Here is a 72,089-nt window from a genome sequence, read left to right on the forward strand (position 1 = left end):
TTCTGCTGGTTTGGCAACCGTAACAAACCCAAGCTAAAATAAGTGAACTTGAGCATCTCAACAGAATTCTACTGAATATGCACACCGCAAACATATTTTAAAACAAGGACAATAAGTAGCACTGGCTGCTAGGAATGCTGGGGTGAGTTGTTGACCACGTGCCCATTGTGCTACAATATAATTAATTACCAGAATATTCAAATCTAATTAATTGTAAAAATTGCAAGACCCACTCATATTTTTTGCTAGAGGCACATATATTGCTGATCGATGTGCGTGTGAGCCAATTAATGCAATAACTATCAGCTGATATCAGTTAATATTGTAAGCATCATTGTTAAGCATATTAATGCAACACAAGGTAAGGTAATCTTGGACAATTACTGGATTCCAAAAGTTTTAATTGCATATTACTGTCACTATGCCAGCAGTTTATCTTTTATTGGAAGAACATGAATGGAAACTTCTTCTCCACAGTATCCTGAACAAGTAACAAAATATGTCATTCCTGTCTGCTGTGGTGTGTAGAAGGCAGTTTCTTACAGCGAGAGTAGCCATTTTAAGACTACATGCCTCAGCACTATATCAGTGCAGTGAACTGGACTGGTGATTTCAGTATTAGAATAACTTCGCTGTTGAAGATGTCCCAAGGTGCTTCACAAAGAACACATAGAGACAGAACAATAAATGTAGTTCAAGCTAGCAATAGTGACTGAAGGCAATATGAACAAGTTTGCTTCGGGAAGGAATTTTCAAAGATAGATAAAAAAAGTAGTAAAATGAAGAGACAGTGGATTCTAGAGAGAGGAATTAATTAAAATAGACTATTCAGAATCAGATTTATTATCATGGACATATAGTATGTATGTCGTGAATTTAGTGTTTTGTTGCAGCAGTACAGTGGAAGCCACAAAAATTACTTTGTTACAAAAATACCTTAATTGTACAAAAGATGAATAATGAGGTAGTGTTCATGGGGTCATGGACTGTTCAGAAATCTGATGACACAGGGGAAGAAGCTATTCTTAAAATGTTGAGTGTAGGTCTTCTGGCTTCTGTTCCTCCTCCAGTAATAAACTGAAGAGGTCATGATGAGAGTCTTTAATGATGGATGTCGCCTTACTGAGGCACTGCCTCTTGAAGGGGTCCTCAGTGGTGGGGAAGGCTGTGGCCATGATGGAACTGGCTAAGTCTACAACTCTCACGATCCTGTGCATTGAAGTCTTCATACAAGGCTATGATGCAGCCAGTCAGAATGTATGCACAAGTCTTTGGTAACATACCAGATTTCTTCAAACTTCTAATGAAGTAAAGCTAATGGTGTGCCTTCCTCAAGATTGCATCAATGTGTTGGACCCAAGATAGATCCTCTGACATGTTGATATCTGGGAACATGAAGCTGCTCACCCTTTCCATCATTGACCCCTCATTGAGGACTGGTGTGTGTTCTCCCAACTTGACCTCCGGAAGTTCACAATCAGTTCCTTAGTCTTGCTGATGTTGATTGTGAGATTGTTGTTGCAACACCACTCAGCCAGTCATGCTATCCAATCCAATTGTCCTCATCATCGCCAATCAAAAACATTGAAGCAACTGTTTTCATTGAAAACACTTTAGTTGATGAAATGGTTATGATGGTATAATAACACAGTGTTTCTACTCCACTGATATGGAAAGAATGAGCATGGAAAGCTATAGGAATTCTATGATTGAATAGATGAGGGAAACCATTCCTCTAATCATGCTTTTACTTATTAATGTTAGCAGTCATTGTCAAAGATGGTGTGGCATTTAGGCTCCACTAACTTTTAATATCTAATAAATGTCCAATTATTGGTTTGCAGATGTCTATAAACAAATTTTCTAGAAATTGGAACAGATGGTGTTTTGTTTTATTCAGAAAAAATCAGTTTTAACAAAAGAGAACTGGTTACCTCCAAAGCCATTGCCTCAACCGAATTATCCACATAGAAGCAAACCTCACCTTCAAGCTTACACTCCATGCACTCACTAACTTAACCCACCACTAGCTTTCTTGGTGATTGTTTGCATTCCCTGATCACTGAGCACATACCTCCTGGACTACTAATTGTGTCACCTTAGTTGCATCCCACTCCCCCTACACATCTTATGGACTACCGAGTCCAAGGACTCTGAGTGGTGAAAAAAAAATATGATATTGTGGCAGCTTGCCCACGCAGCAAGCGAACCGGCTCCAGCAGCTGCCGGCAAGCCTGCAGCCAGCGGCAACTGAGAGGACTCTGAGTGCGGGGCAGACCTCGGCCCGGAAGCCGATGTCACTTCTGCCCCGCAAAGAGCAGGGGTTGCTGGGAGCGGGTACTTAAGCGTGCGCTGATTCAAACAGTAAACCGTTCAACCCGACCCTGCTCGAGTCAATGTGTTATTTTCACTCGTAGCGTATCAGCGCGACTACATTGGTGACCCCGACGGTCCAACGGCACTTGGACCCAACATGAATGACTCGGCTCTGCAGAATACAGTTTCCCTTAAACTGCCAACCTTCTGGACCACCCAACCCCTGGTCTGGTTTGAGCAAGCGGAGGCCCAGTTCCAGGTCAGGCAAATTGTCTCAGACAGCACCAGATATTATTACGTTGTGGGTGCCCTCAACCAGGAGACAGCGGGCCGCGTTATCAACTTCCTGCGTTAGCCCCCGGCAACAGACAGGTTCGAGGCACTCAAGGCCCTGTTAATCCACACGTTTGTCCTCTCCTGCCGCGAAAGGGCCGCGCAGTTACTACATTTGGACGGCCTGGGCGACCGCGCACCATCAGCCCTGATGAGCGACATGCTAGCACTGGCAGACGTCCATAAGCCTTTCCTGCTGTTTGAACAGATCTTCTTGGAGCAAATGCCAGAAGACATCTGCCTCCTGCTAGCAGGTGAAGACTTCAGAGACCCACAAGGGGTGGCTGCCCGCGTGGACGTGTTTTGGCGCACCAAACAAATTGGTGGAACCACCATCGGAATTAGTGCTGCGGCACGGCTGAAAGTCCAGCCCTCCCACACCCCAGCAGCGGAGAACCGAACACCCACACCAAGGGATGGCACCACTTCTGAGTCTTGGTGTTTTTATCATCAAAGGTGAGGTTCCAGGGCCCGCCGCTGTCGACCGCCATGCTTGTTCCAGGGAAACAACAGGACCAGCCGTCGCTGATGGCTGGTCACCGTGATAGCCTCTTCTACGTTTGGGACAAGCTCTCCGGGCGAAGATTCCTGGTGAACACGGGGGCGGAAATCAGTGTCCTACCCCCCTTGAGCCATGATACCCGAACTAGAAGAACAGGACCGGAACTTACGGCGGCCTACAGCAGAACCATCCGCACCTACAGCACAAGAACCATCCCCTTGCAGTTCAGTTCCAGCCGCTTTACATGGACATTTACGCTGGCCGCAGTGTCACAGCCATTGCTAGGTACAGACTTCCTCCACGTGCACTGCCTGCTCGTGGATTTGAAGGGATGACGATTGGTCGATGAAAAGACATTCCAGTCTTTCTCCCTTGGTGAGGCCACGTTACTGGTCCCGCACTTGGACTTTGTCACTTATTCCGACAAGAATAAGTGCAGCAACCATACAAGGGACCCTACAAGGTGGTGCACCATAATGGAGCGACCTGCGTTTTCAACATCGGCAGTCGGGACGAGACTTTTACCATTGACCGTCTCAAACTGGCGCATCTGGACCTTGAACACCCGGTTGCGGTACCACCCCCTCGACGTCGAGGCCGGCCACCTAAAAGAACTGAGAGTGTGCAGGCTGCAGACTCTGCACCTCCTATCACCAGTTCATGTGGCAGCTCACCCACGCAGCAAGCGAATCGGCTTCAGCAGTTGCTGGCGAGCCCGCAGCTAGCGGTAACCGAGAGGAATCTGAGTGCGGGCAGATCTCAGCCCGGAAGCCGACGTCGCTTTTGCCCCGCAAAGAGCGGGGGGTTGCTGGGAGCGGGTACCTAAGCGCGCGCCGATTCAAACAGTGAACAGTTCAACCTGACCTTCCTCGAGTCAGTGCGTTGTTTTGACTCGTCGCGTATCAGCGCGACTACAATATTAGAGCTGTGATTATAATAGTACAGCTGTTACGGTTGATAAAGTATTCATCTATCTTTGTAATGAAATATTGCAGACAAGATGACAGAAGCAAGAAAATTGACATCCCTAAGAGCAAGAAACAAGCAGATACGTGGATAACAGGATACATGTTATAAAAACATTTGACTACAGGAATACTGTGCTGCATGACTGTTCCTTTTTGATAGGAAATTAAACACTTCCAGATGATTAATTTAGTGAATTGATAAAATGGTTTGTAATTATCATATGCACCAAGGTACAGAGAAAATCTTGTCTTGTATACTGTTCATACAGTTCATTACAACAGTGTATTGAGGTAGTACAAGATAAAACAATAACAAAATGCAGAATTAAAAATCAGCCAAAAGAAATACATCCTCTATGGTCTCCACATATCAGCATCATAATTTTAGAACCACTGTTTATAGCTTTTGATGTTTATTTATAGACTAGAGTTATAATAAGTCAGCAAACCACCATGGATTCTGTCATCTTTCACAAAAATGTAAGTTATTGTTAACAAACGAAGTACCAGGTAAACACTTGAAGATCTACTAAACAATATAATGTAAAGTGCATAACATATTTGGACTCTGGTGGAGTTCTGGCTTCCATGAGGTGCAGTTCATTTTGTATGTAGACCAGTTCCTGTTATAACAGGAATTCTGCAGATGCTGGAAATTCAAGCAAAACACATCAAAGTTGCTGGTGAACGCAGCAGGCCAGGCAGCATCTGTAGGAAGAGGTGCAGTCGACGTTTCAGGCCGAGACCCTTCGTCAGGACTAACTGAAGGAAGAGTGAGTAAGGGATTTGAAAGTTGGAGGGGGAAGGGGAGATCCAAAATGATAGGAGAAGACAGGAGGGGGAGGGATGGAGCCAAGAGCTGGACAGGTGATTGGCAAAAGGGGATACGAGAGGATCATGGGACAGGAGGTCCGGGAAAAAAGACAAGGGGGGGGGGACCCAGAGGATGGGCAAGAGGTATATTCAGAGGGACAGAGGGAGAAAAAGGAGAGTGAGAGAAAGAATGTGTGCATAAAAATAAGTAATAGATGGGGTACAAGGGGGAGGTGGGGCCTAGCGGAAGTTAGAGAAGTCGATGTTCATGCCATCAGGTTGGAGGCTACTCAGACGGAATATAAGGTGTTGTTCCTCCAACCTGAGTGTGGCTTCATCTTTACAATAGAGGAGGCCGTGGATAGACATGTCAGAATGGGAATGGGATGTGGAATTAAAATGTGTGGCCACTGGGAGATCCTGCTTTCTCTGGCGGACAGAGCGTAGATGTTCAGCAAAGCGGTCTCCCAGTCTGCGTCGGGTCTCGCCAATATATAAAAGGCCACATCGGGAGCATCGGACGCAGTGTATCACCCCAGTCGACTCACAGGTGAAGTGTTGCCTCACCTGGAAGGACTGTTTGGGGCCCTGAATGGTGGTAAGGGAGGAAGTGTAAGGGCATGTGTAACACTTGTTCCGCTTACACGGATAAGTGCCAGGAGGGAGATCAGTGGGGAGGGATGGGGGGGAAGAATGGATAAGGGAGTTGTGTAGGGAGTGATCCCTGCGGAATGCAGAGAGAGGGGGGGAGGGAAAGATGTGCTTAGTGGTGGGATCCCCTTGGAGGTGGCGGAAGTTACGGAGAATAATATGTTGGACCCGGAGGCTGGTGGGGTGGTGGGTGAGGACCAGGGGAACCCTATTCCTAGTGGGATGGCGGGAGGATGGAGTGAGAGCAGATGTACATGAAATGGGGGAGATGCGTTTAAGAGCAGAGTTGATAGTGGAGGAAGGGAAGCCCCTTTCTTTAAAAAATGAAGACATCTCCCTCATCCTAGAATGAAAAGCCTCATCCTGAGAGCAGATGCGGCGGAGACTTCTTCCTAGAAATGCTGCCTGGCCTGCTGCGTTCACCAGCAACTTTGATGTGTGTTGCAGTTCCTGTTACAAGCTGGTTATTTATAAATACCACTTCCTGTGTGGATAGTTTTTTTTCTGTTTTGAAGCACACGGTGGGAAGATATTGACAAGATGGATCTAGCGACCAATGTCGAGGTCCCGCAGACAGTTCACGAAACTGCTTCTTTTACTCTTTCTTCCTCTTCCAAATATCATTCTACGACTAAGCCATGTGCGATTGGAGTCTGTTATTTACACTTTGGTGGTGTGTTTTTGGTCGATTGAGCAATTTAATGCTTTGCTGTCTCTGAGGAAGGTTGGAAGCAGAATGTCTGGGGGCCAGGCTCATGATTAGGCTCCATATCTTCTCTCCATTTGAGGAATCCAGCAAGATTGAAGTTGACGAGGATGAGAGTGGAGGGTGAGTGGGTATTCAATGCAATTTGCTTGCGTTTGACTGGTCTTCCTCCCCCTCCCCCCTCGCTGGCTGCTGTCAGAGGAAAGTCCAAGAGCATTGTGTTCCATGTTGCAAGAACTGATCGGTCAGGCTTATGGTTGTGGACTCATTCTGAAAGACTAAGGTTCATGCTCCAAGTGATTCTGGATTGTGGTTACTCTTAGCTGTTCTTGAGCAGTTTGATTGGGGCATTTCAGTGCAGACTGACTCTGAGGTCTTCAGTCAGCTAACGGTATGAACATGAACTGAACTAAACTGAATACTCCTGGACTCCCGGTTGATGTTTGATATTCTAAGTGTTTTTCACTCACTTTTTGCTGTTTGTGAAATTTGTTCTTTTTTCACTCGTTGGTGTTTAGTGTTCTATTTGAACAAGGTCCATGGTGTTTCTCTGTTTTGTGGCTACCTGCGGGAGGTCTAATCTCAGAGTTGTATTCTACCTACACGCTTTGATAATAAATGTACTTTAAACTTTTTGAATTTTGACATTCATTGCCATCCACTCTTTATTTACCTTTGAAACAGCAATATCTGTGAGCCTAGCACAACTAGATAACTGCAGCAGAGGCTCGTGCCAAAGCTGAAGTGTCACGAACGAGAGCAATGTATGCTAAATGTGAAATTGAGATGCAAGTGGAGAAAACATGTAGAGAAGTGGAGAGAGCATGTAAAGAGGCTACATTAAATGTGCTCAAGGAAGTGCATGAACTAAAGCTGCTACGGAAGAAACAAATATACATCAAGCAACAGCCAACCCAAACAGTTGTGTGTTTTTATCCAGAAACAGTCATGCTTTGTATGACAACAGCTACTGCATTGTATTAAAGAATATTTCCAAATACATTTTGAAAGTTCGAAGTATATTTATTAATAAAGGAAGCATATGTCACTAGTAACTACCCTGAGATACATTTTCTTGCAGGCATGCACAGTAGAACAAAAAAATACAACAGAAGCGATGAAAACTACACACATACAAAGACTGACAAGAAACCAATGTGCAAAAGAAGTCAATTTGTGCAATACAGAAAAGAAACAAACGAATAAATAAATAAATAATACTGAAAACATGAGTTGTAGAATCCTTGAAATTGAGTCCATAGGTTGTGGAATCAGTTCAGTGTTGAGGTGAGTCAAGTTATCTACACTAGTTCAGGAGTGCAATGGTTGAAGGATAATAATTGTTCTTGAACCTGGTTCATCTCTACCTTTAATTTGGCCAGTAACAGTGGTGTTGTCAGCAAACCTAAATATGACATTGGAGCTGAACTTACATAACGTGAGAACAGCAGGGGTCAGAGTCTTGTGCTGCATCTGTGCTGCTGGTGATTGTGGGAGATGTTGTTTCCAATCTGAACTGCAATTAAGGAAATCAAAGATGCAGTTGTACTAGGAGTATCGAGGCCTAGGAGCTTATGATTAGTTTTTGAGGGGATGAAAGTGTTGAATGCTGTGCTGTAGTCAATGAACAGCATCTTGATGTATGCATCTTCAATGTCCAGATATTCCAGGGCTAGGTTTTGTGTATAATAATGACTGCACTTCAGCTCTACATAGAGAGTCTGACTACACCACTCAGATAGGTATCGACAGTCAAGATCTAGAGCAACAGAGAGCTGCAGCACCACCTTTCGCAGGTTCCACCACAGCAAAGACCTCAGTCAAGAGTTGCTACAGATGGCAATCCCATCTGCACAGACATGGACAAGCTGAACTTTTATCTATTCTAGCCACGCATTCAGCAAACCAGACTCCACAATGCTTCTCATTCAGGAGCTATAGGTGCATTAGATTTAGCTAGGTATCTGGTTAGTCAACACCTAGTCACAGTGGAACTCAAAGTGTTTGGTGGTGAAACTACCTAACAATATCCAAGAACAGTGATTAACTAAAGGTTTCAGGTATAAAATTGAGCATCATGTCCTCTATCCAACATTTTACATTCTTTGTGAACTTTGACTACCACCATGCAAAAATGCAAAATGACAACTGTTTCGCGCTCTCAACTTCCAGTAACACCTCATTCAAAGAGGAGTTACCACAGACAGAAAAGCTAAAGTGAAAACTCTATTATGAACCTCAATAGACAATGCTTTGTCCATAAGAAATCTTGTTCCTTAAGGAAATGCAGAGGATTTGGAAAAAAAAAACAATTGCAGTATGGGGGTACTTTCTAAAACAGCACTCACTATATTTCAAATGTTGTGCTTGAACACAACACGCCAAGCAAAGCACTATAAAGCTATCATCCACTGCACTGAGTGCAACAGTGACCAGCACATATCAACACTTTATTCAGGGCCAGCACTTTGGAATGTTGCTGGTTCCAGTACATCACAGCAGTGCACGATAGGGAGCCAACTGAACATTCATCAGATGATAGTCATCTGAGCATACCTCCGCATGTGGGGAAGGCTGCAAGAGAAAATGTAGCTTTGAAATACATCTAGCTAACGACTACACCAAAGGACATCTTGAGCAAAAAAAAAAACAGCATATGTTACATTCAATGATCAGAACATTGAGTCATTAGTAAAATCAATATTTTCTGATATAGTCAGATTTCAAAATTATATGTCCCTATACAATCTAAAGACATGTTCTGGAAGATCAGATGTTCATAGATGAAGAGCCAGTGGATTTGTCATGCAGTCGATAGGACAGGAGAACTTCTTACCCATACTAATCCTGATTGAGTGCGACCATATTCCTAACAACAGGGATGAAATCCCGACTCCTGAAGTTGCACGCCATAGTTCTCATCTTAAAGCCATAGCTAACAAGATTCCCCCGCCCCCACTCGACTCATCTGCTGAGATTTTCTGCTTGCTTTTCAGAGGCACCATCCATGCACGTAAGGTATGGCAGCACAATGCACCTTATGTCCAACGACTGGACTTGACTTGGGTCATACTGGGTGAAGTCTGCCTCGATTGTGCTCATCGGCTCATTGTCAGCATATACTGTATAAAACTAATGTCCTGGAGTATGGGTACCCAAATCATTTCAGCCCTGTGAGAGTAGATTCTTTACGGGAAAGAAGTTTGCAAGTTCACAAACCAAGTCCCCTGACATACTGTACTTACATCTTCTCAAACAGATTTAGAGAAGCCTGGCTTCTGTCACTAGGAAGATGATAATAAGCTGGCACCATCTATCGAAGATGAAGTCTTTCTTCAAAACATAAACAAAGAGTTTGGCAAAGTTGTGTCAAGCAGTTAGGTATCTCCCCTTCCTTTCTGTTCTTCACAATAGCCCGTAACAAACGAGAGAGCATGTTCTTACTTGATTCATGTCCCTCAGCCACATATTGAAAAGGAAAACAGAAATGAAAGATTATTACATGGAGTTGATGGACAGACTCTTCAGGAACAATCATGTTGAATTAGTTCTCCACCAGATCCCAACAAAGAAAACAAGTATTTGCCCAACTTTGGCATTTACCACTCCCAGAAGCATATAAATACAAATTATCTTTGATTTAAATGCACAGTTCAAAGGCATATCATTGAACAATATTCTCTTGTGGGGTCCAGAGTTCAATAATCATCTGCTAAGCGTTTTCATGTGCTTCAGAACTGAGTCTGTTGCAGTGATGGCAGACATCGAACAAAGGTTCCACAGCTTCCTAGTGAAGACGATTGTTAAGACTACCCCAAATGATTGTGGGTTTTATGACCACCAAATGGACAACATAATTCTGGGGTACTGCATGAGAGCTCATGTTTGTGGTAACTGTCCCTCAGTAGCTATGCTAATCTATGGACAAGAGAACAGCTATCAAGGAAGAGGAGGAATTCAGGACTGAAGCACAGAGGTACATAGAAAAGCACTTCTATGTTGATGATGGTCTTAAATCATTTTCTAATGCAGAAGAAGCAATCAACCTTTTGAAAGCAGAGCAGGACACGTGGCACAGTCTAATATCAGACAGCATAAGATCACATCCTACAGTGCTGAGGTTACGTAATGCTTCCCATCTGACCTCTGGCAAAAAGTGCACCGAATTCTGATGTTGGACAGTATACCCCCATCCCCCATGCAGCGTAGTCTGGGCCTTAGATGGGACCTTGATACAGGGTAAGGCAAAGCTTTCCCCCAGAGAAGACCTCACCATAACACGACTTGAGCCTAGTGCTGCTGTTTTAGCAATTGAAATGGCAGAGATGATAACCAAATGGCTGGACATAGAACTAGATGATATCAAGTTCTTTACTAACTGCATGGTTGTACTCCATTATATATTTAACAAAACAAGGAATTTCTAAGTCTATGTACATACAGGATCTAGCATATTAGGCGATTAATCCAGAAGAACAGATGGAGCTATGCTCCTGAAGAAGGGTCTCAGCCAAAAACATCAACTGTTTAATCTTCTCCATAGATGCTGCCTGACATGTTGAATTCCTCCAGCATTTTGTGTGTGTTGCTTATGTTCTGACTGATCTCAGCCCAGTTGACCATGCCAGATGAGAACTCCAAACTAATCAGCTCACTCCCTCCTCACAGGTAACTGGTCTAGCATTTCTTGTTGATGCTCAACAAGAACATAGTCAATGGGGAAACTTTGAGTTAGCTGACCCTGAGGCAGATATAGAAATATGCTCTCAAGTGTCGACCAACACCACCCATTTGAACCTGTGTGGCAGTGCATGCTTAAAGCATTTTTCAATCTGGAAGTTACTAATCAAAGCAATTGCCCAGCTCTAACATATTGCTTATTCCTTTACAAGAATAGCCAAAGACAGCCTGTGCAATGACTGGCAAAAGTAGAAGCAACCTCTCAACACAGAGCAACTGAATTGACCGAAGTTTATAATTGCTCTTGAAGTTGAAATACAGATTTATGCAGGGGAAGTGCAGTACATCACAAAGCAAGAACCTCTATCAAAACAAAATATCCTTAGTAAAGTCTAAATCTTTCTTGATACTGCGGGCTACTGTGGGTTGGAGGACATATAAAGAAGCCTTTTAGAGCCTACTGGAACACTTCTGATCATTTTGTCACTGTATAAACTACAACCAGGAAATCTGTGCCCATCAATGTAAATCCACATGAATCCTCTGTCAGGGCAATGCTGGCCATTCGCAGAAAAGGCAAGATGCTGCTCTTGGCACCCTTAACAGTGCAAGGGAAGCTGCTCGATCTGCCTATCTACCCTAGGCTAGTAGACAAAGTTTTAACCCATTTGTTAATACCTCGTGGATATTTTGTGACTGTCATATGAGGATGATATAATGGTCTTGCGGAGGACACATGATGTAATTTTCCCGCCGATGTGAGGTCACGTGATGACCTGTTCTCACCAGGTATATAAGGGTAGACCCCTGGTGACGCAGTTAGCTTCAGTTTAGTTTTGTGTTAAATGCTCCGTTTTTGCTGCGTACTTGACCCATGACGCAGTTTAATTTTAAAACGGAGTTTTGCTGTCTATTGTAAAGTACAGAAGTGTTGGGCCAGCAGTTTCACCAGTAGCTGCCAGTTTTGTTGGTGTACCTTTTCAGTAGTATTGGAGAGTGAAGACGGGAACCTGAAGGAGTCGTTCGGCGGTTTTGGTGTGGATCGACCATTATTGAATTCATTCAAGTAAGAGTGATCTGCATCAGATAACCTCTGCTAAAAGCAGCAGAAAATGTTGTGCAGTATCTAGTCTACAGAGGAAAAAGGTCAGTGCCTTCAAACCGTTTTAATTCTGTCGTCGTGAATCCTGCGGACAAGGCAGGTTCCGGCTGGGATCAGCAGTAACATTGTGTCTTCGAGGAAAATATTTACTTCAGGGAAGTCTCTCCTAATTGACTGTATAAATATCTTGGACTTTCAAATTTACCATTCTAAGAACTGTGTTCTAATTTACCACTTTAGGACTGTTCGCATTTACCACTTTAAGAACTAGTACTGAGTTTGGCAGTTTGTTAAATGGCCACATAGCAGTTTACTTCCTGTTAAGGTTTTTGTTTGTTTGTCTTTTTATTAATATTGAGCAGAGTTTAATAAATGTTTGTTTGTTTTTATAAAACCTGACTCAATTCTATAATCATTGTTGCCGGTCACGTGACATAATGCTTTCATTTTGACCACTCATAGATAACTGGCATGTTGCTCCTCCAACATCTTAGCTCTCAGCTTGGATGGTACAACTCCCAATCTCCACAAACGGTAACCCGATCAAGGACTAGTTCATCCTCGTGTAGGTAAAAATGAGGGAACTGGAATTTCTGCTACATATTCCTGTCACTTTGAGATGTCATGTAGACCTGAGACAGTGTGACGTCTTCAAGAATAAACAAGAGAAAATCTGCAGATGCTGGAAATCCAAGAAACACACACAATGCTGGAAAAACTAAGCAGGCCAACAGCACCTAATAAAGAGAACAGTCAGTGTTTTGGGCCAAGACACTTCGACGGGACTGGAGAAAAAATGCTGAGGAGTAGATTTAAAATGTGAGGGTGGGGAGAGAGAAACGCAAGTTGATAGGTGAAACCTGAAGGGAGAGAGATAAAGTAAAGAGCTGGAAAGTTGATTGGTGGAAGAGATACGAGGCTGGAGGAAGGACAGAAGCCATGAAAGTAAGAAAAGGGGGAGGGGCACCAGAGGGAGGCAATGGGCAGGCAAGGATATAAGGAGAGAGAGGGAACAGGGGATGGGGAGTGGTGAGGTGGGGGGGGGGGGGGGGGGAAGCATAACCGGAAGTTTGAGAAATCGATGTTCATGCCATGAGGTTGGAGGTAACTCAGATGGAATATAACATGTAGTTCCTCCAAACTAAGTGTGGCCTCATCACGACAGTGGAGGAGGCCATGGATGGACATGTCGGAATGGGAATGGGAAGTGGAATTAAAATGTGTGGCCACTGGGAGATCCTGCTTTTTTCTGGTGGACGGGGGGGGGGGGGGAGGGAAAGATGTGTTTGGTGGTGGGATCCCACTGGAGATGGCAAAAGTTGCAGAGAGTTATTTGCTGGACTTGGAGGCTTGTGGGGTGGTACGTGAGAACAGGAGAAACCCCATCCTTGGTAGGGTGGAGGGAGGATGGGGTGAGAGCAGACGTGCGTAAAATGTAAGAGATACGGTTGAGGGTAGCATTGATAGTGGAGGAAGGGAAGCTCCTTTCTTTGCAGCAGGAGGACATCTCCTTCATTCTGGAATGAAAACATGGCAGAGGCAGAGGAATTGAGAGAAGGGAATGGCATTTTTACAAGTACCAGGGTGGGAGGATGTATAGTCCAGGTAGCTGTGAGAGTCCGTGAGTTTGCATTAGATATCAGTGGTTAAGCTGTCTCCAGAGATAGAGACAGTGAGATCAAGGAAGGGAAAGGAGGTGCTGGAAATGGACCAGGTAAATTTGAGGGAAGGATGGAAGTTGGAGGCAAAGTGGATGAAGTTGGCAGCACCAATGCAGTTATCGAAGTAATGTAGGGACAGTGAGGGATGGTCACCAGTATAGACTTGGAAATTGACTGTTGCACATAGCCGAAAAACAGGCAGGCATAGGTGGGACCCATGCGAGTGCCCATGGCTGCACTTTTTATTTGAACAAAGTGGAGGAGCCAAAGAAGAAATTATTTAGAGTGAGGACAAGTGTCTTTTCTGGTTTCCCTTTATTTAATTTCTGCTGTAATTTGGAGACTTTCGATTTGTGTTAGGGCATATACATCAAGAGGAGTGTCCTCTTTTGTAATTTTTTTCAGTTATTTCTTCTTTCAAGGGTAAAAAGGACAATCTATCAGTATTTCCATAATTAGTTCTCCCCTTGTATTCAACCTTGTGATTGAGTCCTCCAAGAAACAGAGCCCATCTCTGCATTTGTGCTGCTGCTATTAGTGATGCACCCTTCTGTTGGTTGATAATGGACAACAGTGGTTGTTGATCAGTAACAAGAGTAAACTCTCTCCCATACAAGTAGAGGTTGAAATGTTTTATGCCTCAAACCAGACTCAAGACCTCTTTGTCAATCTGTGAGTAACTTTTCTCTGCAGCAATAAGGCAATGTGATGCAAAGGTTATGGGTGTTCACTTCCATCATTCATAACATGTGACATGACTGCACTTATGCCATGAGGTGAGGCACCACAGGTAAGCTTCACTGGGCCATGCAGATTATACTCTGTGAGTATAGTGTCTGACGTTACCATTTCTTTTGCATTTTGGAAAGCCACCTCACACTGCTTTGTCCATTGTCATTCCTTGCAGATCTGCAGTAATGAGTTCAAGTTATGGTCCTACAGTAGCCAGTGTTGGCAGGAACCTGTTATAGTAATTGACAATCTTAAAAGGAACTACAACTGTGACACATGCTTTGGCCTTAGGGTATCCAACACTGCTTGAATTTTCTCAGCACACTTGGATTGTGCATCAACAATGTGACCGCAGTAAGCGTTACTTGGTTGAAAGAATTCACAGTTGTTGCATCATGCTCTGAGCGCATAACATCTAATCTTTTTGACACTATCTTGAGATTTTGGTGATGTTCCTTGTCATCCTTACTAGTAGCAATGACGTTATCGAGGTAACACTATGTGACTGGGTAGCCTTGTAGCTTCTGGTCCATAGCCTTCTGCCAGATTGCAGATATAGATACGGCACCAAAAATAGTCCAATTATTGCAATAAAGCCATTTGTGAATCCTTATGTTGAGAAACACTTTGGATTCCTTCCATCTTCATCTGTAGGTAAGCTTCAGCTAAGTCCATTTTGTTGAAGTGTTTCTCTAAAGAAAGGTTTGCAAAGATATCTTGGGCAGAGAGGTTAGATGAATTTTCAGGTGACCTTAAAATCATCACAGATTCTGACAGACCCAACTTCCTTGGCTACTGGGACTGCTGACATAGCTCATGGACTCCAGTCAACCTCAGAAAGAACTCCTTCAGTCCCCATCCAATCTAGCCTACTAACTAATCTATTACAGATTGTATAAGGAACTGGTCAGGTGATGTAAATGTTGGGTGTTGCATTTTCATTTAATACTATTTTACCTTTGATATGTTTGAGTTTTCAAATGCCATTCTTGAATACTGCTGTGGCATCATCTAGTACCTCTCTTAATTTCTTTTTAATTGACTCTTTTATAGGGGATGTGGCATGCAAGTGGTGGACAGATCTCCAATCTAGTTGTAGTTGTTTTAGCCAAATGCAGGCTCTTCTGTTTTTACCACATACAACCTCAATGTAGCTTGTCGGCTGTTGTATTTCACTGTTACTGAAGTCATTCCCACAGCAGTGATCTTTTCTCCAGTTTAAGCTCTTAGTTTGGTGTCTGCAGACTTCAGCTTAGTGTCCTTGAAATGCTATTCAACTCATCTTATGGAATGACTGAATCAGCCGAGCCAGTATCCACTTCCCTTTTAATTATTTTTGTGTAAGCCATATTGTTTGCCTCTTGTAAGTTTTCACACAGTGAGTCTCAAAGCTACTCAGTCCTGTGTTAATGCCATCATTATCAGATTTTTCATCAACAGAATGCAGATTAGTGCTCTTTTTGAAACTGCAACTTGACTTCTTATCTTTTTCTCTTTTCTGTGCAGTTCATTTATTCTTGTCTGCCTGACATGCTCTTTGTAAGAGTCTACTTTGTTGCATTTTCAGCAAATTTTGCCTTTTAACCCATGTTAGTCTGGTGAATGTTAGCCCCTGCCACAATGCTAACATAATTTGTACTGCCAAACAGGTTCTAATAAGATGTTTCACTTTTGTTTGTGCTCAAACTTTCCTTCCAGACTGTACCTAAATTCTGTCTCTGGCTGCTGTTTCCATTTATACAGCAATTCCAACTACTCTTTTGAATGTGAGTTGTGCTTCAGTTAGGAGCTGTTTTTCAATGCTTTCTTGAAAAATTTCACAGACTAAATGATCTCTCAGTGCATCATGAGCTAACCTCTGAATGGCAAAGCTCAGATAATTTCTTCATTTTAGTCGCGTACACTGAAATGGACACTCCTTCTTTTTGATTCCACTTATGAAACATAAAGCACTTTGCAATCAACAATGGTCTTGGTCCTAAATGCTTCTGCTTTATGTTCACAGTATCAGCATAGCTAATTTTGACTGGTTTGATTGGAGCAGTCAAATTTCTAAGCAGTCTCTTTGCTTTTTCAGCCCTATTACACTCAGTAAGACTGGCATTTACGTTTCATTGGCTTTTTCATTTGCTTCACAATACTGCTCGATTTATTCAGTATACGTAATCCAGTTACTTTTTGTGCAAACGAATGCATCGGTCTTTCCAATGTCTCCAGCCACTTCTGCTCTTTTTAAAAATTTATTATTATTATTATTATTGCCCAGTACTCAGTGTTTATGAACGAATAAATATTGTCCACTTTCTGCCGTTTTAAAAAAATCTCGATCATGTTCTCCCCTTGCGAAGAATAAACATGCTGTGCTTCTTTTCAGACTCGAACATTTTTCTCCCCCCTGAAGAAAAAACATGTGCTGCTGATTTTTTTTTAACTCTAACCTCTTTCTTTCCCTTTTTAAAAAAATTTTTATTGTTTATTTTCTTTAAATCCTACACTTGATCTTAGCCAAAAGGCTGAGAAGTGATTCTTCTTTCCCCTTCTGAAGTAAAAAAAATGCTGTGTTCCAACAGGTAGAGAGAGTCATCTCAGCTTTGTTTTAAAACTTGTCATCACCTCTGTAATGTTTTGTAACTCAAAACTACTTGAATAAAATACATGGGAGGCAGGAGATGTGTGTCTACTTTGATTTTTGTTTTAGTGAGGCACACACATAGGACCTGGTGGCATAATGACATATGCCATTCACATACTTCTTGCATATAATCTGTAATGAATTACATAAACAAACAAAGTATGCTTAATCAAACAATATATTTAATATATTACTCAAATATTTCTGAAATATTAAATACACAATTCCCAATAACCATCACATCACTTCTCTGTTCATCAATCATTAGCACAAGCATTTATGTCATCAAGACTAGCATTTTCAAAGTGAGACCAGTTAAAGACAGCATAGTAAGACTGCTTTCAAGACCATTTTCTGTGATCATCCTTCTTTTTGTGCACCATGTTAGCGTATTGTTTAGTGCAATACTATTACAGCTCAGGGAATTGGAGGTCAGAGTTCACTCCTGGTGTTGTCTGTAAGGAGTTTATAGTTTATCTGGATAAACTGTGTGGGTTTTCTCCACGTGATTCAGTTTCCTCTCACTGTCCAAAGATGTACTGGTTAGTAGGTTAATTGGTCATTCTAAATTGTCCTGTGAATAGGCTAGGCCAAGGTTAAATGAGGGGTTGCTTCGGGGTGTTGTTCAAAGGGCTGGAAGGGCCCATTCTGTGGTCTTAACTCAAAATAAAAAAAATACATTTTACAAAAGGCTCAGTGATGTGAACACTTGAACTTTAATTTCAGTAGTTCGAGTTTGATATACTATGGCTGTCAGGTGGAGAGAATTTTTCCCTCTAGAGGTGTAGTTCATTTTGTATGAATACCACTTCCTGTATATACAGTAAGTTTTGTTTTTTTTATGAATACCTCTTCCTGTGCGGATAGACATTCATCTCCATCGATTTTTATTTGTTCTTGAAACAGCAATATCTGTGAGTCTTAAGTTTTTGGTAATATTGGTAAAAATCCAGTAGACATTTTGAAGAAAGTATTATGTTTGCATTTATCTTTGTACCACAGGATTACACCCATTTAAACTCTATAGATATGGAGGGTTACATACATTGTCTGTTAAACTACTTGATCTTTTGACAGTATTAGTATATTCAGGCACATGACAATTCTGTATTGAATTTAATATCTGTCTTGCTTACCTCTCTGCAGCTTTACAAAATCTTCTCATTAGAAACCCTGAAAGAAAGCTAATGCCTCAGGTGATATTTGAGAAATACAGGTAGTGATGCATTCTTATGGTGAACAGTAATGATGCCTCAGCTGCTAGTTCATGAGAGTGGGACTGTGGTGGGTTATGGATAGACCACTTAAACATTTCCACTGGAAGGCACTGATAAGGCCATCTCTTAAGTGGGTACCAGATGTGTTTGAAGATAAAAGTGACTGCGATTGCTTATCACCTTTCTGTCTTCAGTTAGAAAGGAAACACACACTTCTAAGTGCATATCAGGTAGAGATAAGAGAGTTTAATGGTGTAATTCACGACAAATAATGGTGGTTATTTAGGTTAACAATTTTCAAACTTGTACTTAAACTTGCTGACACTGTTTTAGACATCTTGAGGGTAAATATACAGAAAATCCTTTTAATATAAAAATAAAATGAACCACTGAAAAACTCATATGTAATCTGTGTGTACGTAAAGAAACTTCTATAACTCAGATGGTGATATCACTTGGTCATCGGTTCATTGCTCAGCATAATATGAACACTATTAGCAGTCAAGTTAAAACAAAGAAAAAACAGATTCTCAAATTAACACATACACTAAAGTGACAATTACTTTGTTTTATACTAATTTTCTTCAGATTCTATTCTATCAGCGGAACTTCAGTAACCATGGATACCAATCTTGCCTTTCAAAGTTCAAAGCAAACTTGTTATCAAAGTATGTGTATGTCACCGTATACTATACTGAGATTCACTTTCCTGCTGGCATAGACAGTAGAACAATGAAATACAATAGATTCAATTAAAAACTACACACAAAAATTAACAAGAAACTAATGTACAAACGAAGTCAAACAGTGCAAATAGAAATTAATAATACCTTCTATACAGTATATGAATGATTTGAAATTATTCACTTCTTTATCAGTAAAGCTAAAGCAGTTAATTCAAACAGTAGAACTATTTTCTAAAGATATAAACATGAAGTTTGGACTAGTTAAGTGCAGAACATTAAATATAAAGAAAGGTGTGATAGACCTAGTAGAATAAAAAAAAACAAACCAGCAGGATGCAATACAACCAATAGATGAATATGAAATATATAAGTATCTGGGATAGCAACAAGCAAAGAAAATAGATCATAATGTGATAAAGGGAAAACTATGGCTAAATGAGTGGGCTTGACTATGCCTATTAGTCAGGTTTTACTACCTTGAGCTGAGAAAGACAAACTGAAAATACAACAATAATAATAAATAAATAAATAAATAAATAAACAAAGTAAATCGAGGAGCTGCCATGCCTTATTTGTAATGGCACCAATATGCTGGCCCCAGGACAGATATTCCAAAAGGATAAAACCAAGGAATTGAAAGATACCTACCCTCCCCACCTCTGATTCCCTCATGAGTTCTGGCTCATGGACCTTCGATTTCTTCCTCCTGTAGTCACTAATCAGCTCTTTGACTTTGCTAACATTGAGTAAGAAGCTGTTCTCGTGGCACCAGTCAGTCTCCATTTCCAATTTCCCTCCTATATGCTAATTCAGCACCATTTGATTCGATAGTGTCATTAGCAACCTTAAATATGGCATTGGAGCTATACTTCACCTCACAGCCATAAGTATAAGATGACTAGAACAGGGGGCCAAGTACATTACCTTGTGGTGCCCCTGTGTTTATGGTGATTGTGGAGTAGATGTAGTTGCCAATCCACACTGATTAGGGTCTGCAAGTGAAGATATTGAAGTTGCACAAGGAGGTACTGAGGCCTAAGTCCTGGAGCTTATTGACTGGGTTTTGAGGGGGCTGATAGTCTTGATTTCTGAGCTGCATTCAATGAATAGCATCCTGAAATATACATCTTTATATTTCCTTTTACTCATTATTGGGTGATGACCTCAAGTCAGTCTGTTATTGGTTTATTTTTGTTGGAGTTTTCCCAATAATAATGCCTGTCCGGATGCTCATTCAATTCCACAGCAAAACTTGAAGGGATATAGCAATACATGGAAGAAAAATGCAAGAGTAGCTGAAAACAATCATGATAGTCATAGAAGCAAAAACATTGAAAACACTGATACCGGATCAGTGGTTCACAAGGGAACCATCAAATAGTCTCAAGTCTACCAAATATACTAGGAAACTACAGGCCAGTGAGTCTGATATCGATAGTGAACAATTTGCTGGAAGCAATACTGAAGGACAGAATCTACCAACATTTGGAGAGACAGGATCTGATATTCTGTAATCAGCACAGCTTTGTGCATAGCATGTTGTGTCTGACAAAGCTCTAGGAGATCTTTGAGGAGGTAATCAAAAAGTAGATGAGGATGTTGTCTTTTGGACTTTAGTAAGGTCTTTGACGAGGTAGCTCATGGAAGTCAGGATGGTTAGATTGCACGGGATCCAGGAAGATCATGGATTGGATTTAGGGACCAGAGGTTGATGGTTGAGGGCTGTTTCTCAGACTGGAGGCCTGTGTCTCTTGATGAGCCACAGATTTCAGTGCTGGGACTCTTGTCTGTAATTTACATAAATTATTTTGATGTGCATGTACAAAGAATAATTAGTAAGCTTGCTGATGATAAGTGGTGCTTAGACAGTATAGAAGAGTATGAAAAATGACAGGAGGATTTTAATCAGTTCGGCTAAGGATTGGTAAATGGCTTTCAGAGAACATAGAACAGTTCTCATAGCCCAGTATAGACCATTTGACCTACAAAGTTGTGGCAACCTTTGAATCTATTCTAAGATCAATCTAAGCCTTCCTCCCTACATAGACCTCCATTTTTTTTCAATCATCTGTGTGCATACCTGAGAATTTCTTAAATACCCCTAACATACCTGCCTCTAGTACCACCCTTGGCAGGGCATTCTACACATCTACCACTCTCTGTGTAAACCTGTGAAATCCTCCCTGTACTTTTCTCCAATCAGCTTATTATTTCCCCCCCCTGGTATTAGCCATTTGCACTTGGAACTAAGTCTCTGGCTATCCACTCAATCTATGCCTCATATCTTCTTATGCACTTTTGTACTATAATCTCTCATTATCTTGCACACCTCTATCAAGTCACTTCTCATACTCCTTTGCTCCAAAGAGAAAAGCCCCACCTAGCTTCATAAGGCATGCCCTCTAGTCCTGGCAGCATCCTGCTAAATCTTCTCTGCATCCTTTCCAAAGCTTCCACATACTTCCTTTAATGAGGCGACCAAAAGTATTCCAAGTGTGGTCTAACCTGCGTTTTGTAGAGCTGCAACATTACCTTTGGGTCTTGATCTCAGTCTCTTGACTAATAAAGGCCAATGCAGCATATTTCTTCTTAACTGCCCTCTCAACTTGTGCAGCAATTTTGAGGGTTCTTTAGATAATTTTCAATCCAGTTAAATAAGACATTACTGCATTTTGGACAATCAAACTAGGCCCTAGATAGTGCTATGGAAGAGAGGGACCTAGGAGTACGAACATATATTTACTGGAAGTGGCATCATAGGTAAATAGAGTGGTGAAGACATTGCTTGGAACAGCTGCTTTCATTAGAAGGCATTGAGTTTAGAAGTTTGGAAGTTATGTTGCAGATGTACAAGATATTAGTGAGATCACACTTGCAGTATTGAAAAAGTTTTGTTCAGTCTGTCATAGGATAGACATCATTAAACTAGAAAGAGTTTGAAGAGGATTTATCAGGCAGTTGCCTCGACTTAGAGGCCTGAGTTACAAGGAGGAGTTTTATAGAAGAGGACTTTATTCCCTGGAATGTAGGAGATTGAAGAATAACCTGATGGGTGTATTTAAGATCTTAAGGAACATAGAAAGGGTGATATCATAGAGTTACTTTTTCCCCAGAGAGGAGAATCTAAAAACCAGAGGGCTTAAGTTTAATTTCAGAGGTGAGAGATTTTCATGAGTGGGCCAGTGGAGGAGTCCAAGATCTGAGGGTTTGGCTTGAGAGGCTTCAGGAAGAAGGCACATGCAAATTGAAGGCCAGAACAAGTAGTATTTTTTTTCTAGTACGATAGTAGTTAAAAAAGATTGCAAACTACAACAAATTAAATGTAGTAGAGTACAGGAACAGGTGGTGAGTTGTAGCTGCAAGATGTGGGAGCTGGGTGACACTATTATGATTCCTGGTGACCACATCTGCAGCAAGTGTTGGCTGCTTGTGGATCTCAGGCTCAAAGATGGTGACCTGGAATGTGATCTCCAAGCACTGTGCTGCATCAGCAGTGGGGAGAGTTACTTGAACAACATGCTTCAAGACAAGTTCATACTCTTTAGATTAACTTCTTCAAATTCAGCCCTTGGACATAGACAAGAGGGTGTGACTGTAATTGAGGCAGGCAGGGGGATGCAAGAATCTAGTACTGAAAGATCCTCAGCTTTTGAGCTTATCCAAAAGATCTGAGATTCTTGCTCCCTGTGCAGGTGAGAGTGGGGGATGTAGTAAGGATGATCAACCAAACCATGGGACAATATAGGCACGGGAATAATCACAATACTCTTTCACAAGGATCAGGAATCCTGAGGGCTGTGTTGTGTGCCTGGTGCCCGGGTTTAGGATATCTCACCTGACACGGTATCTATCATAACGTAACGGTTAATGTGACACTATGACAGCCCGGAGTTCAATTCGAGCATCATCCGTAAGTAAGCTTGTACTTTCCTTCCCATGTGCTCATGGGTTTCCTTTGGGTACTCCAGTGTCCCCTGAGAATGTAACAATTCGTCGGTTAATTGGTCATTGTAAATTGTCCTGTGATTAGGCTAGGGTTAAACAGTGGATTGCTGGGAGGTGCAGCTTAATAAGCAGGAAGGGCTTGTTCCATGTGGTATCTCTAAATAAATAAATAAACTACACAGAGAAATTTGGAGTCGAAGGGGAAAGATCCAGATGTCATAGAATATAGAACATAGAACACTACAGCACATCACCGCCTTTTGGACCACCATGTTGTCCCAACACTTTAATGCACTCCAAGTTCAATCTCTTCCTTCTACATAACCATCTATTTTTTTTTAATCATCCATGTGCCCATCCATTGTTGTTTGTCATCTATATCAATGATCTGGATGATAATGTGGTTAACTGGATCAGCAAATTTGCATGTGACATAAAGACAGACCATCAGCAGCTGGGGGTTCTCCAAGCAATTCAGAAGATGTAGGTTCAGTTCATCCCAAAGGAGTAGAAGCAATCTAATGGGAGGATAAGGCAACCGAGACTGACAATGAAAGTCAAAGCACAAAATTAAAAGAGAAGTCATGCAATATAGCAAGATTAGTAGGATGTGAGACAATAGGGAAGCTTTTAAACACCAGCAGATGGTAATTAATAAGCAATAAAGAGAGAAAAGATTAAATTTGAAGGTAAGCTAACTAATAATGACCAATAAAAGAGGATACCAAAAGTTTTTCAGATATATAAAGAATAAAACTGAGGTAAGACTGGACATTCAGTGAGGACCAAGAAGGTATGGACAAGGGAGCCATAGGAGCACCCACAGGACTATTTTCAATTGGTGGATAGGACTGTGCTCAGAGGTACATCTTTGAATTTGGATGAGTATGCCACAGTTGTCACTGACTTCATTAAAATCTGTGTGAATGAGTGTGTGACAACAAAAAACTTAATATACATTCCCAAACCAAAAGCCATGGATGAACAAGAAGGTTCATTGTCTACTGAGGGCTAGATCTGTGGCATTTATGTCTGATGGCCCAGGTCTGTACAGGAAAACTAGATAGGACTTGTGGAAGAGTATTTTAAAAGTGAAGAAACAATTCTGAGTGAGTTTGGAGGCGCAATTATAAGCACACCAACTCTGGCAGGATTGGCAAGACGGTACTTTCTACAAAGCGAAACCCAACATCGTGAATGGCAGTGATACTTCACTACCGGATGAGCTCAACACTTTTTAAGCTCACTTTGAATGGGAGAATAAAACTACAGCTGTGAGGATCCCTGCAGTACTTGGTGACCCTGCGATCTCTGTCTCAGAGGCCAATGTCAGGCTATCTTTCAATAGGGTGAACCTGCTCAGGCTCTCAAAACTTGTGCCAAACTACTGGTTGGGGTACTCAAAGTCATTTTCACCTCTCACTGCGACAATCGAAAGCTCCCACCTGCTTCAAAAGAGCAACCAGCATGCTAGTACCCAAGAAGAGCAGTGAGAGCTGCCTTAACGACTATCATCCAGTAGTACTCACTTCTACGGTGATGAAGTGCTTCGAGAGGTTGGACATGGCTAAAATTAACTCCTGCCTCAGCAAGGGCCTGGACCCATTGCAATTTGCCTGTTGCCACAATAGGTCTATGGTGAACGTGATCTCAATGGCTCTACACACGACCTTGGATCACCTGGACAACAGAAATACGTATGTCTGGATGCTGCTTATTGCTCAGTGTTTAACACCATAATTCCTGCAGTCCTGATCAAAAATCTACAGTACCTCCCTCTGCAACTGGGTCCCTGACTTCCTAACCGGAAGACCACAAACTGTATGAATTGGTAATAACATCTCTAGCTTACTGACGATCAACACTGGTGCACCTCAGCAATGTGTGCTTAGCCCATTGCTCTACCCTCTCTATACCTATGACTGTGTGGCTAGGCATAGCTCAAATGCCATTGATGAATTTACCGATGATACCACCATTGTTGGCAGAATCTCAGATGGTGATGAAAGGGTTTATGCGAGTGAGATATACCAGCTAATTGAGTGGTGTCACAGTAACAACCTTGCACTCAATGTCAGTCAGACCAAAGAGCTGATTGTGGCCTGCAGAAATGGTAAGGCAAGTGAACATGAACCATTCTTCATAAAGGGATCAGAAGTGGAGAGAGTAAGCAATTTCAATTTCAATTTCCTTGGTGTCAATATCTCTGAGGACCTAACCTGGTCACGACGTATTGATGCAGCTATAAATAAGGCAAGACAGCAGCTATATTTCACTTTCAGTTTGAGGCGATTTAATATGTCACCTGAAATATTTGAAAACCACTACCAATGTTCCGTGGAGAACACTCTGACTGGCTACATCACTGTCTGGTATGGGTGGTGGGGTGGGGGGGGGGAGGGTGGCTACTGCACAGGATCGAAGTAGGATGCAGAAAGTTGTAAGACTAGTCAGCTCCATCATGGGTACTAGCCTTAATAATATCCAAGACATCTTCAAGGACCAGTGTCTTAAAAAGACGGTGTTCATAAGTCAGGACCCTCATCACCCAGACATACCCTATTCTCATTGTTATCAGGAAGGAGGTACAGAAGCCTCAAGGCTTGAAGGCACGTACTGAGCAATTCAAAACAGCTGCTTCCCCTCTGACATCCGACTTATATATATATATACTTGCTGTGATTCAGTTTATATTTATCATGGATTGCGTTGTACTAATGCTGTAAAGTTAACAAATCTCACGACGTGCCGGTGATATACCTAATTCTGTTCTGGAAAATGTAATGGAGAGGTAGTAATGTGGAACAAAGAAATGACAGATGGACTCAGTAATTATTTTGCATAAACAACATTTTCAGAAATTTGAGAAGGGTCTGAAGAAGCTAGCTCAAGAGATTGTACAGACATTCGTAGTGATCCTTCAAGAATCACTAGATTCTACAATTGTTCTTTAAGACTGGAAAATGGCAAATGCCACTCTGCTCTTTAAGAAAGGAGGAAGGCAAAAGACAGTAAATTATAGGCCAGTTAGCCAGATTTCAGTGGCTGGAAAGACGGTTATCAACTATTAGGCACAAAGTTTTGATGTACTTGGAGACATGAAAAAATGGGCTCAAGTTAGCCTGGTATCCTTAGGGGAAATCTTATTTGACAAATCTGTTGGAGTTCTCTAAGGATGTAACAGGCAAGATAGACAAAGGAGAGTCAGTGGATGTTTACTTGGATTTTAACAAGCCTTTGACAACGTGTCTTTATATGATGCTGCGAAGAAGGATAAGAGCCCATGGTATTATAATAAAGGTAGTGGCATGTCTGTATCGGCTGTCAGGCTGTATGCAAAGACAGGAAATAAGGAGGGCATTTTCTGCTTGGCTGCCAGTGACTAGTAGCTTTCTACAGAGTTTGGTATTGGGTCCCCCATTTTTCACATTATAATCTATGTTGATGATCTAGGTGAAAATAACAGGGTTGCCATGGTGGGAGATTCAATATTGATTGGCATCTCCCTAGAGCAAGGGGTTTAGATGGGGTGCAGTTTGTTAGGTGTGTTCAGGAAGGTTTCCTGTCACAATATGTAGATAAGCCTACAAGAGGAGAGGCTGTACTTGATCTGGTAGGGGAAATGAACCTGGTCAGGTGTCAGATCTCTCAGTGGGAGAGCATCTTGGAGATAGTGATCACAATTCTAACTTCTTTATCATGGCATTGGAGAGGGACAGGGACAGACAAGATAGGAAAATGTTTAAATGGAGTAAGGGGAAATATGAAGCTATCAGGCAGGAACTTGGGAGCATAAATTCAAAACAAATGTTCTCAAGGAAATGTACGACAGAAATGTGGCAAATGTTCAGGGGATATTTGCATAGCATTCCACATAGGTACGCTCTAATGAAACATGGAAAGGATGGTAGGGTACAGGAACCAGGGTGTACAAAGGCTGTTTTAAATCTAGTCAACGAGAAAAGAAAAGCTTATGAAAGGTTCAAAAAACTAGGTAATGACAGAGAGCTAGAAAATTACAAGACTAGCTGGAAGGAGCTTAAGAATGAAATTAGGAGAGCCAGAAAGGGACATGAGAAGGCCTTGGCAAGCAGGATTAAGGAAAACCCCAAGGCATTCTACAAGTATGTGAAGAGCAAGAGGGGTAAGACATGAGAGAATAGGACCAAACAAGTGTGACAGTGGAAAAGTGTTTGTGGAACTAGAGGAGATAGCAGAGGTACCTAATGAATACTTTGCTTCAGTACTAACTACGGAAAAGGACCTTAGCAATTGTAGGGATGACTTACAGCGGACTGAAAAGCTTGAGCATATAGATATTAAGAAAGAGGATGTGCTGGAGCTTTTGGAAAGCATCAACTTGAATAAGTCACTGGGACCAGACGAGATGTACCCCAGGCTAATGCGAGAGGTGAGGGAGGAGATTGCTGAGCCTTTGGCGATGAGCTTTACATAATCAAAGGGGACGGGAAAGATTCCGGAGTATTGGAGGGTTGCAGATGTTGTTCCCTTATTCAAGAAAGGGAGTAAAGATAGCCCAGGAAATTATAGACCAGTGAGTCTTACTTCAGTGGTTGGTAAGTTGATGGAGAAGATCCTGAAAGGTAGGATTTATGAACATATGGAGAGGCATAATATGATTAGGAATATTCAGCATGGCTTTGTCAAAGGCAGATCGTGCCTTATGAGCCTGACTGAATTTTTTGAGGATGTGACTAAGCACATTGAGTAGCAGCTATATGGATTTTAGCAAGGCATTTGATAAGGTACCCCATGCAAGGCTTATTGCGAAAGTAAGGAGGCATGGAATCCAAGTGGACCTTGCTTTGAGGATCCAGAATTGGCTTGTATACAGAAGGCAAAGAGGGGTTGTAGATGGTTCATGTTCTGCATGGAGGTTTTTGACCAGTGGTGCGCCTCAGAGATCTGTTCTGGGACCCCTTCTCTTCATGAATTTTATAAATGAAGAGGAAATGGAAGAAAGGGTTAGTAAATTTGCTGATGCCACAAAGGTTGGGGGTGTTGTGGGTAGTGTGAAGGACTGTCAGAGTTTATAACGGGACATTGATAGGATGCAAAACTGGGCTGAGAAGTGGCAGATGAAGTTCAACCCAGATAACTGTGAGGCGGTTCATTTTGGTAGGTCAAATATGATGGCAGATATAGTATTAATGTTAAGACTCTTGGCTGTGTGGAGGATCAGAGGGATCCTGGGGTCATCAACCATGGGATTGAGTTCAAGAGCTGAGAAGTAATGTTACAGCTGTGGAGGATCCTGGTCAGACCCCACTTGGAGTACTGTGTTCAGTTCTGGTCACCTCACTACAAAAAGGATGTGGAATCTATAGAAAGGGTACAGAGGAGATTTACAAGGAATTTGCCTGGATTGGGAAGCATTCTTTATGACAATAGGTTGAGTGAACTTGGCCTTTACTCCTTGGAGCGATGGAGGATGAAAGGTGACCTGATAGAGTTGTATAAGATGATGAGAGGCATTGACCGTGTGGATAAGTCAAAGGCTCTTTCCCAGGGCTGAAATGGCTAACACGAGAGGGCACAGTTTTAAGGTGCTTGGCGTTAGTTACAGAGGAGATGTCAGGGGTAAGTTCTTTTACACAGAGAGCGGTAAGTGCATGGAATGGGCTGCCAGCGACGGTGGTGGAGGCAGATACAAGAGAGTCATCTAAGAGACTCCTGGATAGGTACATGGAGCTTAGAAAAACAGAAGGTTATGGGTAACCCTAGCTAATTTCTAAAGTAAGTACATGTTTGGCACAGTATTGTGGGCCGAAGGGCCAGTATTGTGCTGTAGGTTTTCTATGTTTCTATGATGGAATTGATGGCTGTATGGCCAAGTTTGTGAATGATACAAAGCTGGGTGTAGGGACAGGTAGTGTTGAGGAAGCAGGAAGCCTGCAGAAGCACTTGGTAAATTGGACAAATGGGCAAAGATCTGGCAGATGGGTACAGTGTAGTGAAGCATATAGTCATGTACTTTGATAGAAGGAATAAATGGGTACACTATTTTATAAATGAGGAGCAAGTTCAGAAATGGGACGGGCACAGGGAATTGGGAACCTTACTGCAGGACTCCCTGAAGCCTGACTTGCAGGTTGAATTGGTATGAAGGTAAGTAAATGAAATTTTAACCTTCATTTTAAGAGGGCTAGAATAAAATAGCAAGGGTGTGATGCTGAGGCTTTATAAGGTATTGGTCAGACTGCATTTAGGACATGGTGAGCAGCTTTAAGTTGCTAATTAAGAAAACTTGCAGAGGTTACATATGAGAACATAGAACAGTGTTGGACAGGAGCAGACCATACGCCCCACAAATCTTGTGCTGAACTAATTATACTAAAGGCACTTAATTTCTTCTGTCTACACATCATCCAGATTGCTCCATTCTTTGCATATTCCAGGTTGCCCCATGAATGAGGCCCTGGAAGAGATCAGCTCCAAAGAAATTGTCCTGCTGGACTCTTTTCTGCTTGAACCATCACTATGATGATTCCTTGAAGAAATTGGTTGGGGGCATTTCTTTTTATATGCTCATTGATTGTAGACAGCTCTGGAAAGACCAGCATTTGTTGTCCATCTATGGTAAGATGAAGCAGAATTTGAAAACTTCCCTGTAGCACAGCTATAAAATAGCGAATATGTTAATAGGGTAGCTGACTGAAGTTTTATTTTAGGCCTTGGTTATGTAGGTAGGCCTGCCTGAGGTGATTTACAGGAAATCATGTGGTTGTTACCAGTAAATTGTGTATCAATGGTCATGCTTTACATGGAGTTGTTATCATTTGTAGCGAAGATAAGGGAGACCCTCTGCAGTACATTAGTAAGAATGTTTTAACTGATTTTAGGAGCTTCTCCATCAGCTGGATCATAACCAGTGCCTAGTGACATCCTTTCTTGTCATGTCAAAGTGTTGGGACTCTTCGGGGGCTGAAGACTGAGTAATTAATTGTAATTGTTAATTGCTTATAAGTGTTACTATATATTACCTGCACCCTTGAGCTTGATTTATTAGTGAGGAATCAAATAAGGATGTCTGAGTTTAATTCTTTTAGTTGAATTAGAGTAGAAATGTACATAAATCCTATTGTTTGGTATTCTTTCCAATACTTTTCTTTTCCTACCATGCTCTGTTTTACATGTTGCATCCATATCAGCTTCTATCTCTAATATACGACCATGCTAATTTTAAAAACATGAATCCTTTATTACCGCCAGGATGACAGATGCCTTGTCTTGTAAAATGTTGCCAGTTCTTACCAGTAACACCTATGCAGAATTTGCATATATGTATATTCACTAATATAATTAAAATATTTGAGTATATAGATCACACATCAAAGTGTCAAAGTAATACATTAAATCTGTGCTGTTGTTGGCTCCGCATCATGTTTTCAACAATAGCTCAATTGAGTAATTTAATCACTTATTTGCAGAATTTTAAATTAAGAATAGAGATTAGAAAAAAACATCACTGAAAAGCAAAGAATGGCAATCATTTGAAAAAACTTGATTTCCAACCAGAAACTTGCATTTTTAGTTCAATTACAATCTACAAAGCAGAACCCCTAAAATTAACTCAAAAATTTGAAAATTCACATTCTTATGTACTTTTCCCTGTCTGAAAATCTGTACGTACTGTACATACATTGAAAACATCTAAAGGGTTTCAGCTGACGTGGAAAAAATTGGACATGCTCAGGTAAACATCATGGTTGCACAGACAAGCTGGACTGAAGGGACCATTTTAATGCTGTATGATTCTATGATCATATTGTTTGTAATTTGTAATTTACTTGCACTGAGAAGATATTTGCAGTGTAAATGTTATTCGTCCTGGGATCCACAGGTGGACCAGAAGACTATAAAACCTACAAGCAGAATCAGGCCATTCGGCCTATCAACTTGGTTCCACTATTCCGTCATGGCTGATTTATTAGCCCTCTCAATCCCATTTTCCCTTGCCTTCTCCCTGTAACACTGGCACCCTGACTAATCAAGGAGTTATTAACATCTTCTTTAAATGTACCCAGTGACTTAGCCTCCACAGCCACCTGTGGCAATGAATTCTACAGACACACTAACATCTTGCTAAAGAAATTCCTCCTCTCCTCTGTTCTAAATAAGAGGGCTGTGCCCTCTCATCCTGGTCTCCCCCGCTATAAAAAACACCCTTTCCACATCCACTCTATCCAGACATTTCAATATTTGATAGGTTTCAATGAGAATCCCCCCTCATTTTTTAAACTCCAGCGAGTACAGGCCCAGGGACATCAAACACTCCTCATGCATTAAACCTTTCAATCCTGGGATTATCCTCATGAACCTCCTCTGGACTCTCTCTAATGCCGGCACATCCTTTCTTAGAAAAGTAGCCCAAAACTATGCACAATACCCCTAGTGCAGTCTGCCCAATGCCTTATAAAGCCTCTGCATTACATTCTGGCTTTTGTATTCTAGTCCTCTCAAAATGAATGCTAACATTGCACTTACCTTCCTTACCACTGACCAAACCTGAAAGTTAACCTCTAAAGAATCCTATACCAGGATTTCCAAGTCCCTCTAAACCTCTGATTTTTGAATTTTCTCCCTATTTACAAAATAGTTCATGTCTATTCCTTCTGTCAAAATGCATGACCATGTACTTCCCTACATTATATTCTATCTGCCACTTCTTTGCCCATTCCCCCAATCTTTAAAGTCCTTCTGCAGACATCCAGCTTCAACACGACCTGCCATTCTACCTACCTTTGTCTCATCTGCAAACATGACCATAAAGCCATCAATTCCTTCAACCAAACCATTGACAAAGAATGTGAAAAGAAACAGTCTCAACACCGACCCCTGCTGCACACAGTGTTATATTGAATTTGGAAAATATTGGAAGAATGTCCGATCAGTTCAAAATGACAACTTAACTCTTTCTGAACTTGCAGCACGTAGAGTGTCTGTACAGATTAAGCACTGTTAATGTAGAATGTTTGCTGATAGCAGCTGGAGTCCTTCTGCTTCTCAGGCACTATTAGCATCAGGATATCTTTTAATGACTAAAAGTCTGTTGAAAACTTGGAGAGCTGAGTTGATGGTTCTTGCTTAGTGTCTGTCAAGTTGGCTTGATAGATTCTTTTTCTTTGCATTTGGGCTTATTGTTTATATCTAAAATTAATGCCCTTCTGTAAGTCAAAGGGATGTTAAGTCCAAAAAACTGATGGACTGGTGGATAAGAAAGGCCCTTAAAGTGTCTAATTGATTTATGCTAAACACTACAGCAGACTTAGTTAAAGAAAGAACAAAGAGTTTCTTTGTCCCTTTGTGTCTCCCTACACTTATCTAACTCGTATTTGTTGGGGAACCTTTGCTTGTTTTTTTTTTGAACTTCAACTGAGGACTGGAAATCGAGATCGGCACCTGGGACCCAGGATGGTTTCACAAGTGAGATGCAATTCAAAGTACTCTTGACAACAGCAACAAAGCTGATTAAAAATCATGAGCCCTGAAATTCTCATAGAAATCATTTTGATGTGCCACATAGTATTTTGTCTGATTTATTTTTGTTTTCTATTTTAAGGTAATAATTTAGGCTTAAGTTACATTATTGTGCTTGTAAGCTTATGACCACATCTCCTGGACACTCAAATAGTTTGTGACTGATCAACCAGCAAATAAAACAGACCACTATTCAGCAGACAAAACATAGAAACACAGAGACATAGAAAACCTACAGCACAATACAGGCCCTTCGGCCCACAAAGCTGTGCCAAACATGTCTTTACCTTAGAAATTACCCAGGGTTATCCATAGCCCTCTAATTTTCTAAGCCCCATGTACCTATCCAGGAGTCTCTTAAAATACCCTATTGTATCTGCATCCACCACAGTCACCGGCAGCCCATTCCATGCACTCACCACTCTCTGCATCTAAAACTTACCCCTGTCATCTCCTCTGTATCTACTTCCAAGCACTTTAAAACTGTGCCCTCTTGTGTTAGCCATTTCAGCCTTGGGAAAAAGCCTCTGACTATCCACACAATCAATGCCTCTCATTATCTTATGTACCTCTATCAGATCACCTCTTATCTTCGGTCACTCCAAGGAGAAAAGGCCCAATTCACTCAACCTATTCTCATAAGGCACGATCTCCAATCCAGGCAACATCCTTGTAAAACTTGTCTGCAACCTCTCCACATCCTTCCTTCAGTGAGTTGACCAGAACTGAGCACACTACTCCAAGTGGGGTCTGACCAGCGTCCTATACAGCTGTAACTTTACCTCTCAGCTCTTGAACTCAATCCCATGGTTGATGAAGGCCAATGCACCATATGTCTTCTTAACAACAGAGTCAACCTGCGCAGCAGCTTTGAGTGTCCTATGGACACGGACCCCAAGATCCCTCTGATCCTCCACACTGCCAAGAATCTTAACATTAATACTATATTCCGCCAGCAGCCTTATGTGTGGTACCTTATGTCGGAGGCCTTCTGAAAATCCAAATAAGCAATGTCCACTGACTCCTTTGTCGATCCTGCCTATTATTTCCTCAAATAATTGCAACAGATTTATCAGGTAAGATTTCCCCTTTGAAAAGTTTGCTGACTGGCCTATTTTATCATGTACCTCCAAGTACTCCAAAAGCTCAACCATAATAATAGACTCCAACATCTTTTCAACCACAGAAGTCAAGTTAATTGGCTATAATTTCCTTTTTACTGCTTCACTCCTTTCTTAAAAACGTGGAGGGACATTTGCAACTTTCCAGTCCTCAGGAACCAGTCTAGAGCTCGTGCTTCTTGGAAGTTGGTTTTAACTACCTGTTTCAAAACCCTTGTAGTCTATCTGCTCTAGTTGGCTTACCTACCTTCAAACTTTTCAGCTTCCTAAGCATCTTCTCCTTATTAATAGGAATGGCACTCACTTCGGTCCCCTGGCACTTTTGCATTTCTGGGATTCTGCTAGTGTCTTCCACAGTGAAGATTGACATAAAATTCTTCTTAATGTTTCCTCACCATCTATTTTTTCCCCCATTACTATCTCTCCAGCATCTCCAGCAAGCAACCTTTGCTTGAATATAGAACAGTAACAGAAAGGAAGATGGGTGGGCACCATTTACAAGTTTTTTTTGATTTAATTGAGTTCCCTTATATATTTTTGAAGGGTTTTCTGATGGTTTTAGCCTCTTTGCTTCCTTAAGTTTTAACAAGGTTGCAGTATTTGTAAATAGTTAATAATATGTTTGCTTTTTACTGTCTCTGAATGTTTTGTTGTAGAGCCAAACCTAAAGTAAGAGAGGCTTTTGTATGTGGAGACCAGCAACTACAAGCAGTAAGTATCTTCACAGAAATTGAGTTAAGCTCATTTCCAAAATAAAGATATCCATATTACTTCCTTTTGTTATAGTTTCTTCTCACATTCTTACTGGGGTTGAGATGCAAGTTTTGCTTCAGTAATTAAATTATAAAGTTATCTTGGTCCTGAGTTGTGGTAAGGATGATATATTATGCAACGCACATGTTTTATCCTGTTGTGGTGCAGTGGGAAACCAAGAAAATTTCAAAACAACAACAAGTGTAACAATTGGGGAATGAGAGCAACGAAGCATCAAAGTAAAATTGTAAATTACGTATTTTCCCAAGTTTGTCCGCAAATTAGATGCTAAGGAAATTTTCTGAGTGCTGATGAACTTATGTTGCCCCCCAGGCTCACTGTTATATCCTTTGTATTCAAGGCCCTTCCCTGTCTCTGCAAACTTCTCCAGTTTTTCACCTACTCGAGATCTTGCATTTGCGAATTCAGCTCTGCTCAGCACCTCCAGCTTTGCCTTCCTAAGTGCAAGTCCTAAATTCTGCAATTCTCCCACTAGATCAGGGTTTCCCAACCTTTTTTCATGCTATGGAGCCTTACCATTAACCGAGGGGTCTGTGGACACCAGGTGTGGAACTCCTTCATTAGATGGTTCCAATTTACTTCTTTTTCTGCCATTAACAAGCTCTGAAACTGATAATTATTATATTAAGCACGTAAGCATCTATTTGTTTTCTCCTTTTCTAGCTCAAAATCAGTTTCCACATCCACCCAGGTTTATTGAAAACATTGAAATCAGAGTAAGCTTTTATTTTTGCTACTGAAGGGATAGGAGTCTCACATCACCTAATAAACTTTACATCCTCAATGATAAGGCACACCTTACAGATCTGCCAGAATATAGATTGATCCACTGCTGTTAGCCAGTAGGTGCTTTCTTGTCTTTGCCCACCAGTCCTTTCATTCAAAAGGTCCACAAATCATTTGCTTATTCAGGTACATCAATATGGCAATTAATTAGTTTTAAACAGGACCATGGAACTAATTTCATTATCTTGCTTGACCAATTACCAGCTAGGAACAGCTATTAGAACTGAGATGTATTTTGAGGTTAAAAGAGAATGACACACATTGAACGTTCTGCTCAAGGACTCTGGCTTTTTGATTCTACTGTTTCAGTTTGATCTCAGTAGACCTTGACAAATTAATTAGAGTATTGCCTCCAGGCTCCAGGTAGTTATTTCAGCTCACAGGAAGAAAAAGTAATATCAAATAAAACAGATGTATTTGATCAAATGAATAAAACACAACATAAAATGGATTTTGAAAACCTAACAAATTCAAGGCACTACCTCGATGAGTGATTTCAAACTTCATTCAATTGCACAATATTAAGCTCAGTTAAAATAATGTACTTCAAAGATGAATGAGGTTTTAAACCAAAAAAAAAAGTAGCATAGAAGTAATAAACTGAACAGATGAGCTAACCTAGTCAAGTGCAGTGGCTAATATTTTTTTGCACTCTTCACTTTACTCCAGAGTTGATTTCTCTTTCTACATTTTTCAAATAGCATGGCGACTCTTTTTTTCACTACATTGGTTGTCAAATCCATCTTTGAAATTGAAAATATTCTTTAATGATACTGGATTTTAATTGCATGTTCCCTTCATATTTGATCTCTATTATTCTCATTCTTTTCTTCCCATGCTCTCTTGCAATCACCTGATCTAGTTAAATATTTTTGTAACTCTCCCAAATCTGCATTCATGAAATTGAATGTGAATTAAATTTTAGTTAATTTCCCTTGCAAATTAAGGTAGCACTTAATGGGTGGCATTCTATTAACATAAGCGTTAGTTCCACCACTAAAATGATTGAGCGACAAACAATAAGATAGTTTACATATTCACTCAGCAGTGCTTCATAGCATATCACATTAATGTATCAAATACTCTGAGATAAATGGTGTTAATGACATAGGCATGACCCAAAACATGAACATGTAAAACATGATTGAAATTGCATTGCCTCAACAATGGAGTGGACCAACCTTTAAGAACACAGTGAGTTAAGGCTGCATTCTCCCATACTAACTCTGATATTTAAAATATATATATATATATATATATGAACTTAATTCAAGGTCTTTTTTTTTTGTGAAATTCCACTCCATAACTGTAAAAGATGTCTTTAGTATGAAGCTTGAAGCTGTGCTCAGAGAATAGCTTTGATCTGGCTAATATTGCAGGATGGCAGTCAAATTTGTATATATGGTAGTAATAAGGTTTGGCACAATATTGATTTATGCTCTCTTACAACTCTGTCTTCCTCTGCAATACAACACAATGATTTTGATTCATTGCAGAGCAGAACTTAATTTCTTAAAACTACTTACGGCATTACAATTTAAGTACAATTACATATTATAAAACAATTTACTGCTAGCTTTGCATTGTGCATTGGGGTTATTTCAAAAATTTCTTCACTAGATGGAGATTAGTGGACTGGAAAGAAAGCAATTGTGCCTTAAATTCAGATTATTTCACATATTTTTAACTGTAAACTATTCTCTAAAACAACAACATTTTGATTTCATTTAACAGCTAGATATCATCACATATCAGAAGGAGCCACAGTAGCATGGTGTTTGGAATGGTGTTATTACAGCTCAGGGTGTTGGAGTTCGGAGTTCAAATCAGGCATCCTCAATAAGAAAGTTAGTACGTTCTTCCCATATGCACTCAGGTTTCCTCCAGGTGCTCTAGTTTCCTGCCATGGCTCAAAGACATACTGGTTAGTAGCTAAATTGGGCATTTTAATTTGTCCTGTGATTAGACTAGAGTTAAATTGGTGAGTTGCTGGGCAGTGTGCCTTGGTAGGCCAGAAGGGCCTGTTCCATACTGTATCTCTAAAACAAAGAAAGAATTTTTTAAAATCCATCCTAAAAAAGAAAAAAAATTCAAACAGAAAATGTGAAATTACACATCAAATTATTTCTGTGCTTACCTCACTAAACTCACTGAAACATACGAAGCTGTCGCCAGGCTTAATGGAGTAGATATAGGGATAATGTTTCCCTTAAAGGGAATATATCCAGAACCAAGGTCACAAGTTCCAGATAAGATACAGCCATTAAGACTGAGAGGAGAAGAAAATTCTTTACCCAAATGATAGTGAATCTTTGGAGTCCCTGCCCAAAATATAATTATTATTCAATTCAAGTTTAGTTATCATTCAGCCGTATATGAATATTCATGTATACAGCCAAATGAGACAGTGCTACTCCAGGGCCAAGATGCAAAATACAATCCCAACAGTCACACACAGCACAAAGAAAACACCACATGTACAAGATAGCGTGCACGTGTTGGTATCATGGATGCTTATTTAAATGATACTTGGGAATACAAATTTTTAGTGGAATATATTTACATGCTCATGTCTTATCATTATAACTGCAAAATATTAGAATTGTATGCATTCTTATTCACCAGTCTCATCCTAAAACAAGTTAAAACTGTTCTGGTACATATTGCCTGTGGTGATTCACAGACCAGAAAAAAGCTTGTTTTTTTTTGTTTGTTTATTTGTTCAGTACCTTAGGGCATTGCTGACATGTCAGCATTATTACCAATCCCTAATTGCACTCTGAACTCAGCGGTTTACCAGAACGTTTCAAAGGGCAATTAAGATTTAATTGAAGTTGAATTCTCCAGCTGCTGTGATGGAATTCAAACTCATGTAGCTGGATCAATAGTTTAGGACTCTAGATACTGACCCAATACATTAGAGCTATGTTGCTGTACTACATTTACACGAGACATTAATAAACAAGGCAGAATTATTCATCCATTTGAACTACGCATAAAAGGTGTATCCAAAATATTGTATCATTAAATACGGAACTTTAAAAGCACCCTGCTTTGATCAAGCATCTCCGTTCCATCCACCAAAAGTGGAACTTCCAGGTTGCCCCTCCCTTTCCTCTTCTCCTGTTCCCCAATCTTGCTTCTTATCTCTTCTGAACTGCCGATCACCAACCCCTGGTGCCTCCTCCTTCTCTTATCCCTATGGTCCACTCTCCGCTCCTATCAGATTTCTTCCTCTCCAGCCCTTTACCTTTCCTACCCACCTAGCTTCTCCTATCGCCTTCTTGCTATCCTCCTTCCCCTCTGTGTTATTATGTGTGGACATAATAAAGTGCTCTGTCACCTCACTGGATGACCTCACTGTGTTTATTTTTCCCTGCTGGAACTAATGTCTCTTTCTCAATAGTGCATGGTATTCATTTACACTCCATGATTAAACCTCACACCAACTTCTTACACCATGTTATGTTTGTCCTGCTGAAGGGTCTCAGCCTGAAATGTGGACTGTGCTCTTTTCCGTAGCTGCTGCCTAGCCTGCTGAGTTCCTCCAGCATTTTGTGTGTGTTGCTCGGATTTCCAGCATCTGCAGATTTTCTCTTGTTTGTGATGTACATAATTTAAAAACTTCAGTTCCCAGAGCTCAATGCAAGCGGTTCACCCCGCAACCAGAAGTGACGTTGGGGAATGAGGATTGCATGCACTCGTGTCGAGCTGAAGCCATGACGGTTGGGCTGCAGCAATTACTATAAATATATATGTGTTAGCATTTTTACCCACACTGTCTGGTTTTATTAAGGACAAACATAACATGGTATAAGAAGTTGGTGTGAGGACTAATCACAGAGTGTAAATAAATACCATGCACTACTGAGAAAGAGACACCGGTTCCAACCAAGAAAAAAAAATGCAATGAGGTTGGCCAGTGAGGTGACAGAGCATATTGTGTCCACAAATTCAATGAATTCCCCAAAATAGGTTCAAGTGAGAGAGTCCAACAAGACCCATAGTGGAAAAAGTTAAGTCCTCCCTCACCTCTGCAGTTTACCAGCAATTAAATTAATAATTGGAAACACTTCAAACAGCGATTCAATGTATATTTAGATGCGAGCAGAGCCAGAGGTGCTGATGAAAAATTGAAGGTGTCTACCTTTCTACAAGTAATTGACGAAGGTACCTTGGACATCTATAACAACTTTCAAATTGATGACACAGCCTTGATACTAGACATTCTGATGGCAAAAAAAAATTGAGTAGCATTTTATCCCCAGTAAAAATATCACATTTGAAAGATGTAAGTTCTTTTCCTGTGACCAGAAACAAGGTGTTAACTTCAACCAATACTTAGCTGAGCTTCTCACATTGAGTAAGTCCTGTGAGTTTGGAGGATAGAGACTCACTAATTAGAGACAAAACAGTTTGGGAATCCTAGAAAATGGACTCAGAGAAAGCCTGCTCTGTGAAAAAGATTTAATGCTGGAAAAAGCTGTGGATATTCGTAGGGCAGCGGAGACCAACAAGCACAAGCCAAGGAGCAGCACATGGCAGAAACAACAGTACATGCTGCAAAAGCAGAGAGGCAGAGCACAAGCAACACACATCAAAGTTGCTGGTGAATGCAGCAGGCCAGGCAGCATCTCTAGGAGGAGGTACAGTCGACGTTTCAGGCCGAGACCCTTCGTCAGGACTAACTGAAGGAAGAGCTATTAAGAGATTTGAAAGTGGGAGGGGGAGATCTGAAATGATAGGAGAAAACAGGAGGGGGAGGGATGAAGACAAGAGGTGGACAGTTGATTGGCAAAGGGGATATGAGAGGATCATGAGACAGGAGGCCCAGGGAGAAAGAAAAGGGGGAGGGGGGGAAAGCTCAAAGGATGGACAAGGGGTATAGTGAGAGGGACAGAGGGAGAAAAAGGAGAGAGAGAAAAAGAATGTGTATATATAAATGAATAACGGAAGGGGTAGGAGGGGGAGGTGGGGCATTAGCGGAAGCTTGAGAAGTCAATGTTCATGCCATCAGGTTGGAGGCTACCCAGACGGAATATAAGGTGTTGTTCCTCCAACCTGAATGTGGCTTCATCTTTACAGTAGAGGAGACCGTGGATAGACATATCAGAATGGGAATGGGACATGGAATTAAAATGTGTGGCCACTGGGAGATCCTGCTTTCTCTGGCGGACAGAGCGTAGGTGTTGAGCGAAACGATCTCCCAGTCTGCGTCGGGTCTCACTAATATATAGAAGGCAGAGCAGAAGGCGTTTTGCAAAGAAACTGCAAAGCAGAAAGGTAGTTTCAAACAGCAAATGCAACAAATGTGGAGCAGGGCACATTCCATTAGTATGTTCGGCTTATGGAAAGTCCTGCAATAATTTTGGGAAGAAGAATCATTTTGCTAAGTGCTGCAAAGCTGGCGTTACCAAGAGAAAATACACATGTTTGATGAGGAAATAGAGGACATCTTTGTGAATTCTCTTCAGACTGCTGGTGTTGGTAAATCAGAATAGATTCTTCCAGTGATTGTAAATGAGACAATAACTCCATTCAAGCTTGACACCAGAATCCATTTCAATCTGTTATCCATGGATAATTACAAGACTCTCGAAGTAAAGAGCAAGATTTACTCAATTGAGTTAAAAGTGACAGGCTATACTGGCAAGAATGGCCAGTAAAAGAGAGCTGTATAGTGATCTTCAAGCACCTAAAGGCAGAACTACAGATTGTAGAAAAGAGGGTACAGCCAACATTAGGTCTGAGTGCATGTGAAAAGAGTTTTCGGCTTGGCTTCACAGACCGAAGATGACCACACAACATTCATGGATGAATATGCAGGTGCCTTTGAGGGGCTCAGAGGTTTACTGGTATAACTCAAGAACCTTGTAACGGCATTCATAAGAGCTCCAGAGAGAAGCACAAGAACCCCACATTCCATCGACATCTGTACCAGCATGATCGTCAGGATGTCAGTGCTAAACCGAGTGATCATGATGAAGAAGTCGCCAGTCTTGCTTTCATATCATGCAGCTTTGGTTCAAAATCTATCTCTCATTGACTTCCAGTTATAGGCCGGAAAACAAAAATAGCTCCATGATCTTCTCTGAAATTAAAGAGGAAAAATAAAAAGGAAGATGGGGAGACCACACAGACCTGAATGTCAGAACAACAGCACCAGTTCAACGCAAACCAACAGGAGGAGCTGCTATCTATGATATGCAGCCAGTAGAATGAGCTCTGTGAACTGAGACAGAATCAGCTGGAGCTTGTGCAAAGACTCACTGATCACACTGATGTAGTCCAGAGATCACTTATGAGGTATGTGGAGCAAATTATGGTAACACAGCAAGAACAAGAACAGAGACGGGCAGATTGGATCTTGGCAGAAGGATATGAAAGAAATAAACTTGTTGAACAAATTTCTCAGAAAGGCACTAATATTAACACAGCAAGTGAAAGCAAGACATCTGTGGAGATGAAAGCAGACCAAAAAGGATAATCAAACCACCTCAGAGACTGATTGCGAGTTGATGAGTGCATTAGGGATTGTATCTGCCCATCACAATTGAAGCTAATGTAAACATTTTTGTTAAAAAAAAACATTATGATTTCTTGCAGGCTTATGATAACATAGTATTGTGTTTGTTTTTTTCCTTAAAAAGGGAAGATGTATTATCATGTGTGTACATAATTAGAACTTCAGTTCCCAGTGTGAAATGTGGGCTGTTCACCCCGGAAATAGAAGGGACATTGGGGAGCAGGGGTCACATGCACTCATGTTGAACTGAAGCTATGATTGTTAGGCAGAAACATTACTGTAAATAAATATGTATTAGCCCTTTTTATTAAGAACAAACATAACACCCCCCCCCAACTTTTTAATCTGTCATCTTCCTTTTCCCTTTCCATTTCTGAAGAAAAGCCTCAGCCTGAATGATTGACTGTTTGTTCTTTTCATGGATACTGCCTGGTCTGCTGAGTTCCTTCAGCATTTTGTGTGTGCTGCTTTGGATTTCCAGCATCTGCAGAATTTATTACGTTTGGATTTGATATTACTTGCTTACTTTTTTGAATGATCAAGATGTTTGGACATTAGTAGCTTATCTCCTCTGCTGCACATCCAATATAGGTGTGAAGACTGAATTAAACATGCAATGGTTTCATATTCCATTCACCATGAGTTTGACAAATACCCACATCTCTAGTGTTAAAAGGAGCAGCGGTCAACTTCTGAGATCACCCTGAATTTTGTCCAGAACAGAAGAAAACTATAAATGTGTTTCTTTTTGCTGCACTACAAAGAATCTTGCAATAATTCATTGATCGATGAACAAAGGGTTGTAAAATGCTGGCTGAAACTGTGCTATAGGACTGAGCATTATAGTGGACTTAATTCCCTCATCAATTATTTCCAGTTTCAATTCTTATGTCAAATTGCAATAGTAATACCTAGATCTAATTTTACCAAACCATATTCCATATGAGACCATACACTTTATTATTTCAGTAAATCTATTAAAAAAATCCCACAGGTGTCACACCTTGTCTAAAACCTAAATACTGACTGTAAAGGGATAGAAATTAGATCTGAGTAAACAATTACACATGGCAAATGTAAATCTTGCTTCAATTATTGTTGAATTATTGTTGCAACCAAGGTTAATGATACTTGATTTTCCAAAATGAATCAGAGTCAGCAAAACAGGCAGAATACTTGAGCAGCACACCAGTCATATAGTACACATTTGTAATAATCACACAAGAGAAGGCTGTCATTTGAATAAATTAACATGAATTCTGTAAGCTGTCATGCTTTGTATCACTACCCATCTTGTGATTTACCAGGAAGACATCTTTTCCCTTGGGGATTAACTTGTGGTCAAGGATAAATTAAGCCACTCTTCAAAGCTTACCTATGCCTATGACTGTTGTTTTTCTGACACCTTATGAATGAGATCCTGATCATGTGAAGATTTAGTTAATAAACATCACTATTAACAGAATCACACACACAAAGCACACTTCATTTTTTTGAGATACAGCACAGAGCAGGCCCTTCTGGCCCTTCAAGCCACGCCACCCAGCAAACCCCCGATTTAACCCTAGCCGAATTATAGGACAATTTGCGATGACCAATTAACTTACCAACTGGAAGGTCGTTGGTCTGTGGGAGGAAACCGGAGCACCTGGAAGAAACCCACGTGAGAGAATATAGAAACTCTTTACAGGCAGTGGTGGGAATTGAACCCAGATCCCCAGGCCACCTGTACTGTAAAGCATTGTGCTAACCATTATGCCACTGTACTGCCATACAGTATTTTCTGTTTCCAAGAACAAATATGGCAGTGCACGTGCAGCCTTGAATGTCACACAAAGTGGCTATGACTGTCTGGTGAATCTTCTAACTTAGTGTTTATCTAATACCACATCACCAAGATATATCTCCTGCTGGACCAGGTAGAATCTAGATTGCAAAAATCCCTCAACCATACAACATCCATGAAGGTCCTTATCCCTTTACAACACAACCTTCTGAGCTCCCTCATCCTGCGTAGTGTACAAAGGGAGCTATTTTGTGTTTCAGTAGTACCTGAGAACTTTGACCTAGGATGGGATGACATTTGCCACTGTGACCCAACATAATGTGCAACAAATTGTGGACCAGCATGTACAGTCAAACGTGGAAAATTTTGACATTGTGTAAGTGAGCTGCTGAAAAGACATTTTCATTTATGTCTCAATCTATGACTAAAAAGCATTTAGTTAGTAAATAAAAGACTTAAATACACAATCTGCATGTGAAGATGTATGATTCCTGATTATGTCAAGAGCATTCTATGGACCAAGGTCAAAATTGAGCAACTATATCCTGTAATGCAACCATTCACATAACAAAATAATAAACATTTTCACTTTTGTTAATATTCAAGAAAATATCAGTGTCTAATCATCTGAGATTAAAGGTTTAAAAGTATGTATCTATATACAACTCTGAGATTCATCTTCTCCAGATAGCCATGAAACAAAGAAAGAATATCAAATTCATTCAGAGAGAAATATCAAGCTCTTCCTCCACACTAAAAAGAACTGCATCCTGATCATCAACCCGCAAACCCCTTACCCTGTACAAAACAAATCAAGAACATCAATCCCCTAAACACATCCCCCCTCACAAAATGGAACAAGACCCTCAAATCCTCTTCCCCCACACAACATGGATCTCTGACATTGAGCCCAAATAAACCCTCCCCTGCACAAAAGAACTAACACAACATAACAAGAACATCAGCCCCTAAATGCTCTCCCTTCGCACAACAAAATGGAAAAGGAATGGGTGAAAAAACACAGAATATAAAAACCATAAGTCTAAAAATGTCTACAGTCCATAAACACACTAATCCAATCCATAAGCGCAGAACCACCATACCATCCTCTGACATCACTGGCATTCATCAAAGGAGAGGAACATTATACAAGACAGAGACCTATCAGCTTGTCACAATAAGTCACACAGTTATAGGCCGCTCACAGACAAGGCAAGTAGTCGGCACTGAACTCTTGCTCGCCTTCCGCATTCGCTTTGAGATGTCAATCTTCCTCAGTGTTTTAATAGGCAATAAATGGGGACTAGAATCGGCAAAATAGAGTCAATCATTGGATCTCATCCCATCTCTAAGGTTCTTCACAACAAGGCCATCCAGGTACACCACTGCTTCTAGAATCTTCTAGGAATCAGCAAAACGCTGGATTACTCAATCAATCTCCAAACTATAAATCACAGGCTCTAACTGTCCCAGAAACAGATTTAAAGTGAAAAAGAGACGTAAAAGAAGTAAGAAAATATTTTTTTGTGGGCTATCTGGAAGATGTTGACTGAGGGAGCATTGTTTGCTGGTGCCATCTTGACTGGAAGTCAAAAATTTATATGAATTTAAAAGAGAACTTCTTAAAATGTTTCTGTCAAGCTGGATTGTATTAGCTTTTCTATAGCTATATTAACCTAATTTTAACTTTTGATTCTCTTCTGATTCTGTCATTGGCTGGCCTCCATTAAATTCTTACGATATGCATCCAATGAGGCTAGCTTCCGGGTTTTAGATGATCCAACTCTCCGTAATATGGATAGAGGCACAGCCCCTTTGAAGACTCAGACCCGCCCTACTACTTTGAGACCATGTTTTGGTGCCTGGATTTTAATATTTCAAGAGCACCTGAACTGAGGTTCGGTGCTCAATCATCAGCTCTAGATAGACAGATAGGTAGATAGATAGGTACTTTATTGATCCCAAAGGAAATTACTTTGGAATCTCATCTGGCGTCTAGTTTAGAACCCTGTTCTCGATTCAGTCTCATATCATATCTCGATTCTAGTCTCGGATACTCCAGTTCTTGGGTCATAGCCATCCTCGTCTAGGTCTTTCATCAGATAAATAATTCCTATCTTGAACAGAGTGCAGAGTTAAAACAATTGGAGAAATGTAGCAACTTATTCTTTATTTATTTCTTACATCTTTTTTAAGGTTACTGATATTCAGTCCCATGGATTCCAATCTGTTTTTTTTTGCATATTGGCTAAATAACCACTTCAGTGCACTCAACAAGAAATGAATTGTGAATTTTCCATCAAGAAGAATCATCAGTCTTTCACCCTTGTCTTCCATTTAACTTTATTCACATCTTTCAGCAGTGGTACACTGGATATTGATCTGGAATTGGAGCTCTGGCTGATTTTCTTCCTTATAATTCTCTTTTTAGGGACTTTCTGGACCTCAAGTTTAAATTTAAGTCCATATTTATTTCTGATAAAATAATTGTGATTCATATCAACCTGCCAACTTCAAGAATTAAGGGCTACAGTTTTCTTTGAGTTTCAGTTTAACAAAATATGAAGGGATGATTAATTGAAGGAAGGTATAAAGTAGACTGCATTATTTATTTACTGCAGCCATTTTAATGTTCATTATAAAAAGTATGCCAAATATAAAGACTTATCAGAAAAGCTTTCACTGGAAACTGAGTAAAATATTTTGAATTCAACAAGTTAGTTATTCAAAGTTAAATCTGATCTAACCTATTACATGAAAGAAATTAATAATTTCTTCATGTTGCAATAAGGAATAAGAAACAGAAATGGGGTTGTATGTTTAAAGAATCATGGTCCTTTGAGATTCGTAAAGAAATCAAGCATCTTTGACAGATGTGTTAATGAGTTGACTGATTGAGCTCCTTTACAATTGATTCTAATACATAGATTAAAGGTCTAGACTGGCTCAATATTGTTGGCTGCCGACCTAAATAATTGCTCTTTTCGATATTCAAGGTGAATTAATCTGAAAAATGAGATTTTGACTGATCTCTTTTTCTTTGAATATGAAGGACTTAGCTTCACCTCAGAGACCATTAATGATAGTAATTAAGATCAATTAGTTGAAGGATCACTACAGCTAATTACTAGGCCCAAGGAAAGGAATTCCTAGTTCTCAGATTGTCTCCTTGTATCACCAGGTCGGGTGAATCAGAGAACATACTTCTGCTAACTGTGTACCTACAGAACTTAATTTATTTGATTACCTTTACTTTGGAGACACAAGAGGCTGAAGATATTGTGTTCTGAAGCAACAAACAAACTGCTGGAGGAAATCACCAGACTGGTTGAAAATTGTGTTTTATTTATTTAATGTATCTATTAAATATAGTCTTAATTATGTTTCTGTTCACATTGTATTTGAAAGATCTGTGCTGTGTACCCCAAAATCAAAGGGGTGCATTTTCCAGTTTCTGTGTTACTACTCATTTCATGTCCAAGGTTAAAGATATTTATCACCATGCATTTTATTTACTTAGAGATAAAGTGCAGAATAGGCCCTTCTAGCTGTGCTGCCCAGCAAAACTTGATTTAACCCTGGCCTAATTATGGGAAAATTTACAATAACTTACCAGTACATCTTTGGACCGTGGGAGGCAACTGGAGCACCCAGAGAAAATCCACACATTCCACGTGGAGGACATATAAACTCCTTATTGAGGACACCAGGATTGAATTCCAGACTTTGACAGCCTGAGCTGTAGCAGTGTCCTGCTAACCGTTACACTACTGAGGCACCCATGACATATTCTTGAATATGTTAAGCATTTGAAGAGGTCAAAAGATCACAATGAATTTCTATTGCACAAAGTCTGATATGGCCAGAAATTTTGATTGTCTAGGTATTTAAAACCTTCCTTCCTTCCACCCATGATCAAAGCAACTCTTGACTCTGTGAAATGTTTGATGTGTACCTCTTAGATAGAATTCCCATCTGTACAGTGGCCAGTACCTGCAGCAAATATTCCAAGTGACAATAAACAATTAGAGCCTAAATTCAAGATGGGGGAGTGTAAGCTCTGAATGTAAAGTAAGTCAGCAGTTTTGGCAAAAATTTAAGTCCAAAGTACATAGCTTCACTGCCATAATTGTACCTCTATTAAAGGAACTAGTCTGCAATATATCCCCTGAGACCCATTCTTTTCAAGATGCTTTTTGCCTTCAGTGTGCTCCAGTTTCAGTTAGCAGAACAAGTGCCCTTGTTTGAAAGATTACAGCTAATTTGATGACCTCCCCGAGGTTAGTCTGCCCTCTTCCAAGTTGTGAATTCCTTTCCTGACTGTGTGAATCATCTAGAGCAGGGGTTCCCAACCTTTTATGCCATGAACCCCTATGTGAACTCCAGGTTAGGAACTCCAGACTTTGTGCAACAGTTCAAAAGTCCTCACAGTCACATTATCCAATCCTTGTCTGAGCAGTAATTTGACTGTCAAAACTTCAAGAATAAGCTGCGGATTTGAAGTTACTGTGTGTTTCTTGTGTGAATTGAATCTGACAGGTCAATTCCCACAGAGGAAGAAGTAGGTGACAGTGGATTTAACCACTATTTAACTGTTAGGTATCTGCTTACTCCTGGCTTCTCAGGGGAATGATTTAATTAAATCAGAATAGCCTCTTTTATTTTCAGATCAGCTGCTGACCCACATATGCATGGTGGGAGAGTAATTTAATTCCAATTCAGACACAAGTTAAAATGATTGTTACATTGTTGACTTAATTGGACCCCAATTTACATAAGTTAATAAGATTCTTGTTTGCTCACTCTAATCTGCTGTGTAAGGCTCAGGCTATTTTAGTTTTTAGAATTTGTGCAAACAACATTGTGCTGTCTTCCACCTGAAATGACACATATACGACTATGAAAGAAATGAACAACAAATGGATTCAACAATCGGAAATGAGCTAATTTTTAATCAGTCTGAAGGTTCAAGATTGTTTAATGTCATTTCCAGTGCACAAGTGTAAAGGAGAACAAAATAATTGTTATGCCTAGATCCAATGCAGCACAATTTAAAAAAAAACAATAAATATTACTCCATAAGATAGCTTATATACTTTGATTGTATGACGATAAATGACGCTAGTCCGGAAGTGTCTGTAAATAAGGCGACTGAAAGGAAATGATAAAAAAGCGGTGGTTGGGGTGTGAAGGGGTGCGTTGGGGATGTGGAGGGGGGGGGATAGTGGGTGGAGATGTTGGTCATCCTTACTGCTTGGGGAGGATGACTGCTCTTGGTCTGGTTGTCATGGTGTGGATGGTATGTAGCTTCTTCCCTGAGGATTGAGACAAATAATCCATGAGGAGGGAGGGAGGATGGATGGGATCATTCTTGATGTTATTGTCCTGTCGGCAACTGTTCCAGAATGCCACAGCCAGGCTTCTGACAGGTGCCCGGAAGAGGGATCATATTACTCCAATGGCTGCCAGTATGGCTCAGAATTGATTTTATGATTCTCCTGTTTGTTTATAAAGCCCTAAATGAGCTGCACACCCCCCTTATGTCACAGACCTTCTAACCCCTTATTCTACATCCAGGTCCCTCAGGTCGGCTGACTTGGGGCTCCTGGCTGTCCCACGATCTAAACTTAAGCTCAAGGGTGACCGCGCTTTTGCTAGTGTAGCCCCTCGACTGTGGAACAACATTCCCCTCCCTATCAGATCTGCCTCCTCTATCAACTCTTATAAATCCAGGATCAAATCTTTCTTTTATTCACTGGAGTTTGAATCCTCCTGATGTGGCGGATTTTTGACTTGTGCCTTGGCCATTGTGTTGTTTATTTTGTGCCTATAAGCTGTTTGCCTTGTTGGTTATGTCTGTGTTTCTTGTATTTGTGATTTTAGCTATCTGCTCTGATCTGTACAGCATTTTGTTCAACATGGGTTGTTTTTAAAAGTGCTATATAAACAAAGTTGAATTGACTTGACTTGACTACTGTCCCTTTTCTGGCACCATTCTGGATATATGTCCTTGATTGTCGTAGGTGAGTGCCAGTGATCGGTTGGATAGTATTGACTGCATATTGTATAGCCTTCCTGTTTCCGTACTGTGTAGGGATGCAGCTTGTTAGGCTGCTCTTTGCTATGTACTTGTAGAATTACATGAGCATAGATGTGCATAGCCCAGCTCTCTTCAGCTATCTTAGAAAGTTGGTGAGCTTTCCTGATTGTAATGAATGCGTTCTGGGACCATGAGAGGTTATGCAAGATGTGCACTTCGGGGAGTTTGAAACTGCTGTGAAACCGACATAAAAAAGGTTGTGAATGGTATGAGTTCTCCTGAAGTCGATAACCAACTTCTTTGTATTGTTGACATGGAGGAAGAGGTTATTTTCCTGGCACCAGGCTTTGAGCTCTTCCACATCCTTTCTCATCATCCCATCACTGCCATGTCATTGGCAAACTTGACAATGTGATTACTCAGGTGTTTGGCAGTGCATTCATGTGTGAGTAGAGTGTACAGCAATGGGCTCGGCACACAGCCATGAGGAGCACCTGTGTTGAGGATGATGTGGAGGGAGGAGCGGCTCTGCATCCTGACTGTCTGAGCTTTGTTGGTTAGGACGTCCAAGGCGCAGTTGCACAGTGGTGCATTAGACAGAGGAGTAGGAGTTTGTTCACCATGGACTGTGGAACAATAGGGTGTTGGATGCTGAACTAAACTCCAGAAACAGTATTCTGACATAAGTGCCCTTGATTTCTAGGTGTACCATGGCCAGGTGTATGACGGATGCTATGGCATCTGTCATAGAGTGGTTCTGTCAGTAAGCGTATTGGTGAATATCCAATGTGGCAGGAATGGAGTGTTTGATATCTGCCATTACCAGCTGTTCAAAGCACAATTAAATGAGTAGCACCAGATGGCACTGATGATTGGGTGTCAGTGCCACCTGGCGGTTCTTATTTAGCTCTGAGGCTGTAGAGCTCTTTGGTACAAGGATGATGATGGCTGATTTGAAGCATGTGGGGCCAGTAGGTCGGATAAATGAAGTGCTGAAGATGTCCACAAAGACATCAGTGAGTTAGTGTGCACACTCCCTGACTATTCGGGTTTGGATGTTGTCTGGTGTTGCCGCCTTATGGGGGTTGATCCTCTGCAGAGCCCTTCTCACATCTGCTGCTCTTACAGACAGTGGCTATTTACCTGGGAGCAGGAAAGCTTTCATGACCAGTGTTGTGTTTCATGCCTAATACCGTGCATAGAAGTCGCTGCGAGTGTCAGGGGTGGAGACATCACTGGTACAGTCAGCTCTGTTTTTCCTTGCATAGACACAATGACCTTGATGCCCAATCACATATGCTGGGGATCATTATTGAACAAGTATTCCTAAATTTTTTGTGCATAGGCGGTCTTTGCCCTTGATGACTATGATGAGATTTCTCCTGGATGCTCTGAGAGCTGTTTTGCCAATGCAGTTGAAGGTAACATCCCAGGCTTTTAGTAGGGACCATACCTCTATGTTCAGCTAGTGCTTCTGGTTGGACCATAAGATGACTGTTCTTGAGGTAGCAACATCATCTACCCATGTACTGATGTAGCCAGTGACAGATGAGACATATTCCTCGAGGTCTGTGGCTTCTCCATTTGTGGTGGCGCTCTTAAACATGTACTAATTAGTCCAATCAATACACTCCTGAAGCATAAAGATCGCCTCATTAGGCCAAGCAGTGACGATCATCTTGAACGGTTTCTTGATTTTCAGTAGTGGTCGGTCTACTGGGATTAACATTATGGAGATGTGATCAGAGATGCCAAGGGGAGGCTGTGGGATGGCTTTGTAATTACTGTATCTTATTGTATTTATGTTCTGTCATCTGGAAAAACGGGGATAAAAAAAAAACAGAGAAAAGGTTGATGATGAAAAGTTAATCAGTGGAATTCTCCTCTGATTATTGCTGATAATTGAAAGTAATCAGCAGATTACATTGACCGTGTGTACATTAGGAGTTAAGTCATTTCCTTTTCATACACAAGTCAAGAAATTGTTCAGTTCAGGTTTGATGGCATGCAGAGAATCATGATAATGGGTTATTGAAGCTCTTTCAACAACCCAGATTTAAAAAAAAATCCATCATTATCTTATTTCCGCTTGTTATTGTTTAAATTTGCATCTCAATCTGTCAAATAGTATCAGTATTTGAAAGAGTAAGTATCCTTTGTTAATTTCATAATTATTCTCTGTGACTTTTTTATTTTATACAATGTACATTGTTATAGTTAAAACAAAGAGAAGTGTTTTATTTCTATCAATGTGTATCTTGCTTTGTACTGGGTTCCCTGAAATTCTCCATATCAAAAACAGAACTGAGGGACAACTTTATCATGGAGAGAGTAATGGGAACATGGAACGAATAGCCAGAGGAAGTGGTTGAGGCAGGTATAATAATATCACTTAAAAAACACTTGGTTAGGTGCAAACTGGGATGTGGTTCGGAAGGTTCTGAACGCAGGAATCGGGATTAGGTGGATTGGCCCAGTTGTCACCATGGCGCTCTGGACTGAAGAGCCTGTATGCATGCTGTGCTGCTTTATGATCACAGTCTGGTATTCTGCAAGATTACAGCATAGCTGAAACTTCCTTGCAATGCTTCAGAAAGTCTGCTGCATGGCCCTTACCAACATCCAAACACTCCATTGTAAAAATCATCACAGGCTGGAAGACCAATGGGTGTCAAGAAGTGATTATTTTAATTTAAAGAGTGACTTGAAATGATCTGGAAATCATCATTTCGTTTTGTTGTAGAAAATAAAAGTAACGTTTAGTTGAATAACATGGAACAAAAGATATATTGTCTGCAAACCATTATACTGTCCTGATGTATCTTTTTAATAGATAGTTCCAACTCATTGAATGAGATTAATTACACAAACAGAATATTGCATGTCAGATAATTGTTAATCAAATTGTTAATCAAACAGTAACACACTTCTGAGAGCACAAAACTTTGTAAGAGTGCTTTTTCCATGTATCAAAAACCACCAGCATAAAGAAAAAAAATTCTGACATTAATTTACTGATACAGTTTATGTACATTAGGACACAGTCTAATAAAATACCTATTAGGTTATTTTAAGTAATTAAAATTGTAATGTAAAAATAACTGGATGTTGTGTGCTTTCTGTAAATTATAAATAGATATGTATCATAGTGGTGGGAAGTATATTACAGAATGATGTCAACATGTTTAATTAAACCCATTTATAAAAAAACAAGGATTGATCACTATTGTCAACAGTGAACTGCATCATCCTCTGATGCAATATTTGGAGAGTAACTAATCTATAGAAATAGATTAGAACCATTAGAAATTGCTTGTTTAGTAGCCAGATCCTAAGAAAGCTCATAAATTTTACTCATTTATATTATAAATCCTTCGAGGTGAATATATTTTCTGTCAGACAGAAAGCCAAGAAGCAAAGATGTGTGATCTTCCACCTCAAATTAGTGCATTGCAAAGAATGTCATAAATCATTAATGCAATTTTTTTGAGTATTCAACTAAAGATGGAATATTTTGTAATTATAAGGGAATTGTTCTGAATTCTCAATTAAATTCAATGGTCACCATCTTTTATTTCAATTGTGATCTCATAAGTGTGAACATAAAATGCTAGAAGAAATCAGCCAGTCAAATAGCATCTGTGGTGATCACATCTCCTCAAAAATGAGAGAAGCATGGATGATTTACCATTTTCAAAATAAAGCTGAGAAGATGAGTAAGGTGTAAGACCAAAGACTCCATGAAATTAGTTAATATAAATCACTATCCTCTTTCTATTTCCTTTCAGCACTCCAATACCAGGGTGTTTGGTTTACTTTTCCCTTTCAGAGCACCTTCCCAGGCAACACCAATCTTATTTCCACTTTCTGTCAGCCAGGCATTCAAATACACTCTTCAGGTGAAGCAAAAATTTATTTGAATTTCTGGTTCTGTATACTGCATTTGTTCCTGTATACTGGTGAAACTAAGTGAAGGTTGGGAGACTATTAAACAGCATTCCGTCTGTAACATTGTCCTTAAGATTTAATTAATCGTCATATTTTAATATTCCATCTCCTCCTCATCCAGCTCTGAAATTTATGTCTTTAGCTTCCAACACTGCTTGATGAAGAGCATCTCTTCTTTTGATGAGGCACAATACAGGTTTCTGGACTTGCAGGATTCAGTAGGCTCCTTAATATTGTTGTATGATCAATAGAACTTACTTTATTAAAGGCTGGAAACCCTCAACGGAACTGCAGTGTTTGGCTGAATGTGCCAAGGCCGTACTGGATATTGGATTTGCTTTTATGCTTGTGTACCTCACACTACTTCCTCTTTAAAAATAAATAAATAAACCCACACAGACCATCAGAAATTTCATACATAAAATTATACAGTCAATTAACCACATTAACACACAGTTTTAAATTCAATGAACTTTCCTGGTGTCTATGTTCAGTGTTGCACTGACATCCCTGAAATAGTCACTACATGCACACTTAATTCCAAGGTATCACTTTCAGATTGATTTCATAAGCATTTGGGATCAGATTCTCCCCTACAACTTCGATTTTGACAAAATTATTTTAAATACTATGAATAATTATATATTACATAGTTCTTTGCCGTTACCTTTCAGTATGCACTGTTAGTATATATAAAACTTCATACAGGGTTGATAATTCCTAATAACTTCTACAGTGGTCGCAATTATACATTGCATTTTGCTCATTACTGATGCCATATGCACAGACTTAACGAACTTCTTGAGGGAAGATGGCAGAGTCTGTCATTGAAACTAAGTTATATTTGATATCTGTACCTGGTTGGAAGCTCAAGGTATTCGTTAACAAACTCTGCATTAGTAACTTCATAAGGTTTCACCTTTTAGCCCTGCTTTCCTACTGTGCCTCAATATGGACCCTGACTGTATGTACTCTAACTTTTGAAGTCATTAAGTTATTTTCTCTGATTTTTCCTTGAAAATCATCTCTCAGGCATTTATTTCTGACATGACAATTTTCACTCTGTTCAGCCTTGACCTAGCTACAACATACTGAGTTGACATTAAATCTGCATCTGTGACATTTTTCAGTGGATATTTAGAGTTATTAAATTAGGTCTTACATTGCATTGTTGTCCTTTCTAAAAGATCAGACTCAATCTCTGTTTGAAATAGAGTATTCAGCATTTTTTTTTAAATAGCCTGAACCTTGGGACACAAAGATCTTCCAGAGAATTTGCAAAGGTTTAACTTCTCTTAGTTTATCAGCTTCACCAAATCCACTGATATTAACTGATTGCAACACCTAGTGCTGAGCCTTTTTCAGCTTTGTTTGCAGGTTCTTGTAATGACATTGCAGCTACCCTGAAGTTTCTAAGAATGCCTTTTCCAATGAGACACCTTATGCTGGTGTAAGTTTCCGATCAGCTTGTTATTTTGCTTTGAGAGCTTATTTTTCAGTCTGGTTGTTGCTTCCTCAGGCATTTCTGTACTTAATACCTTCTGCTTTTGAGTTTTGCTGCCATAATGATACAGTATCTACTTCATTCACTGACCCCTGGCAAGACAGTTTTATTACCAGTCATCTGTATGACATCTGAACTGTCAGTGGTACAAATCTAAGCCTCAAAGATGCCCTCAGTTTGGTCTGTATGCCTCTGAAGGTACCATTTATTGACATTCCCTACCATTGTGAACCCACTTTTGGAAGTGACATTAAGACAAAAAAGAATTGCAGAGAAGGAAGAGTATAAAACAAAAACTGAAGATGATGGACATTGAAAACAAAGACAGAAATTGCTGAAAACATTTAATACTTCAGGCAGAATCTGCGGAAGGAGAAGCAGAACAAAGCAGGAAAGGAAAAGTGTATTCTATGATTTCTGAAGAAATCATCACATACCATTTCCTGAAGAATATTGTATTCTTCTACAGAACAACACCTGATATTCAGTCTGGGCATGTTGTATCCTGCAAGACCAAAACCAAATTCTCCAACCTTATATAGAACATCTTCTGCATCAAAAATGCCCACCTTTACCACAATGGTTCAATTTTTCTTCTTCGATTCACTTAGCCTATATCCCACACTCTCACCATTTACAAAACATTATGTGGACAAAGAATGTTCACATGCTGGTAACTAACCACACTAATCCAAGTTTAGTCAAATTTGTCAGTCATATAAAACTACGAAGAAGAAGTTGGCTGAAATACTAAATGAAATTGGACAAAATAAATCTGCAGATGGATATTCCATGAATGGTGTGAAAATGACTTAAGATTAAACTGAGGTTTTGGACTGCTTTAGTTTTATCCTATGTTATTTTCACACATTCACAAATGCAGATCTACACGTCTGTTTTGTGCAACTCATTTTGCATTTCATTGCCGCTGCATTCAACATTTTTACTTATTGGTGCATCTATATAATAAACATGATGTGATGATAAAAAAACACAAATTACGGCCTAGGTTAGGGATGTTTATGTCTTTCACTCATAGGACTCTGAAGGACAAAGGAAAGGGATGTGGAAAGTGATAAGAGTGGTAACAAAAGGGAACAGCTTTACCAAATTCTTCCTTATCAGTCGACCTGACATTGGTGAATCTCTCATTCAAAGTAATGGAAGAAGAGGTCACCTAGCATTTGTTTTGAATATTTTGTTCTGTCTTCACACTGAAAATAGCCTTTAATGCTTTCTGTGGTGGTGCTAACATGCTAAATCTAAAAGATATAGAACAGATTTAACAACTTATAATTGAGCCTCCTTGAATTAGAGAGAGCCTTAGGAGAAGCAAAATTGTATTGCACTCCAGTAGTGAACTGAATTTATCAATGTCATCAAATCCAGTGAGCAACTCTAGTTCAGTGAGGTCTCTGTGAGAGCATACCATGTAAGTCACCATCCTTACTGAAAGTGAGGTGCCACCTTGCTGACCAAGACAGGACTCCAAGCATACCAAATAAATGCTATTTACCATGGTCACAGCTACCTCACAACCAATAGATTAGACTTCTCAGCTTTGCCATGTTGAACTGTGAATAGCAGTGGATAATTAGCTGATAAGAGGAGAAGGCTCTGTGAGCTTGGATGACCTTGATGTTGGCAGAGCCCGGAACCTAAGCAAGAAATACAAAGCCGGAGCATCTGCAACTAGTTTAGCCTGAAGTGCCAAGTAAGTCATTCATTTCTGCATGGTCTTGGGCTCCACCACCATAAAAGGCTATCATCAGCTAATCTGATTCACTAGGTGAAATTACACAATTGCTTAGTGCACTGAAGAACAGAACACGTCGGCTCTGACAGCATCCCTCAATACAGTCATCGGGGAGGCATAATTTGAAAGCCCTGACATAGTCAGAGAGATACAAGTGACAACTGTCAAGGGAACCTTTAACTATTATGTAATCATTTGGTATTGATAATGATTTATTACTGTCAAGTGTATTAAGAGCTTTTGTTTGTGTGCACTCCAGAGGAATGATTTCACATAAAAGTACAGCATACTAGTAAACAGGATGCAGAATATAGTTGTAGTTACAGAGAAACTGCAGCACGGGTAGACAAATAAAGTGTGAGGGAATTTTGACTGCTTATGGAGGGTAAAGGGAACCTAATGGGTGTGCACACAGGTACTTAGTTCTGTAAATTAACATGTTGCCAATTGAGCCAACAAAGGTACTTATCAGTAAAAACAGATTCGCTCTGTGCCTAACAGTTCATTATTATTGAGGGTTAATCCTTGTAACAGGTGAGTAAAAACATTTGAAAATGACAATGCAAGTGAACGTTAATATTCCTGATTAATTTACTAATCTTTCTGTCATCAGTGGTTAATTGTTACATGTGTATGGAGCACGTGACACTACAGCAGCATGTGGTTGCATTTATCAAATACAAATGGACCATATTATACAGTGTCTAAAATGTAGGCATGGAACTACTGGATTTAGCTCTCAAGTCATTCTTTGATGCTTTATTTCAACATTTGTTCAGTAAATAGTGCTTAAATCTCCTGGAATAAATCAAGGATGAATTGGAAGGAAAAGATTAATGATGGTCAAGAAGAGTAGATTTTTACTAGATTAAGAAAGGGATTATATTGGGCACAACAACACTTATTCAGATCAAATAAATGAAACATAGAACAGCAGTGAAAGATTAGAATCACAAGGCTAATGATTGGAAAACACCATATATATTGCTGATTTCTATTTCCACTCCTAAATGAAAACACTGATGATCCATTGAGACATAAGCAGCAGGAATTTGTTCAAAAGTAAACAGAATAATCAAAAACTACAATTTCAAACACAAAAAATACTGGGGAATTCAGCAGGCCAGGCAGCATCTGTGGAAAAAAGTATAGTCGACATATTGGGCGAAGACTCTTCGAACGGCCGAAGAGTCTTGGCCCAAAAATGTCGACTACTTTTTTCCATAGATGCTGCCTGGCTTGCTGGGTTCCTCCAGCATTTTGTGCAGTGTTGCTTGGATTTTCAGCATCTGCAGATTTTTTTTTCTTGTTTGTGAAAAACTAGTTTGATGGTTTGCATACAATATTTAAAGATCTTTTGACATAATTTCTATTATAGATTCAATAATGGAATCCAAGGTAGTAATCTCGAGATTGCTACTTGTGCCATGTGCTAGCGAGGGCAAGAATAGTAGGATCAGGCAGATGAATGCGTGGCTGAGAGACTGGTGCAGGGGGCAGGGCTTCAGATTCTTGGATAATTGGGGTCTCTTCTGGGGGAAGTATGACCTGTTCAAAAAGGACAGGTTACACCTGAACCCGAAGGGGACCAATATCCTGGCAGGAAAGTTTAATAGAGCTGTTAGGGAGGGTTTAAGCTAATTTGGCAGAGGGCTGGGAACCGGAATGACAGAGCGGAGGAAGGGGAAAACAGAAATAAGTCTAAGATTGTGAGCAGTAAAGATGTTAGCAAAGACAGGCAGGTGATGGGACAAATTTGTAGCCATTGGGATGAGTTGCAGTGCAATAAAGTTGCAGTGAAATCAAAGCGAAAAGTACCAAATACAGGTCTTAAGGTGTTATACTTAAATGCACGCAGCATAAGGGATAAGGTGGATGATCTTGTTGTACAGATACAGATTGGCAGGTATGATATTGTGGCCATCACTGAGACCTGGCTAAAGGATGCATGTCTCTGGGAGCTGAACGTCCAAGGATACACGGTGTATCGGAAGGATAGGAAGGTAGGCAGAGGGGGGAGGTGTGGCTTTATTGGTAAGAAATGATATTAAATCATTAGAAAGAAGTGATATAGGATCAGAAGGTGCAGAATCTTTATGGGTTGAGCTAAGAAATTGCAAGGGTAAAAGGACCCTGATGGCAGTTATTTATAGGCCTCCAAACAGCTGCAGGGATGTGGACTGATAATTGTGGGGGATTTTAACATGCGAGTGGATTGGGAAAATCAGGTCAGCACTGGATTTCAAGAGAGAGAATTTGTAGAATGTCTGCGAGATGGCTTTTTAGAACAGCTTGTTGTGGAACCTACTAGGGGATTGGCTGTACTGGATTGGGTATTGTGTAATGAACCGGAGGTGATTAGAGAGATTGAGGTGAGGGAATCCTTAGGAGGCAGTGATCATAACATGATTGAGTTCACTGTGAAATTTGAAAAAGAGAAGCCGAAATCAGTGGAGTAAAGGAAATTACAGTGGCATGAGAGAGGAACTGGCCAAAGTTGACTGGAAAGGGACACTGGTGGGAAAGACGGCAGAGCAGCAGTGGCTGGAGTTTATGCGAGAAGTGAGGAAGGTGAAAGACAGGTATATTCCAAAACAGAAGAAATTTTCGAATGGAAAAAGGATGCAACCATGGTTGATAAGAGAAGTCAAAGCCAAAGTTAAAGCAAAGGAGAGGGCATACAAGGAAGCAAAAATTAGTGGGAAGAGAGGGGATTGGGAAGTTTTTAAAACCTTACAAAAGGAAACCAAGAAGGTCATTAAGAATGAAAAGATTAATTGTGAAAGGACGCTAGCAAACAATATCAAAGAGGATACTAAAAGCTTTTTCAAGTATATAAAGAGTAACAGACAGCTGAGAGTAGATATAGGACCGATAGAAAATGATGCTGGAGAAATTGTAATGGGAGATAAGGAAATGGCAGAGGAACTGAATGAGTATTTTGCATCAGTTTTCACTGAGGAAGACATCAGCAGTATACCGGACACTCAAGAATGGCAGGGAAGAGAAGTGTGCATAGTCACAATTACGACAGAGTAAGTACTCAGGAAGCTGAATAGTCTAAAGGTAGATATATCTCCCGGACCAGATGGAATGCACCCGCGTGTTCTGAAGAAAGTAGCTGTGGGGATTGCGGAGGCATTAACGATGATCTTTCAAAAGTTGATAGATTCTGGCATGGTTCCGGAGGACTGGAAGATTGCAAATGTCACTCCGCTATTTAAGAAGGGGGAAAGGAAGCAAAAAGGAAATTATAGACCCGTTAGCTTGACATCGGTGGTTGGGAAGTTACTGGAGTCGATAGTCAAGGATGAGGTTACAGAGTACCTGAAGACATATGATGAGATAGGCAGAACTCAACATGGATTCCTTAAAGGAAAATCCTGTCTGACAAACCTATTACAATTTTTTGAGGAAGTTACCAGTAGGCTAGACAAGGGAGATGCAGTGGATGTTGTATATTTGGATTTTCAGAAAGCCTTTGACAAGGTGCCACACATGAGGCTACTTAACAAGATAAGAGCCCATGGAATTACGGGAAAGTTACATACGTGGATAGAGTGTTGGCTGATTGGCAGGAAACAGAGAGTGGGAATAAAGGGATCCTATTCTGATTGGCTGCTGGTTACCAGTGGTGTTCCACGGGGGTCCGTGTTGGGGCCACTTCTTTTTACATTGTACATCAACAATTTGGATTATGGAATAGATGACTTTGTGGCTAAGTTTGCTGATGATACGAAGATAGGTGGAGGAGCCGGTAGTGCTGAGGAAATGCACAGTCTGCAGAGAGACTTGGATAGATTGGAAGAATGGGCAGAGAAGTGGCAAATGAAGTACAATGTTGGAAAGTGTATGGTTATGCACTTTGGCAGAAGTAATAAACGGGCAGACTATTATTTAAATAGGGAAAGAATTCAAAGTTCGGAGATGCAACAGAACTTGGGAGTCCTCGTACAGGATACCCTTAAGGTTAACCTCCAGGTTGGATCAGTAGTGAAGAAGGCAAATGTAATGTTGGCATTCATTTCTAGAGGAATAGAGTATAGGAGCAGGGATGTGATGTTGAGGCTTTATAAGGCACTGGTGAGACCTCACTTGGAGTACTGTGGGCAGTGTTTGTCTCCTTATTTAAGAAAGGATGTGCTGACGTTGGAGAGGGTACAAAGAAGATTCACTGGAATGATTCTGGGAATGAGAGGGTTAACATATGAGGAACGTTTGTCCGCTCTTGGACTGTATTTCTTGGAGTTTAGAAGAATGAGGGGAGACCTCATAGAAACATTTCGAATGTTGAAAGGCATGGACAGAGTGGATGTGGCAAAATTGTTTCCCATGATGGGGAAGTCTAGTACAAGAGGGCATGACTTAAAGATTGAAGGGCGCCCATTCAGAACAGAGAGGCGAAGAAATTTTTTTAGTCAGAGGGTGGTGAATCTATGGAATTTGTTGGCACGGGCAGCAGTGGAGGCCAAGTCATTGGGTGTATTTAAGGCAGAGATTGTTAAGTATCTGAGCAGCCAGGGCATCAAAGGTTATGGTGAGAAGGCAAGGGAGTGGGACTAAATGGGAGAATGGATCAGCTCATGATAAAATGGTGGAGCAGACTCAGTGGGCCGAATGGTCGACTTCTGCTCCTTTGGCTTATGGTCTTATGGTCTCTTATGGAATTCAGCCTCTTCCTGCTGGTTTCTCATGTCCATATTTGTGGTGAGGGGAAGAAAAAGTGGAACAAGAAAAAATATAATGAAAGAAAGTAATCTTTTCTGATCAGCTTCTTTAAGTTATTTTTCAGTTATCCTTGAATAAAGTCGTGTCTGCGGGTGGTGCATGATGAGGTACTAAGGAATGCAGTATTCTGAAGGTTAATGTAACTCTGTTATTTATACTGTTATCAGGGTAATTGGCCAGTTGTCATAAGTTAGATAAATAATAAGAGTGAGAACAAACTAGATAAATAGACATACAGCACAATTTCCCTTTGGGATCTCTAAAGAACATCTAGAGCAAATATTATGAGATATTGTGTGTAATGTTATATAACCATAGATTTGTCATATTTTGTGAAATATTATAGAACACCACAAAAAGACTTAGCAAGTCCAGGAGGATATTATGGCAAATCAAAGTGGTTGAAAATCTGATTAATTAATTTTAAAAAGTGTTTTATTTTGTATTACTAAGAAGGTAACCTGTTGGGTTTATATAGTAGAATACTTCAAGTTAAACTCAACAAGTAAATGGAATTAATTTACAATTCAGAAATGCAGCTTATCTTAATTGACCGGTCTCAGGGAAGACTTTGTTATTTTACTAATATACATTTTCAAACCAACATTGCCATAACTTGTTAATGATGAACTTTTTTTTCAATTTGGCGCTGAGTTGGGATGTTTCCACAGCTTGAAATGGGCAAAATAGACTAGCATAATTACTTTCGAGCTGCTAAGGTCAAATGTAATTCAGGATTTAGATTTTTCACTTCATAAAATAGATGAGAGGGACAAGATTTAAAGGCAACCAGGGGGACACATTTGGCATGATGGAGTCGGAAAGAGTGATGTGTTCCATGATGTAGAAGACTTTGATTCTGTGACTCAGTATGTAATTTTAGGAGTGTTAAGGAGATATAATAATCAAAGTCAAAAGTCAAATTAAATTTATTGTCAAAGTATGTATGCCATATGTTATTAATATGGGATTCATTTTTTTTGCACAAACATAAAAGACACAATAGAATTTATGAAAAAGCTATACATAAACAAATACTGACAAATAACCAATATACAAGACAAATTGTACAAAAAAAGGTGGCAAAACCTTTTTTTTACTCTATTCCACTATGAATTAAAATTCAACCAGGAAGATGCTCTTTCAGTTAAGAACCAATTTTAACTGAAGATTGATACAATCTTCATGTTATGAACATGGTGAGACTGTGCTGAGAAGGACACAGATAAGTTTTATTTACTTGTTTGTTTTGAAGCAATAGGTGTGGGCTTCTTGCTGTTACACAGAAACTTTGAGTAGCCTGTTGTCACGAGACTTAAACGCTTGAACGTGGACATATCAACTATTGTTTAACCTCATTCACTTCCATCAATGTCAGTGGAACACAGTGTAAGTTAAACATTATCGCATACTCAAAAGAATGGGCATCATCTGCTGAAAGTGAAATGGTTAAATATTTCAGGTCAAGGTCCAAAACCTATTATCAAAATGGGGGAAAAGAAAAGCAAACTTCCAGATGTTGTCTCAGTCTGATGAATGGTTCATTCCTTCACTGTTTCTCTCCCAACAGATTCTACCCAACCTGCTGAGTGTTTCCAGTACTTTTTATTTTTATTTTAGAAATCTAGCTCCTGCTTTTTCTGGTTTTCACATACCTACTGACTAATAATTACCCAAAATATTGCTTCTCCCCTATTTTATTATTCTAGGGATTATATTCAATTGTGATGTGTGAGGGTTTTGACAACAGTACATCTCATCTTGGGATATAAGATTCAACTATCTGCAATTTGCCTATCCTCACAATAAATCTGCAGCAGATGCTATCTCACAGGCTGCCTACTCTGCTTTGGAGCACCTGGAAAACGGCAAAACATACATTGAATTGAATTGAATGATCTTTATTGTCATTATACATAGGTACAATGAAACTCTGTTTGTATTCCTCTCAGGCAATTAAATAAAGCGGTAGATAAAAACAAGACTGTAATAGAAAAACAGTATTAAATAGATAAGTAGCAGAAAATAAGTTGCAGCAGCACCAGAATATCACAGTAATGCACAAAGTGCCGTTAGTGCAAGTATTTGAGTCCTTGTGTGTGCATGAGTGTGCTCACAGTTTCAGTCATTGTTCTGTGGGAGTGGTGTGATGGAGGCCACAGCTCTGGGATAGAAGCTGTTCCTCAGTCTATTTGTTCTGGCTTTTAGTGTCCTGAACCTTTCGCTGGACGGCAGTGGATCAAACAGGGAGTGGCTGGGGTGTGTGGTGTCTCGGGTTATGCTGATTGCTTTCCTCCTGAGTCTGCTGGAATAGATGGTGTCCAGTCCTGGGAGCTCCATCCTGACAATTCGCTGGGCCGCCTTCACCACACGATGCAGGTCTTGTCGCTCAGCGGCTGTGCAGCTGGCATACCACACTGTGGCGCTGTTGGTCAGGATGGTTTCAATTGTGCTTCTGTCGAAGTTAAGCAACAGCCTTTGTGGGAGTTTGGCCGGTTTCAGCTTTCTGAGGAAGAGTCTTTGTTGTGCCTTTTTTACAAGCAACGAGGTGTTGGTGGTCCATGTCAGCTGTGTTGACAACATAACTCCAAGGAACATTCAGGATATTTTGGGTAACAATTAGTCATCACTTGGCATGTGAATCCTGAAACTGCAGATGCTGGAATTCTGAAATAAAAAAATAAACAGAACTATTGGAAACATTATGCATGTTGGGCAGAATCTGTGGAAGCAGAAATAGTCAGCGATGTTTATCAGTTATAGCTTGGCATTCAACACTATCAGCCATTCAGTACTATTTAACAAACTTCAAAACCTGGGCCTCTGTACCTGCCTCTGAAAAATGGATCCTTGACGTCCTCATCAGGAGACCACAGTTAGTGCAGATCAGCAATAACATCTCCTTCCCCCTGACAATTAACACAGACTAACCTCAGGGATGCATACTTAGTCCATGGCTCTATTCTCACCACACACATGATTGTGTGGCTAGACACAACTCAAGTGCCATCTATAAATTAGCTAATGTCACCATTGTTGCTGGTAGAATGTCAGATAGCATTAAGGAGGTGTGTGGGAATGAGAGTGATCAGCTGAGATTTATCACCCCTCAATCATCAGCCTCTTGAATAAAAGGGGTAACTGCACACTTGACCCATCATTGAAATTTTCCTCCAACCAATGATCTCACTTTAAGAACTCTATCTCATGTTCTCATTAATATTGCTATTTATTTGTATTTGCATTTGCACTGTTGTTGCCTTCAGTACTCTGTAGATCCTTCATTGATCCTGCTGTAGATACTATTCTATAGATTTTCTAAGTATACCCACAAGAAAATGAATCTCAGGGTTGTATATGGTGATGTATATGTAGCTTGATCATAAAACTTACTTTGAAATTTGAACTTTGATTGGGTGGTGTTACAACACTAACCTTGCCCTTAATGTCAGCAAGACCAGGTCTTGGACTATTTGGACTTCAGGAGCGGGATGTCAGTAGAACACACACCAGTCCTCACTGAAGTGTCAGCAGTAAAAAGGGCGGCACACAGTGGGCAGCTTTTATTTCCTGTGTCAAAATCTCAGAGCATCTGTCTTAGACTCAATGCATTGATGTAATCACAAAGAAAGCATGCCAGCAGCTCAACTTCATTAAGAGTTTGAGGAGATTTGATATGGCACCATAGACTCTAGCAAATTTCTATAGAGGTGCAGTGGAGAGAATTCTTGCTGCATTGCAGCCTGGTATGAACGCTCCAGTGCACTGGATCACAACAGATTACAGGGTTGTAGACTCTGTAGTCAGATATCTTTAATGTTCGCAAACAGGAATTGAGAGAGTGGATTGAAAGAAAAAAATCTGCAGTAAATCTGATAATCCCATACCATTGTAACATTGGTGTGCCAGATTGGCGGATTTTCTGAGCTATAAGATAGTATTCTTATTAATAAGCTAACAAAGTTTTATTTCAGCATTGTTGATGTGTCAGATCTAAAGAATCTATTACCTGGTGAATATAAAGGGAGCATTGGAAACAGAACCCAATGTGATTGAAGCGGTGTGGGATGGAAGGCCCCAGTGTTTCTTTTTCTTCTTAAGGGGAGCATAGTGAGCCAGACACCAAATCATCAAGACTCCTTTAGCAATCAGATACTGGATTATCAGAATTTTATTGTATTCCACTGTTTGACCAGATCAGAGAGCCAGAGTTTTTTTTTATTTAGAGCAAAGCTTTTCAGGAGTGCAATCAAGCAATGCTGTTATGTGTAAAGGCAAAAGCAGTTTACACCTCGGAAATGCAAATGGAAAGTGATACTCCGTAAGTTATTCATGAAAGACGTTTGTGGACTAAAGGTATTAAAGGATATGATTAACTGACAGCCAGGCAACGTTAGGCACAGGTTAACCATGATCTTAAAAAATTGCGGAACAGTGTTGAGTGGCTAAGTGGTCCACAAATGGTCCAAAATTCCACATTTCTGTAAAGCCTTTGAATATGCAAGACTTCACGACTTTGGAAAGTGGGGCAACCTGCTGGCATCACAGTGTAGAGTGTATTTTATCCAGCCAATCCTCTTATAGGTTTATATTTATGTGAAAGGCAGATGGGAATGAACAAAATATTGTGAAATCAATGGCAAGGAAAGTAAGTCAGGATTGAAGAAAATTATGTGGGTTTCTTTAGGAAATAAAAATAAAAAGAAGTAGTAACTGCTTGAAATCTGAATTGAAAACAAAAAAATGGTGGAAACATTCAGCATATCAAGTATTGTTTGTGGAAAAAGATAAAGTTAATCACTTCATGTCTGCAACACTTCATTGTCTGAAGGAGGTAGTAGTAGGGGGAGGGCTGAAGGAGCTTTTCATCTGATTCCAGCTGTTTTCACGATGAAGATTCATCTCTTCTTGTTGCTGTGTTGAACGGTCCTTCATTTTCTCTATCCTCTCCTGTTTAGTTTTCTAGTTATTTTCGATTTTATGTCACTTAATTTATCAAGGTGATATTTACCAATACTCCAAAGACTAAAGGAAATGAGGCAACATGTACCCTTTGGATTACTCCACTTGTATACAAGTTTAATCCCTTAATGAAGTCTACCTAATTTATTCTGATATTTTGCAAAGTGATGCAGGCAAAACCGGCTCTGCTCATGATTTTATTTCTGCTAATTAACCTATGGTGTAGATACTTCTACTGGCGTTAAAGACAGTATAAATAAACTGGAATAATGATCCAAAGCTCACAGTCATGCTACCACCACACTCATAATTGGCCCACATTGTAATTGGGAAAAGTCAGCTTTTCGGAAAACCCAATGCTGAAAAGCAGGTCAGTGCCAGACTGATCGGAACTAGTGAGGTCTGAATGATGCAGAAATATTCAGAAACTTCCAAAAAAAATCACATATCAATGACATAAAATCTATTTTTTAAATTTAGTCTCCTCCAAGTGCTCTGGCTTCCCCCCATGTCCCACGGACAAGCAGGGGTAATTTACCACTTGAATCGCCCCCAGTATGTAGCTGAGTCATAGAATCTTAACAGTGTTGATGGAATGTTGACAAATAAAATAGAGGGACTCATGTGGGATTAAACAGGTTGGCTTTCACGTATGGGCCGAAAGGGCCCATGTTGCTCCATGACTCTATAATTTAAATCGATATCAATTACCTGATACTTATTGAGATGCTTGTCCATCTCCACTGAAATGAATCATGTTCCCAATGCAGTTTCCACAAGAAGATTTGCCACCCTATGTGCTGGGGAATTGCAGCAAACTCATTTTCCAGTGTGGGGTGCAAATTGTCAGTTTGGTATTGTGTTCATGCAGGAGCTCTCCAGCTTGGTGGTGTTTACATGACTTAAAACTTCGAGTGTTTCCAGCATGATCCATCCCATAAAACAACAAAATCAACATGCGTCAACTCTGGCCTTTTACTCATGAGAAAGGGAATCCAAAATTTGCTTGAGTGACTCATGTTTTTATAGTAATGGTTTAGAGGCAGGTTTGGAATGGTGCTGTGTGTGTAGGTGAGTGGAATGAGCAGTAGGACAGAAGGTGTTTGTGTAAGGGAGGGTAAAATCACAGACACCATACTCCATTATTTTCCTCATGATATTTCTCCTTGATGAAGGATCTTTAACCTGAGATATTTATTTTTCCACCAATGTCGTCTGATCTGTTCAGTCTTCCCAGCATATCTGTTTTATCCCCTTTACCTTCCCTTCTCCACAGAAAGAAACACCAGTATTTCCAGACTACATTTAAAGTTAATGCTCAGTATCATTCTAGTGAATTTGGAGCTTTACCAAGGCTTGGCTCCATTGGGAAACATATTTGTGAGGAGTTGCATTGGCTCTGGCCAGCTGGACACTGTTTCATGAATGGGATGATCATTAAAATAAGGCAAAAACTAAGAGGGCATGCATGCTCTCCAATCTTAGTGTCCACAATTCATAACACTATAGACATTAAGACATAACTACAGAACTATGACATTTGGCCCAACAAGTCTGTTCTGTCATTCGATCATGGCTGACCCATCTTTGCTCTCAACCACATTTGTTACCAAACGCCCCCAACCACGTCAGCTTCCGGGATTTAGACATTCAAACTCCCTGGAGTATGGATAGCTGAACCTTTTAAGGCTTCAATTGGTAGTCATCTTTCGAGCACCAATAATTGAGTATTTAAGGAACACCAGAACTGTGGTTTGGTGCTCAATTGTAAGACTACTCGTGATATCGTCTAATGTTTGTTTTAAGCTCAAGTCCAGTGTAATACCATGTCTTGAAGTTTGCTTTGGATATCCCAGCATTTGGATCCAATTCATCCTTGTCAAGGACTCTCGTCACAGTACGACTGAGCCAACATGGACCCAATGGGGTATTAGAGCCTGTCATCAGCTGTGGGCAACCACAGTGAGAAAATTTCCAGACAGAGCCTGGAGATTCATGACACCGTGTGCCAGCTGTTACAGGGAGGAAGCGAAAGTCACTCAGGTGAGGCTGTTGGTCATTAAGCGGAGCCAGCCCATCTTCTAACCCTGGATTCTTGCCACGGATTCCTCGTCCAATGCACATTAGTATTTGAAATTCAGCCATCCTGGTTCCCTTCAGAGCATGGAAAAGTGGCCTTCATTATCACTCTTCTGACTGGAAGAGCTCTGGCCTGGGCCAACATGCATTGGGAATGTAGATCAGAGGTTTGCTCGGATTCAGAGAAATTCTGGGCTGTCCCGACGAAGGGTCTCAGCCCGAAACGTTGACTGTTTGTTTCCACGGATGCTGCCGGACCTGCTGAGTTCCTTCAGCATGTTGTGCGTGCTGCCATGATGAAGATGTTTCATCACCCCGCCGGAGCCAGTCGAGCCTCGGACCACCAGGGTGATGGTCAACAGCTGACTATGTGATCGAATTTTGGACCTCGTCCCAGGACAGTGTTGGAACAAGGAGGCCTTGGCCTCGCTATACCAGCATGGACTCTGGGGATGCCCTCACCTTGGGAGAGCCAGCAGAGAACTTGGAAGTTCTGATCGACAAGTCCATCCATCTTGATAACCGCCTGGCAGAGTGAGAATGGGACCATGTCAGGAGGTTGATGAGAGCCGGTCTGAGCCCAGTTCCCATGCATTACAGTTCCACTTTCCAGCCTCTGACTGTGACCAGCCCATCGCTTGCTCCAGATTCAGTTGAACACTTGCAGGTTGGTGGCGCTGGGCTATCGCAGATGAGAGGTCCCGGAGTTGGAGTCAAGGTCGTTGCTCTTACAGCGAGGAAGCAGGCCACCTGCGGGCTGAATGTCCAAAGCTGCAGCCACTTTGAGAACTGCAAACACCGTCCAGTGGGAGGGGGACTGTGACAGTGGCAATACCTATGCTCAATCCCACGGATTCCGGTTTCGCGCTGAGGGAAAAGTTCACCTGGGTAAGAACTTGAGGCAGATGAAGGCTTTCGTGGACTCTGGAGCAGCAGGTAACTTCCTGGATTTAGGAACCGCCTGCTATTTCGACATACCACTGTAAGAGTTGAACCAGGCCAGACCTGCAACTGTCTTGGATGGCCACCCGCTAGGGTCCGGGCAGATCCAGCAACAGACTGATTTTGCAGATGGGAATAGAGAATCATGTGGAAGATATTAGTTTCTACATTATTGACTCTCCAGTCAAACCCTTGACCCTCGGGTACTCTTGGATTTCCCAGCATAACCCATCTGTGGACTGGGGGTGAGGGAAGAATCACTGCTTGGTCCAGTCATTGTAAGAGGGATTGCTACGGTATGGTGTTCTGACACCCAGACTGTCTCGTGACCAATGCCTAATAAGGGAACAGCTTTCATTTCAAGGGAACCTGGGGCCTTCTGGAGACCTAATCCGGTCCTCTAGAGCGGACAAGCCAGTTCTGGCCAATGGGAATGTGCAAGTCCCAACACAGACTAGTTGGGATCCCACTGGAACTAGAGAGAGGGAGTCTATAGTTCAGGATAAGTCCAAGAAGATGCCCGATCAGTCTAGGAATCTTGCCACTAAGCTTAAGGAATCCTACTGCTGGGTCTCAAGGAAGGGAAAGACTCCTGTATGCAGATCCTTGAAGCCTGTTGCCAGGGGAGCTAGAACCCTCTGTAACGCCTCACTGCAGCTCTCTGAGGATACAGACGGGGATTCGGACTCTGATTTGGTCACTGTTTCTACCAAGGAATTTTGTGAGTGAAGGGAGAGGAATCACAGGTATGTCAAATCATCTATCACCTAAGAAGCCTCAGGAGTTATCCTCAAAGAAAGGTCCAGAGAATATAGCTACACCCAGACTGGTTGAAATCCCTTCTGTTCACAGGAACTTGGGAGAGATCTTCAGCAAAAGAAAGGCCTCAACTCTTCCAGCACACTGACCCTATGACTGTGCTATAGACCTGCTGCCTAGTACCTGTCCTCACAGGGTCTCAGGCCCAGAGAGAAGCACAGTGGAGGAATATTTATGGGAAGCTCTTGCCACAGGCTTCATTTGGCCCTCCACCTCATCCGCCGGTGCATACAAAAGAAAGATGGGAGCTTGCAGCTGAGCATTCGGTTAAACCAAGAATTGCTACCGCATTCCACTCATGAATATGGCTTTTGAGATGCTCCAAGGGGTGAGGGTATTCTCATAACTAGATCTACAGAGTGCATATAGTCTGGTCTATACTAGTGAAGGCAATGAGTGGAAGAGTGCATTCAATATACCGACAGAGCACTGCGAGTCCCTGGTTATCCACTTCGGCCTTGGGAACAGTCCAGCCATTTCCCAAACCTTTATATATGACCTTCTCTGAGATACTGTCCATATGTATGCCTGCATCTACCTGGATGATATCCTAATCTTCTCAACATAAAGGAGCATTTCACTCACATCAGAGACATTTTAAAGAGGCTTCTAGACCATGGACTTTATGTCAAGTTGGAGATGTCAGGGTTTCATGTGACAGCTGTTTCAATTTAGGGTTTCATCATCTCCAATGGCAATCTCAAGATGGACTCTACCAAGTCCCAGGCAGTCAGAGACTGGCCACCACCATCCAGTATTAAACAAGTCCACCTACTCCTGGAGTTTGCTAACTTCTACCAAAAGTTCGACCACTGATGGCGCTAACTAAGAAATCCATGGGCCCTTTTGTCTGGACAATTGAAACAGAACCTACTTTTGCAGAGCTTAAGCAGCGGTTCACAGCAGCTCCCATCTTGGTTTCTCCTAACCCAAATCTTCCCTTCATCATGGAAGTGAGTACCTCAAACATTGGAGTGGGCGCCACCTTATCCCAGCAACCACCTTCAGATAGTAAAGTCCACCCATGAGCATTCTTCTCCGGGTGGCCATCCCCTGCAGAGGGGAACTATGACGTCAGGAATCAGGATGTTCTTGTGGTTAAGTTCGCCTTAGAAGGCCAAGAACCCCTTTATCTTAGACTGGCCATAAGAACCTGACTTATATTCAGGATGCCAAGGGGCTGAATTCCAGGCAAGCCAGGTGGACTTTGTTCTTTAACTGCTTTGAATTCATTCTGACTTACTGACCAGGGTTGAAAAAACAGAAACCAGGTTCTCTGTCTCATCAGTTTGATGAACTGGAATAAGAGGAGGACTACTACCATTTTGCCCCAGGCCAGGGTATCACCAATTCATTAGGGTATTGACGCTCTTGATCACGAGGCCCAAGCTCAAGGGAAGATTCCTAGAAACGATCCTTCGGGTAGGCTTTTTATCCCTGGTTTTCCAATTGGGACATTCGTCGAGAATGACTGCACACCCAGGGATTGCCAGGACCCTCGAGTTTTTCAAGGGGAGTTATTGGTGGCCTGAAATGATGAAATAAATTTGGCAGTATGTGCGGGTATGTAAGGTGTGCACCTGAAACAAAGAACCCTGTACCCAACCTCTAGGGCTTCTCCACCCTACCTGTTCCGGAAAGACCTTAAGCGCACATCTCCATGGACTTTGTCATGGGTCTCGCACTATCCAAGGGGAAGTCAGAAATCATGGTAGCTGTTGATCAGTTTTCGAAAGCCTGCAAGTTCATTGCTTTGGAAAAACTACCTTTCATGGTGGAAACAGCTGTGGTTGTCCTGGACCAGGTCTTCACGGTCCATTGATTCCTGGTGGACATTGTTTCAGATCATGGTCCACAATTCACATCACATTTC

Source organism: Mobula birostris, chromosome 2, assembly GCF_030028105.1.
Source record: "Mobula birostris isolate sMobBir1 chromosome 2, sMobBir1.hap1, whole genome shotgun sequence".
Classification (NCBI taxonomy): Eukaryota; Metazoa; Chordata; class Chondrichthyes; order Myliobatiformes; family Myliobatidae; genus Mobula; species Mobula birostris.